Below are 72,089 nucleotides of genomic sequence, written 5' to 3'. Positions count from 1 at the left end.
CACGTACCGGAGACACTGACGTGTGAAACAGGCCTCAAGCAGTTTCTATATAATAGTAGATAAGAGTAGTATATACTAACATTTACTAACATTTATTAACATTTACTAAGACCCACATAAGGGTGACCAAATGTATTAGGGGAATACCTCCAACCAGCGGTGCCATTTCATGGCAAATTTTTTAAATCCTGCATTAGCAATAGAAAATTTGTAGTCATAAGACTTGTGAAGGGAGACCAGATCAACAATTTCTTGCGCAGTGGGGGGGCAGGGGTTTTTCCAATAAAATGCAATGGAATTATTGGTTACAAGAAGAACATGTGCCACAATGGACCTAATAGAGGGGATACACAATTTTTAACTTTATTTATGCTTTAGTGCGTTTACACAATAAAAGCTTTTTTAAAGAAAAAATAATTATTTTTGCATTCCTTTATTCTGAGAGCTATTTTTTTTTCTGCTGATGGCAGCTTGTTTTTTGTGGGACAAGATGGCAATTTCAGAGGTACGATGTTTATTTTATATCTGTCTTTTTAATCGCATTTTATTACACTTTTTATTCAGCACTATGATGATAAAGCATTGTTTTTGCCTTGTTTTTTTGCCTTGAAACAGTTTTATAAGTTGGGTCATTCCAGCCATGGTGATACCAAATATGTGAAGTTTGATTATTTTTTTTATATGCTGATAATATTTGTACAATATGAGCAATTATTTTTACTTTTCTTTTTACTTTCCTTTACTTTGGTACTATCATTTTTTGCAGGCCGATTGCTTGAATAGCATGGGGATGCAGTAGCATCCCTGTGGTATGCAAACTGTCAGCTCTGCACTGACATAAAGTTGCTGATCATGTACGGCGCATGATCAAGCAACTTTCCTACCTCTGGTGACCTGGATGTCGTCATGATGATGCGGGGGGGTCTCTGATGCAAGGGCTGTCATCCCACTGACGCCTCCTGAAATGTTGCAATCAAGTTTGATCGTAGCATTTATGGGGTTAATGTAACTTAGTGCACACAATTGTGTGGACATAATTCTTCCCACGTCAAAAGTACCAGGGGGCAGGGATGTATTGTCACGCCAACATCAGAAAAGGGTTAATTTGTGAGATGCAGAATCTAAAAGAAATCCAGAAAATCACATTTTATGTTTTTTACCTAATGAATTTGCATTTTATTGTATGAAATAAGTATTTGAGAAGATAGAAAAATAGAATTTAATATTTGGTACAGAAACTTTTGTTTGCAGTTACAGAGGTCAGATGCTTCCTGTAGTTCTTGACTAAGTTTGCACAAACTGAAGGAGGGATTTTTGGCCCACTCTTCAAAACAGGAAGGCCTAATGTGTTACCCATCGATCAAGTCCTCTCGTTTAGTTTAGTTCTGGGCTGATTTCTCAGAATCATCCTTACCCATGAAGGCGAGATCTTGCATTGACACACAGACTGAGGAAGACTGACAGTCATCTTCTGTTTCTCCCATTTTCTAATAATTGTGCCAACAGTTGTTGTCTTCTCACCAAGCTGCTTGCCTATTGTCCTGGAGCCCATCCCTGCCTTGTGCAGGTTTTGTCATGATCTGCATAGTTTGTGGGATTAAGTAGTTCAGAGGTAATCTGGACGGCCTCACTATGGGATTCTGGGAGGCTTCTTATAGCCTCATTGTTTGCTCATTCCTCGTTGCTTATACTCAGACCCTTGGCCGAGTGTGTGTGACCGTGTTGTGCCTGTGCTACTTTATGCTTGTCTGGTTCTGATCTGGTTCTGTCCCCATTTAGAGTTCTGTCTGTCCCTTTAGTACTGCGCTGCAATCTCTGTGTATGACTCCTTGCCTACGTTATGACTATTCTCTGCTCACCCCTTCTGTACTGCACCGCCCTCTCCGTGTATGACCCCCGTTTGTACAACTTGAGTTTTCCCCTCCTCTACTTCAGGGTGCCTGTAGAATCCTGCACTTATTTCCAGTAGCTGGACACTAAGCCCCACCCCATGTGGTCACATGATCGTAGGTCGTTGTTTTCTGCTATCTTCAGCACACTGCTCAGGTCCCGCCTGCCTGAGCTTTCCCCGTGGCATCTGATCCTGGGCTCTCCTGCAGTGTGGGTGAGTCACCCTGCTCAGCCGTGGCAGCACGCCGATGCTGACAGGATCCTGATAGGTTTACAATTTTGACCCTGGTGTCCTTAGACAGCTCTTTGGTCTTGGCCATGGTGGAGAGGTTGGAGTGTAATTGATTGTGTGCCTTTTATACAGGTAGCAAGATCAAACAGTTGCAATTAATACATGTAATAGTAAGTTAATACATTGGTGGTAGTGGGTTGCCTGGTAGCATCAATGGGGCCTGTGTCATCAGGCTATTCGTATAATGTCCACGCATCATACAAATAGAACGATGACACAGGCCTCTTCTGCCATTTATCACTGTGGTGAATAATAAAAAAGTATATATTTTGAAGGAACCCTCATGAATGAGGCTGTGTATATATGCCTTAAAACTTAGGTCTGATCCCAGTCTAGCCAGCACCCCTACCTCCTTTTTGAGTGTGCATCTTTAAGACTATTCATCGACATTACAAAGCTGACATCAACCTCACCAATATTATCCCACTTGCCATTTCACCAGGGCAAGTGGGAAGAGCCAGGCAAAGCGCCAAAATTGGCACATCTAATGTGCCTATTTTACGGGAAGTGCATGCTGCTATTCTTAGGCTGGGAAGGGCCAATATCCATGGCCCTTTACCAATCTGATAATATAGGCACCAAGCTGTCTGCCTTAACTTGGATGGTGGTCAAAAATGGGGGGGTTCTCATGCCGTTTCTTTTAAATTATTTAAATAAATAATTTTAAAAAAGTGTTGAGACCCCTCTACTTTGATAACCAGCTTAGGCCGGTTTCACACGTCAGTGGCTCCGGTACATTTGGTCACCCTTATGTGGGTCTTAGTAAATGTTAATAAATGTTAGTAAATGTTAGTATATACTACTCTTATCTACTATTATATAGAAACTGCTTGAGGCCTGTTTCACACGTCAGTGTCTCCGGTACGTGAGGTGACAGTTTCCTCACGTACCGGAGACACTGACACACGTAGACACATAAAAATCAATGCATCTGTTCAGATGTCATTGATTTTTTGCGGACCGTGTCTCCGTGTGCCAAACACGGAGACATGTCAGTGTTCATGGGAGCCCACGTATTACACGGACCCATTAAAGTCAATGGGTCCGTGTAAAGCACGTACTGCACACGGACGTTGTCCGTGTGCAGTCCGTGTGCCGTGCAAGAGACAGCGCTACATTAAGCGCTGTCCCCCCCACTGTGCTGAAGCCGCGATTCATATCTTCCCTGCAGCAGCGTTTGCTGTAGAGAAGATATGAATATTAGTGTGTAAAATCAATATCCAGGTCCAATCACAGCGGGGGTGGGGGGAGGGTTTGGGCGAACAGGGGGTGGGAGGGGGCTTGGGACCTGGATATTGATTTTACACACTAATATTCATATCTTCTCTACAGCAAACGCTGCTGCAGGAAAGATATGAATGGGGCTTCAGCACGATGCCGGGGACAGCGCTAAACTTTAGCGCTGTCTCCGGCACGGTGTGTGTGGTACCCAGTGGGCACACATGTGCCGCACGTGTGCCACACTGATGTGCCACAGAAACGCACCGGCACACAGACACGGATAATTCCGGTGCCGGAAATATCTGGACGTGTGAGACTGCCCTAAGATAAAGTTGACAGCTGAGGGATGCAGCCCACAGCTGTCTTATTTAGCTTGACTGGTAATCTAAGATGTGAGGGACCCAATGCCCTTTTTTTAATTATTTAACCCCTTCCTGACATGTGCCGTACATATACTGCTCTGCGGGAGCTGCATTCTTGCAAAGAGCAGTATATTTATGGTGCAGCGATCGCATGGTCTCATGCTGAGTGCTGTGGCGATCGGGTGTGGGTGTCAACTTTATGTGAGAGCTGGCACCCCACAGCAATGCCCACGATCGGTAGGCATTTAACCCCTCTGATATCGCTGTTAGTAGTGACAGCAGCAGAGTAGCTACCTGCACGCTTCCATCAGGACAATGCAATGCAATCACATTGTCCTGATGGTCTCTATGGAGATCCCCGGCCACAAGATGACCGTGGGGTCCTTCAGGAAGGTTGCGTGTCAGTGCCTGCTCAGAGCAGGACCTGAGACCCCACCTCCCCTGCCTGTCAGATGCTGATGTGATGACCTGCAGTGCAGAAGCATTGCAGAGCATCAGATCTGCGCTCTGATGCTATACAGTAATGTCCCATCCTGGAACAATGTAAAAAAATTATTAAAAAGTGTAAAAATATTTTTTTTAAATCTCTAAATTAAGAACAAAAAAAAATATTTTTCTAAAAAATGTATTAATTTATGTAAATAAAAAATAAACAATAAAAGTATACATATATGGTATCACCGTGTCCGTAACAACCAGCTCTATAAAATAGTTCCATTAGTTAACCCCTTCAGTGAGCAACATATAAAAACCAATGCTTTAGCATCATACCGCCGAACAAAAAGTGCAATAAAACACGATCAAAAAGACGAATGTAAATAAAAATGGTGCCGCTGAAAACGTCATCTTGCCACACAGCTCCATCAGCAGAAAAATAAACAAGTGATATCTCTCAGGATAAAGTGATGCAAAAATAATTATTTTTTTCTATAAAATAACTTTTATTGTGTAAAAGCACCAAAACATAAATAAAGATACAAATTGGGTATCGCTGTAATCATACTGACCTGAGGAATAAACCAGTCTAACTAATTTTACCACACGTGGAACGGTATAAAAAAATAAAGAAATTCCTGAATTTTTGTTCATTCTGTCTCCCAAAAATCAGAAGCGATCAAAAATGTTATGTGCCCTAAAATGGTACTAATAAAAATGTCAGCTTGTCCTGCAAAAAAAAAGCCATCACATGACTCTGTCGACTGAAATATGGAAAAATTATAGCTTTGCAATACAGTATTGTGATACAAAAGCTAGTTTTCTCAATAATAAGAGTCTTTTAGTGTGTGACAGCAGCCAAACATAAAAACCCGATATAAATCTGGTATCGCTGTAATCGCAACAACCAGAGGAATAAAGTCGTCTAATCCAGGGGTGTCAAACTGCAATCCTCAAGGGCTGCAAACAGGTCATGTTTTCAGGATTTCCTTGTACTGCACAGGTGATAATTTAATCACCTACACACATAATGATTGCAGCACCTTGTGCAATGCTAAGGAAATCTTGAAAACACGCATGGTTTGCGGCCCTCGAGGAATGCAGTTTGACACCCCTGGTCTAATCTGTAATACCACACGAGGAACAGCGTAAAAAATAAATAATACCAATTCTTCACATGCTGTTGATTTTTTTGTCCATTCTCCCTCCCAAAGATCATAGTATGGCTCGGCGCACATTTATCCTGGGGTTTCTGAGTAAATCTCTGAAATACTTGATTCAGACAGAACCCCCAGCATAAGATTCCCTATAATGAGGCAGATATAGGCACTGTGGACACCATAGGACCTGTGATTCGGCGGTATCTGTCTTTTTAGGATTTGATAAAAGTGCCGTCGGTCACAGTTTTGTGCACTTCTGAAAAGGACAATGCTGAATAGTGGCCAGATCGAGTCCACCGTAACTCTGCTGCCTTATTATAGTGAATGGATCCATTGGGGCTTTCACTCGGAGATTTAGATGGAAACCCCAAAGTAAGTGGTCAGCGTAGAGCGCTGGATAAATGTGATCTCAAACGTTATGTAAAATGTTCCCACTGTAAAAGCTTCAAGTCAAACCACAAAAAGCATGCCCTCCCTCACGTCCATCATCTGTTAATTGAAATATAGGGGGCTTCCATGTTATTGGCAGCACAAAGGCTCTGGAAAAGCGAAATGGCTCCTCACCCCCCCAAAAAGAAATTCAGCAAATTCCCAAATACAAATGCCCCCTCCCTTCTGAGCCAAAGTGTGCCTAAACCACGTTTAGAGCTCACATGTTTGGCATTTCTGTAGTGATGAGAGCCCGCCTAATTTACAGATGCGTGTCTCCAGATGCATGAGCTGGGCATAATGTACTGGTCACTACAGTATGAGGGACGGCCAGGGCCATAGTTGTGGCTGAGGCTAAGGGTCTTTGCACACCCTGCCCTCCCGTCATGTGCTTAGAACGTTCTTTTATGAGGGTACTTGCCTCTCCATTTTACGTACTTTCCAGATGCCTTCTGAGCTGATGCAGGCTCCGTTCACACAAATTCACACACATTGAGACACAGCCGTGCTTTAACTTTAAACATGAAACTTTACTTGTTACTGTTCACAGCATATCCTTTTCAGTTACACTTTTAGCATATGGTTCCATACATTCCACATTTCTTACTTTCCCTGCTTCTCCTCTTTCGGCCTTGAGTACGTGCCCGGGTCGTACCGCTTCTTGCGGTAATGCAGCATTCTCCCTGTCCAAACTCACTGTGCTTGGGTGCTCCCTCAGCCATTTCGAACCATATCTAAGGGCATCAGCTCATGTGAGGAGATGCCATATTATGTAGCCACCTGTGTCCCCGTACTGTCCTGGCCCTGATTTCCGCCTTTGTCTCAACACTGCTGTCAGTCCGCTGCGTAGCTATTCTTCTGACCCAGTGGGCCCTGGATGGCTGGGAACTGCACTTAACATTGCACAGCTGCGTGGTAGCCTGGGCTCTTGCACCCAACCAAGCTGCGTGGGCACCTTGGTCCCTACTGAAACTCACTAGGAAGTTGTTCCTACCTTATCCCCAGCTAGCTATGGTTAAAGGGACACTGTCACCTGAAAACCCTGCCTCCATGGCTGAAGATTGTTCCCTCCAAATTCAGGTGACAGTGTCCCTTTAACTATTTGCACATTAATTATGATACGTTGTCATGGGCCCCATCTAGTGGGCCAAACAGGGTACTAAGCAAAACATCGTAGTATATATAACATTTACATGGAAGTAACATTAACATGGGGGAAGGGAGGCTTACATGGTCCCGGGACACCCGCAACATCCACTACTGATTGCTTCTGGAAAACAACCAAGGAGTCAAAATCATCACTACATCTGTAGATACATTCCCACAGGGTTATAATCTCCAAAAAGGGCACTTAGGGAGTCTTTATATGGAATCCACAAATTATTCTAGGAAAATCTATGTTCCAGTAGGCAAATAGCGCTCCATCCCTCCCGAATCTCTCTGTATGGTTAAGCAGAACGGTATAGCTACATATGGGGTAGTTTTACATTCAGCAGAAATTGTGAGACTAATTTTGGTGCCATTTTTACCCATTTCCCAGTATAAAAATGTAAAACTTGAGGCTAACACAATAAAAATGTAATTTTTTTTCGCTGCGCAATGTTATAAAAGACTGTGACACACCTGTGGTGTCAATATAATCACTGCACCCCTAGATTCATTTATTGAGAGGTTTATTTTGTAAAATGAGAGCACTTATGGGGGGTGCTGCAGTCCTGGCACCTCAGGGGCTCTGCCAATGTAAAGCGGCACCCTCAAACAAGTGCAGCAAACTCTTATCTGTAATATGGCATTTCTTCCCTTATTAGCATTGCACTGTGCAATCGGGGAAAATTGCACAACAAATTTTTGGGGTCCATTTTCGCCTGTTACCTTTGTTTGTGAAAATACAAAATTTGGAGCTAAAAAAATTTTGTGGGAAAAATGTGATTTTTTTTTTTTTTTTTATTTGTACGACCTAACAATATAAACTTCTGTGAAGCACCTAGGGGTTCAAGGTGCTCAATACACATCAATCTAGATAAGTTCCTAAAGAGTTCTAGTTTCCAAAATGTTGTCACTTGTGGGGGGATCCACTATTTAGGCATATCAGGGGCTCTCCAAATGCAACATGGTGTCCACTCCTGCAAATTTTGCATTTAAAAAGTCAAATGGTGCTCCTTCCTTTCCAAGCCATGCGCCCAAACAGTTGTTTCCTCCACTTATTGGGTATCTGCGTACTCAAGAGAAATTGCACAACAAATTGTATAGAGCAATTTATCCTGTTACCCTTATGAAAATGCAATTTTTGGAGCTAAAATGATTTCTCTGGAAAAACATACATTTTTTTTATTTTCACGGCTCTACGTGAAATAAACTCTGTGAAGCACCTGTAGGTTCAAGGTGCTCAATACACATATAGATAAGTTCCCTAAGGAGTCTAGTTTCCAAAATGGAGTTACTTGTGGGTGTTTCCACTGTTTAGTCACATCGGTCACTCTCCAAACGCGACTTGGTGTCTGCTAATTATGCAAGCAAATTTTACATTCAAAAAGTGAAATGACATTCTTTCCCTTCCGAGCCCTGCCGTGTGTGAAAACAGGGTTTTTGCACACATATCGGTTATCGGCATGCTAAGGGGAAATTGCACAACAAAGTGTATGATCCATTTTCTCCTGTTACCCTTGCAAACGTTAAAAAAAATGAAAGCACCCGAAGAGTTAATAAACTACTTGAATGTGGTTTGAGTACCTTGAGTGCAAATTTTTAGGTGTCACTTTTGAGTATTGTTTTGTCATATAGGCCCCTCAAAGTCACTTCAAATGTGAGGTGGTCTTTAAGAAAATGGTTTTGCAAATCTTGTTTTTAAAATGAGAAATTGCTAGTCAACTTTTAATCCTTATAACTTCCTAACAAAAAATTATATTGATATATTATGGTGATATAATGTAGACATGTGGGAAATGTTGTTTTACTATTTTGCGTGATATGACTCTGATTTAAGGGAATAAAAATTAAAATTTTGAAAATTGCAAAATTTTCAAAATTTTAGCTAAATTTCTGATTTTTTCACAAATAATTAAAGAAATTCACAATCATATCAAAACATTTTTGCCACAATCATGAAGTACAATATGTCTCGAGAAAACATTCTCAGAATCAGTGGGATCCATTGAAGCATTCCAGAGTTATGACCTCATAAAGTGATAGTGGTCAGATTTGTAAAAATGGGTGAAAACAAGCTTTGGGGTGAAGGGGTTAAATACAGTGGGGCTGCCCTCTGAGATATCCAGCTGCTGGGAACTGAGGTGTCATCAGTAAGGTTATCTCAGATAAAACCACCCAGTTCTCACAAGGCAGGGCCCCTGGGAACTGAAATAGCCTTAGGTGCTGGTTACACTAAACGACTTACCAACGATCATGACCAGCGATACGACCTGGCCGTGATCGTTGGTAAGTCGTTGTGTGGTCGCTGGGGAGCTGTCACACAGACAGCTCTCTCCAGCGACCAACGAACCGGGGAAAGACTTCGGCATCGTTGAAACTGTCTTCAACGATGCCGAAGTCCCCGGGTAACCAGGGTAAACATCGGGTTACTAATTGCATGGCCGCGCTTAGTAACCCGATATTTAACCTGGTTACCATTGTAAAAGTTAAAAAAAAACCAGTACATACTTACATTCCGATGTCTGTCACGTCCCCCGCCGTCAGCTTCCCTGCACTGACTGTGAGCGCCAGAGCCAGAGCACAGCGGTGACTTTCGATACCGAACTGCTACAGTTCGAAGAGAGAATCGCACCTCCGGAAATAAATCATGCAAAAAGACAAATCTGCTGAATATAATCCACAGTTTGCTGATTGGTTGCAAGAGCAGAGGGGTCCCGTCCTGATCAGCCCCCGTGGCTGCTCTTTTACACCCAGAGAAATTAGGATGCGGCGAACGCTCTTCTGCAGAACCTGTTCAAGATCACACAGCAAGTGCGCATTAAGATGAACTGGGCGGTGTTGGTTGAAGTCGAGGACTTTTTGGGGGTTTTTTTGGTGAACAAGGCTAGCAGACAGAACTATGCAACTTATGCCTGCGACGATACGATTTTTCCACCAGAGATACACCAAGCCTCAGCGTGAAATAACAGACTGTATAAATTTTTCTGTTGTTGTTTTCTGATTTTTTGAAAAAAAAAAAAAAGAGTGGAACAAGGATAGCAGACAGAACTATGCAACTTATGTCTGCGAAGCTACGATTCTTCAAACACAGATACACCAGGCCTCAGCCTGACATAACAGACTGTATAAAATATATATATTTTTTTTTGGTGAATTTTTTTTTTTTTTAATGGAGAGCAAGGCTAGCACACAGAACTAAGATACATATGCCTACGAAACTATGATTTTTCCACCACAGATACACCAGGCCGCAGCCACAGATAACAGACTGTATATATTTTTTTCTCTTGTATGTGTAATTTGGCAAACAATTAAAAATGAGTACAACAAGGCTAGCAGACAGAACTATGAAACTTATGCCTGCGAAGCTACAATTTTTCCTCCACAGATACACCAGCCGTCAGCCTCAGATAACAGACTGATGTAAATGTGGCCTTGACTTTTTAGGGCACAACTAAATAGTGTCAACGAGTTGGCTATGACACACACAAAAAAAAGTTTTTTGGCGCACTCACATTTGGTGTCTGGGACAAAAAACAACAAATAAAAGGTAGATTTGCACGTTGGTTTTCTTACAATAACCTGGCTGTAGCAGGCAGCATGACAAAGCAAATAGATGATGAAATAAGGGGGCCATGGATTGTTTTAGAATAAAAAGAGCAGGTATCAGGTTAAGAAATAAAAAAAAACAGAAAACTGCAGCTAGATATATATTAAATAAGCAGCAGACAGTAGTGGAGTAATGGAGACAGTGAGAGCTATGTACTCACATACAGTGCCTGCAGGCCTTGCACTGATGTGGATATGTGCACATAGACTCCCCTGCCTACCTAGCACTGCAGTCCCTGTACCCCCGAATTAGCCCTAAAAAGGACTGTTGGTTTCTCAGGAGTTGTGGATTGAACAGTTGCAGACCTACACTAACTATTAGGCCGGAGTCACACTACAGCGAAATACGGCCAAGTCTCGCTGGTTAAACCCAAGCTCTGGTACCGGCACTCCGGAGCGGAGCGTGCAGCTCCATGTATTGCTATGCGGCCGCACGCTCCGCTCCGGAGTGCCAGTGCCAGAGCTTGGGTTTAACCAGCGAGACTTTGCCATATCTTGCTGTGTGTGATCCCAGCCTTAAAAGGACGATTCTGACCCTATCTCAGCAAAAGCTCTCCCTACACTCACTAACTCCGGAGCAGAATGCGGCGACAAGGGCGGTGCCAGGTCTCTTATAGAGCTGATGACGCTGTGCGGCCAGCCAATCACTGTAATACCACAACAAAGATGGCTGCGGCATTACAGTGCATGGCTCACAATCCCTGCATTGTCATTGGGGCTCAAAAGAGTGCCAGAATTGCAGGGAGGAGACCCGAGCTCCCGCCGAATAATCCCAGAAAGGCTCAGGGCTCACCGAGTACACCAAGCATAGTGATACTAGGGCGAGTACAGAGTAGTGGGGAGCACGTTTGCTCATCCCTAGTTAATATCCATGACCCCTACCCAGTCTGAGAATATCAGCCCCCAGCTTTCTTCTTCACCTTGTCTGGTTGTCAAAAATGGAGGGGACACCACACTTTTTTTTTTTTACTCATTTATTTAATAATTAAAAAATATGGTGTGGCTGCAGCCCGCATCTGTCTGCTTTACCTGCACTGCAAAGATATAGAAATTATTTTTTTTTAATTATTTATTGCTAAAGTGCCGTTTGGTTTATTCTCCTCAGCGTTGCCTGCTCTCGCTTCTATCAGCAAGACCAGGCGTACACTGATGAGAATAGTACTCATCAGCTTAACCCTATGATCAGCGGTAACCTTTTTACCATCTGTCACAGCTGCTAGCGTAGACAATATCGTGTGCATGACATCATGGTAATGGCAGCGCTCTGACCAATGGTATCGAACTTATTGCTGATCAGAGCTGGTGTTTCCCACGCAGTCATCTGAGGATCACGTTGTCTACACCAGGTGTTCAGGCCCCGCATTCATTTGAAAGGGGTCTGAATTTTTTAAATGTTCGGCCGAACCTGCCAGACCCAAACATCCACCGGTTCGCTCACCAATTAACCAATTAAAAACGATAATAATTACAGATCTCTCCAGACTTTTTAAGTGAGGAAACTTGCAAAATCATCAGTGTATCAAATACTTTTTTCCTCACTGTATGTCCCTCATCCTCGCCCCATCCTGGTATATATATCGCCCATTCTGCTATATGACTCTTATCCTGGGCCCATGCTGGTATATATCCCCCATCTTGGTAAATGTCCACAGTTCTGCCGCTATTCTTTAACATATAGAAGAAAATAAACCACTATACTCACCATGGGTGCACATTTAAGTCATGGCCCTCCATAGAAGAAGTAAAACGCACCCCCATAGTCCTTCATGTAATGTAAAGCATCCAATAGCCCTCCATATATTATACTTCACAGGTCATTTTCATTAATCTAGTATAATGCACAGCCCATAGCCCTCCTTAAAGGATAGTGCATCCCCATAGTCATTCATAAAGTATAATGCACCCCCAAAATCATCCATAAAGTATATTGCACATCATAGTCTTCTATGAAGTATAATGCACCCCTTAGTCATATACAACTACTGGCAAAAATTATGGAATCACTGGCCTTGGAAGATGTTCATTCAGTTGTTTAATTTTGTAGAAAAAATGCAGATCACAGACATGGCACAAAACTAAAGTCATTTCAAATGGCAACTTTCTGGCTTTAAGAAAGACTAAAAGTAATCAAGAACAAAAAATGTGGTAGTCAGTAATTGTTTCTATTTTAACCAAGCATAGGGGGAAAATAATGGAGTCACTCAATTCTGAGGAAAAAATTATGGAATCATGAAAATAAACAAAAAAACACTCCAAAACATCACTAATATTTTGCTGCACCACCTCTGACTTTTATAACAGCTTGCACTGTCTGAGGCATGGACTTAAGTGTCAAACAGTACTCTTCATCAATCTGGCTCCAACTTTCTCTGATTGCTGTTGCCAGATGAGCTTTGCAGGTTGGAGCCTTGTCATGGACCATTTTCTTCAACTTCCACCAAAGATTTTCAATTGGATTGTGATCCGGACTATTTGCAGGCCATGACATTTACCTTATGTGTCTTTTTTCAAGAAATGTTTTAACAGTTTTTGCTCTATGGAAGGATGCATTATCATCTTGAAAAATGATTTAACCCCTTCGCGACACGCGCCGTACTAGTACTGCGCTGCCGGCACTGCATTAGTGCCAGCAGCAGTACTAGTACGGCGCACCGATCACCGCGGTCTCGCGCTGAGCGCCGCGGTGATCGGGTGCGGGTGTCAGCTGTATATGACAGCTGACACCCCGCAGCAATGCCCACGATCGGCGCTATCGCCGATCGCGGGCATTTAACCCCTCTGATGCCGCTGTCAGTAGTGACAGCGGCATAGAGGGGGATCGCGCAGGGACGGGGGCTCCCTGCGCTCTCCCACCGGAGCAACGCAATGAGATCGCGTTGCTCCGGTGACCCGGATGGAGTCCCCGGATCCAAGATGGCCGCCGGACTCCTTCCGGGTCATGAAGTGACCTGGCTAGCCGGCGCCTGCTGAGAGCAGGTGCTGGAAAGCCAGGTAAGCTGCCTGTCAGATCGTTGATCTGACAGTGTGCTATGCACAGTGTCAGATCAACGATCTGATCTAATACAGAGATGTCCCACCCTGGGACAATGTTAGAAAGTAAAAAAAAAAAAAAATAGAATGTGTAAAAAAAAATTAAAAAAAATCCCCAAATAAAAAAAAAAAAAACATTTCCCAATAAATCCATTTATTTATGTAAAAAAAAAAAAAAACAATAAATGTACACATATTTGGTATCGCCGCGTCCGTAACGACCCGCTCTATAAAACTATCCCACTAGTTAACCCCTTCAGTGAACACCGCAAAAAAAAAAAAAAAAAACAAGGCAAAAAACAACGCTTTATTATCATACAGGCGAACAAAAAGTGGAATAACACGCGATCAAAATGACGGATATAAATAACCATGGTACCGCTGAAAACGTCATCTTGTCCCGCAAAAAAAAAGCCGCCATACAGCATCATCAGCAGAAAAATAAAAAAGTTATAGCTCTCAGAATAATGCGATGCAAAAACAATTATTTTTTTATATAAAATAGTTTTTATTGTGTAAAAGCGCCAAAACATAAAAAAAATTACATAAATGAGGTATCGCTGTAATCGTACTGACCCGAAGAATAAAACTGCTTTATCCATTTTACCACACGTGGAACGGTATAAACGCCTCCCCCAAAAGAAATTCATGAATAGCTGGTTTTTGTTCATTCCGCCTCCCAAAAATCGGAATAAAAAGCGATCAAAAAATGTCATCTGCCCGAATATGTTACCAATAAAAACGTCAACTCGTCCCGCAAAAAACAAGACCTCATATGACTCTGTGGGCCAAAATATGGATAAATTATAGCTCTCAAAATGTGGTGATGCAAAAACTATTTTTTGCAATAAAAAGCGTCTTTTAGTGTGTGACAGCTGCCAATCATAAAAATCCGCCAAAAAAACGCTATAAAAGTAAATCAAACCCCCCTTCATCACCCCCTTAGTTAGGGAAAAATAATAAAATGTAAAAAAATGTATTTATTTCCATTTTCCCATTAGTGCTAGGGTTAGGGCTAGGGTTAGGGCTAGGGCTAGGGTTAGGGCTAGGGTTAGGGCTAGGGTTAGGGCTAGGGCTAGGGTTAGGGCTAGGGTTAGGGCTAGGGTTAGGGTTAGGGTTGGGGTTAGGGTTTCAGTTATAATTGGGGGTTTCCACTGTTTAGGCACATCAGGGGCTCTCCAAACGCGACATGGCGTCCGATCTCAATTCCAGCCAATTCTGCTTTGAAAAAGTAAAACAGGGCTCCTTCCCTTCCGAGTTCTCCTGTGTGCCCAAACAGTGGTTCCCCCCAACATATGGGGTATCAGCGTTCTCAGGACAAGTTGGACAACAACTTTTAGGGTCCAATTTGTCCTGTTACCCTTGGGAAAATAAAAACATAGGGGATAAAATATCATTTTCGTGGAAAAAAAATTTTTTTTTATTTTCACGGCTCTGCGTTATAAACTGTAGTGAAACACTTGTTGGTTCAAAGCTCTCACAACACATCTAGATAAGTTCCTTTGGGGGTCTAGTTTCCAATATGGGGTCACTTGTGGGGGGTTTCTACTGTTTAGGTACATCAGGGGCTCTGCAAATGCAACATGACGCCTGCAGACCAATCCATCTAAGTCTGCATTTCAAATGGCGCTCCTTCCCTTTCGAGCTCTGCCGTGCACCCAAACAGTGGTTCCCCCCAACATATGGGGTATCAGCGTTCTCAGGACAAGTTGGACAACAACTTTTGGGGTCCAATTTGTCCTGTTACCCTTCGGAAAATAAAAACATAGGGGATAAAATATCATTTTCGAGGAAAAAAAGATATTTTTTATTTTCACGGCTCTGCGTTATAAACTGTAGTGAAACACTTGTTGGTTCAAAGCTCTCACAACACATCTAGATAAGTTCCTTGGGGGGTCTAGTTTCCAATATGGGGTCACTTGTGGGGGGTTTCTACTGTTTAGGTACATCAGGGGCTCTGCAAATGCAACATAACACCTGCAGTCCATTCCATCTAAGTCTGCATTTTAAACGGTGCTCCTTCCCTTCCGAGCTCTGCCATGCACTCAAACGGTGGTTCCCCCCAACATGTGGGGTATCAGCGTACTCAGGACAAATTGGACAATAACATTTGTGGTCCAATTTCTCCTGTTACCCTTGGGGAAAAAAATTGCGGGCTAAAACATCATTTTGTGGAAAGAAAAAATGATTTTTTAATTTTCACAATGCTACATTCTAAACTTTAGTGAAACAATTGGGGGTTAAAAGTGCTCACCACACATCTAGATAAGTTCCTTAGGGGGTCTTCTTTCCAAAATGGGGTCACTTGTGGGGGGTTTCCACTGTTAAGGCACGTCAGGGGCTCTCCAAATGCGACATGGCGTCCGATCTCAATTCCAGCCAATTTTGCATTGAAAAGTCAAATGGCACTCCTTCCCTTCCGAGCTCTGCCATGCGCTCAAACAGTGGTTTATCCCCATATATGAAGTATCGACGTACTCAGGACAAATTGCACAACAACTTTTGGGGTCCAATTTATCCTTTTACCCTTGGGAAAATAAAAAATTTGGGGCAAAAAGATCATTTTTTGTGAAAATTAATAAAAAATTTTTTTTTACGGCTCTACATTATAAACTTCTGTGAAGCACTTGGAGGTTCAAAGTGCTCACCACACATCTAGATTAGTTCCTTAGGGGGTCTACTTTCCAAAATGGTGTCACCTGTGGGGGTTTCCACTGTTTAGGCACATCAGGGGCTCTCCAATCGTGACATGGGCTCCGATCTCAATTCCAGCAAATCTTGCATTGAAAAGTCAAATAGCGCTCCTTCCCTTCCGAGCTCTGCCATGTGCCCAAACAGTGGTTTACCGCCACATATGGGGTATCGGCGTACTCAGGACAAATTGTACAACGACTTTTGTGGTCCAATTTCTCCTGTTACCCTTGGTAAAATGAAACAAATTGGACCTGAAGTAAAAATTTTGTGAAAAAAAAGTTAAATGTTCAATTTTTTTAAACATTCAAAAAATTCCTGTGAAGCACCTGAAGGGTTAATAAACTTTTTGAATGTGGTTTTGAGTACCTTGAGGGGTGCAGTTTTTAGAATGGTGTCACTTTTGGGCATTTTCTGTCATATAGACCCCTCAAAGTCACTTCAAGTGTGAGGTGGTCCGTAAAAAAATGGTTTTGCAAATTTTGTTGCAAAAATGAGAAATCGCTGGTCAACTTTTAACCCTTATAACGTCCTAACAAAAAAAAATTATGTTTCCAAAATTGTGCTGATGTAAAGCAGACATGTGGGAAATGTTGTTTATTAACTATATTATGTGATATAACTCTCTAATTTAAGGGCATAAAAACTAAGAGTTTGAAAATTGCTAAATTTTCATAATTTCCGACAAATCTTTGTTTTTTTCACAAATAAATGCAAGTCATATCGAAGAAGTTTTACCACTATCATGAAGTACAATATGTCACGAGAAAACAGTGTCAGAATCACCAGGATCCGTTGAAGCGTTTCAGAGTTATAACCTCATAAAGTGACAATGGCCAGAATTGTAAAAATTGGCCCTGTCACTTAGGTGAAAACAGGCTTTGGGGTGAAGGGGTTAATCATCCCCAAACATCCTTTCAATTGATGGGATAAGAAAAGTGTCCAAAATATCAACATAAACTTGTGCATTTAATGAAGATGTAATGACAGCCATCTACCCAGTGCCTTTACCTGACATGCAGTCCCATATCATCAATGACTGTGGACATTTGCATGTTCTCTTCAGGCAGTCATCTTTATAAATCTCATTGGAATGGCACCAAACAAAAGTTCCAGCATCATCACCTTGCTGTCACAGGGAGCCTAAGGAGGCTAAGGCTGGTTACCCGGGCCCTTCGATATCCCTCAGACTAGGGGGAACCCTGTCTGTCCCTCTCCCAGAATTTACACTAAATGTGTGCTTGTCTGGGCCACCAAGCCTGGCCCTGACTCCTGTTTCAGCCCTATGCTGAAACCACCACCCGCCACCCAGTTAAAAGACCACACACCAACCCCCACAGAAAGCACAGACAGGGAAAAACTTAAAATGCACCACGCCGCAAGCACACGGGAAAACACAATAATGTGCACAGGGCAAAACAAATACAAATATAGGAAGGAGAAATATAACAAAGGATCATACACCACCAGATACGATATTACTTCTCCAAGACCACCGCTCCAGATCGGAAACACTAGGCACGACGCACAAGCTATAATCGGCGACGCCCAAAATCCAGCACGACTATTTAAAGGCCGTGGGCATGACCCAGCCTCCAACCCGAGTACCAGCGAGATTAACCCTGGGCAACCTGGATCAAGTCTAGCTGGCGCCACTGAGCGTATAGTGGACGTATGTGTTATTACCGCTGTCTGACGGACGCCCTGGTGTGAATAGCATCCGACATGACACTTGCCCAATGCAGATTTGTGATTCATCACTGAATATAGTCAAGTAAATAAGGCAGCACACGTACCCATTCAGATGGAGACGTTTATTCTCAGCGAGGAAAGGCAAGTTTAGGACCTGGTGTAAGAGAGATGCCGTAAAGTGGCTACCAGATACACATAAAATTGGCCATTTTTATGCGCTAAACGCTCTCGTTTTTCATATTTTTAGTGCAGTAATGCAGTTCGATTTTCGTGTTTCATGTTTGCATGTTTTAGCGCTGCAGTGTGCTGCCTTATTTACTTGACTATATATGAGTTGGCGACTCTAGGTTCAGCACCTGTTCACACTTAGTCTATGTTTGGATGTGATGGTCAGTTTTTTGAAATGTATCATCACTGAATATGACTTTCATCCAGTCATCCACAGTCCACGATTGCTTTTCCTTAGCCCATTGTAACCTTGTTTTTTTCTGTTTAGGTGTTAATGATGGCTTTCGTTTAGCTTTTCTGTATGTAAATCCCATTTCCTTTAGGTGGTTTCTTACAGTTTGGTCACAGATGTTGACACCAGTTTCCACCCACTCGTTCCTCATTTGTTTTGCTGTACATTTCCTGTTTTGGAGACATATTGCTTTAAGTTTCCGGTCTTGACGCTTTTCCTTGGTCTACCAGTATGTTTGCCTTTAACAACTTTCGCATGTTGTTTGTGTTTGGTCCAGATTTTAGACACAGCTGACTATGAACAACCAATATCTTTTGCAACATTGCGTGATGATTTACCCTCTTTTAAGAGTTTGAGAATCCTATCCTTGGTTTCAGTTGACATCTTTCATGTTGGAGCCATGATTCATGTCAGTCCAATTGGTGCAACAGCTCTCCAAGGTGTGATCACTCCTTTTTAGGGCAGTCTCACACGTCCAGATAATTCCAGTCCCGGAAAAAATCGGTACCGGAATTATCCGTGTCTGTGTGCCCCTACGTTTCTGTGGCACATCAGTGTGGCACACGTGCGGCACACGTGTGCCGCCTGTGTGCCCACTGGGTACCACACGCATTGTGCTGGGTACCACACATACCAGAATCTGGTGCTGAAGCCCCATTCATATCTTCACTGCAGCAGCATTTGCTGTAGAGAAGATATAAATAATTGTGTTTAAAATAAAGATCTATGTGCCCCCCGCCCTCCCCCCCCCTGTGCACCTCCCCCCCCCCAGCTGTTCTGAAAATACTCACCCGGCTCGCTCCCTCGCCGGCGCTGCTTCCTGTTCTGGCCGCATCTTCTCCTGTATGCGGTCACGTGGGGCCGCTCATTTACAGTAATGAATATGCGGCTCCACCCCTATCATGACTGTAATCGGCGGCACCACGTGACCGCTGATACAGTAGAAGATGCAGCCAGAACAGGAAGCAGCGCCAGCGAGGGAGCTGGGTGAGTATTTTCAGAACAGCGGGGGGGGGGCGCACAGGGGGTGGGAGGGCGGGGGGCACATAGATCTTTACTTTAAACACAATTATTCATATCTTCTCTACAGCAAATGCTGCTGCAGGGAAGATATGAATCGCGGCTTCAGCACAGTGGGGGCGACAGCGCTTAATGTAGCGCTGTCTCCTGCACGGCACACGGACTGCACACGGACAACGTCCGTGTGCGGTTCGTGTTTTACACGGACCCATTGACTTTAATGGGTCCGTGTAATACGTGCGCTCCCACGAACACTGACATGTCTCCGTGTTTGGCACACGGAGACACAGTCCACAAAAAATCAATTACATCTGAACAGATGCATTGATTTTAATATGTCTACGTGTGTCAGTGGCTCCGATACGTGAGGAAACTGTCACCTCACGTACCGGAGCCACTGACGTGTGAAACCGGCCATAGATGCAGACTAATGAGCAGATCTAATTTGATGCAGATGTTATTTTTGGGCATGAAAATTTACAGGGTGGTTCCATAATTTTTTCCTCAGAATTGAGTGACTCCATCTTTTTCCCCTATGCTTGGTTAAAAAAGTAACCATTACTGACTGCCACATTTTTTGTTCTTGATTTCTTTTAGTGTTTCTTAAAGCCAGAAAGTTGCCATTTGAAATGACTTCAGTTTTGTGTCATGACTGTGATCTGCTTTTTTTCTACAAAATTAAACAAGTGAATGAACAGCCTCCAAGGCCGGTGATTCCATCATTTTTGCCAGGGGTTGTATAAAGTGTATTGCATCCCCATAATCATCCATAAAGTATAATGCACCCCATAGTCACTCATATAATATAATGCACCCCCATAGTGGTACATAAAGTATAATGCACCTCATAGTGATCAATAATGTATACTGCACCTCATAGTCATCCATGTACTAGTATGGCCACTGCTTTAAAAAAAAAAAAATTTTCCTTACCTTTCCTTTGCTCCCCACTGAGCGTGTCCTCTTATAAAGAGCGACAGCTGACTTAGAAGGGTCTGACGTCACTGCCAGGTGCACGTCGACATCAGCTGTTTGCCTCTGACTGGCTTGCAGTGTGTATTGTTGCGCACGTACCCGATGTGTCTGAGTGAGGCAATACACTTCAACTGCATGTGCATCTGAGAACGCACATCCAGATTCAGTTTCTGCTGGCATCATTGGGTTTTGCTAGGCTCGGACACAGCGGCGACTGCGGTCGTTACACCGCTGAGTGTGAGCATTATCAGCATTCTCAGACTAGTAGTGGTTGGGAAATCTCAGACAAGCATCTGTATGACATTGCTAACTATGGTATGCAAAAGAAATTAAAACAAAATCAGAAAATACATACTCATATTCTTCTGTTATATCCCCGGTATCAGACACGGCCAGTTCTGGTCTAAAATGGAATAAACACAAACAAAATAAAATTTCTGAATAATAATAATTATTATTATTATTATTAATATTACTAAATATCAATGTATTATTTTTGGTTTTTGTGCTTTTTCATCAATGTAACCAGTTTAAAACATAAATTTTTCAATAAAAAATACACTTGAAATAGTACTATTAATTTATGCAATCCATGCTTTGTGTTGCGGTGTCTGCACATAGTTTTTTGATCAAGCATCAATAAGGCTGAGATTGAGGTGCATAAGCCTTCCATTATTCCGCTTGCATCATTCAAAACCATGGAAATGTTTGTTTCTGTCTTATTTAAAACAGTATTTTTGTATGTATAGAGATTTTCTTTCGTCTTCTGTAGGTGGGAAAACTTGAAAAATCGGCATTGCATCTAATGCTTATTTTCCCCACCATATATCCCTCATCTTAGCCCCATACTGGAATCTATATCACCAATTTTGCTATATGTCCCTTCTCCTGGGCCCCATTCTGGTATATGCCCCACATTTGGAACATTCACATTCTGTGTTCTTTAACCCCTTTCTGACATTAGATGTACTATCCCGTCCATGAGCCCTGGGCCCGTATGCCCATAGACGGGATAGTACGTCATGTGCGATCAGCCTCACTCACGGGGGAGAGCGGCTGATCTCGGCCGGGTGTCAGATGATTCACGGACCGCTCCTGACACTTTAACCCCCAGAACACTGCAATCAAACATGATCGCATTATCTGAAAGCCCCTCTTCCTTTGGATCGGAGACCCTGCGGCATTATGCGGGGTCTCGATAGCTGCCATGGAGACCCGATCTCGTCATGAATACATCCGGGTCTCCAGACCTGAGAGACTTCCTGTCATGCGCAGTGATGACCAGGAAGTCTCTCAGGTTAGTGTATAGAAGCTGCAGCGCTGACAGCTTCTATAGCATGTAGATCTTCATGCTATAGAAGCGATCAGCCTGCACAAAATAATTGTCCCAAAGTGGGACAAAGGGTAAAATTTAGAATGAATTAAAACATTTTTTTAAATAACTGTAAAAATATCTAAAAATTGAAAACAAGAAAACTATATTTATTCTACCAATAAATAAATATTTGATTTAAAAAAAATCTAAAGAATAAAAGTACAGATATTTGGTATTGCCGCGTCCGTAAAGACACGACTTATAAAACTGTCCCTTGTAATGCCCATACACTAAGTGTATAGTCTGACAAACATTTCCCCATAGGGATACATTATTAAAAAATATTTAATTAGGATCACAGACACCCTTGCCAAAAATTGACTGTCTGTAGCAGCACGCAACAAGTGAACCCTGGTGATCTAGTGGTAGAAAATGATGAGAGGTGGAGGAAGGCCTCATTAAAAACGAGGCCCAATTTAAAGGAGCAGGTCTCCTAGACTTGTAATGCCAATACACTAAGTGTATGGGCTGACAAACATTTCCCCATGGGAGATACATTTTTAAAAAATATTTAATTGGGATCACAGACACCCTTGCCAAAAAATTGACTGTAGCAGCATGGAAAATGTGAAACCTGGTGATCTAGTGGTGGAAAATGATGAGAGGTGGAGGAAGGCCTCATTAAAAACTAGGCCCGATTTAAAGGAGCAGGTCTCCTAGACTTGCAATGCTCATACACTAAGTGCATGGCCTGACCAACATTTCACCATGGGGGTTACAGCTTTAAAAAAATTATTTATGGGTAGTATCATAGACACCCTTGCCGAAAAATTGAATGGCTGTAGCAGCATACAACATGTTCACTATGGTGATCTAGTAGTGGAGAATAAGGAAACATTGATGAAGGCCTCATTAAAAACTAGGCACAATACACACTAGTGCGTAGTTTGTGTACAAAGTAAAAGATGAGCTGACAAGCAAGATCCCGGGCCCGTGGCCGAGCTCATGTTCAGGAACAGGCCCAACAAAGACCACCTGGACAGGTACAGCAGCCCCAAGGACCCCAGCCTGCAGTCAGATCTTAGCAGCCAGCGCCTGAGCCTTTTCTCGTCAGAAGAGGGTGCCAGTGAGGTCCGCCGGCAGCAGCAGCAGAGAGACCATAGTCCGAGGTTCTGCAGGTGTAAACTGTACTTGCAGAAGTGTCTATTGGGGATAGTGGCGGCCATAGGCGTGACTTCCATGATGTCGGGGTATACACCCGATAGACTATTGAACACATCCAAAAATCAAAAGCTGGCACCTCTGGAACCAAGATTGCTCTTGTGACCAACCACATCAAGCTGGTGTCCCGACCACAGCAGGCCCTGTAGAAGTATCACGTTGACTTCAAACCCGCCATGGAGTCCAAGCGTTTGCAGTATGGCCTCCTGTACTAGGATGAAGAAACCATCGGGAAGGTACCGGTGTTTGATGGAACCGTGTTGTTTTTACCAAAAAGACTGAATAAGGTCACCGAGGTGTTCAGCCAGACTCGAAATGGAGAGAAAGTGTAGATAACAATCACCCTGACCAAAGAGCTTCCACCAACCTCGCCCACCTGCTTCCATTTCTATAACATCATTTCATGAAGACTCCTGAAGATAATGGATATGAAGCAGATAGGATGCAAATGCGATGCTACAATTTTTCCACCACAGATACAACAGGCCTCAGCCTGACATAGCAGACTGTAAACATTTTTTTTGATTTTTGGTGAATTTTTCAAAAAACAAAAAAATGAGTAGAACAAGGCTAGCATACAGAACTAAGAAACTTATGCTTGCAAAGCTACAATTTTTCCACCACAGAAACACAGGGCCTCAGTCTGACATAACAGACTGTAAACATTTTGGGTTTTTTTTTTTGAGAATTTAGAAAAAAAAATTGGAACAAGGCTAGCAGACAGAACTATGCAACTTATGCCTGCAAAGCTACGATTTTTCCACCACAGATACACCAGCCGTCAGCCTCAGATAACAGACTGATCTAAATGTGGCCTTGACATTTTTGGGCACAACTAATTTGTGTCAACAAGCTGGCTATGACGCAAAAAAAAAAAATTTTGGCGCACTCACATCTGGTGTCTGGGACAAAAAAAATGGTAGATTTGCACATTCTTCTATTACAATAACCTGGCTGTAGTAGGCAGGGTGACCAAGCAAATAAATGTTGAAATAAGGGGGCTATGGATTGCTTTATAATTAAAGGAGCAGGTATCAGGTGAAGAAAAAAAAAGCCACAGAAAACTGCAGCTAGATATATATTAAATAAGCAGCAGCAGACAGTAATGGAGCTTTGGGAGGGATGCAGTGAGAGCTATGTACTCACATACAGTGCCTGCAAGCCTTACACTGATGTGGATATGTGCACATAGACTCCCCTGCCTAGCTAGCACTACAGTCTCTGGATCCCCGAATTAGCCCTAGAAAAGACTGTTAGTTTCTCAGAAGATGTGGACTGAACAGTTGCAGACCAGCACTAACTATTAAAAGTACGATTCTGACCCTATCTCAGCAAAAGCTCTCCCTATCTCCCTACACTCGCTTAGTCCAGAGCAGAATGCGGCGAGCAGGGCGGCGCCAGGTCTCTTATAGACCTGATGACACTGTGCGGCCAGCCAATCACTGTAATACCACAACAAAGATGGCTGCGGAATTACAGTGCAAGGCTGAAAATCCCTGCATTGTCATTGGCACTCTAAAGAGAGCCAGAATTGCAGGGCGGAGACCCGAGCTCCCACCGAATAATCGCGGAAATACTCGGTGCTTGCTGAGTACACCGAGCACAGTGATAATCAGGCGAGTACAGAGTAGTGGGGAGCACATTCGCTCATCACTAGTCAATATCCCTGACCCCTACCCAGTCTGAGAATATCAGCCCCAGCTGTCTTCTTTACCTTGTCTGGTTGTCAAAAATGGAGGGGACATCACATTTTTTTTACTCATTTCTTTAATTAATTAAAAAATATGGTGTGGCTGCAGCCCGCATCTGTCTGCTTTAACTGCACTGGCTAGCAAAGACAAAAACAGATTTTTTTTAAATTATTCATTTATTGCTAAAGTGCCGTTTTGTGAATACTCTCCTCAGTCTTGCCTGCTCTCGCTTCTATCAGCAAGACCAGGCATACACATACACATACACAGCAAGACCAGGCATACACATACACATACACAGCAAGACCAAGGCAATACATTTCAACTGCATGTACGTCTGAGAACGCACATCCAGTTTCAGTTTCTGCTGGCATCATCGGGTTTTGCTAGGCTCGGACACAGCGGCGACTGCGGTCGTTACGCCGCTGAGTGTGAGCATTATCAGCATTCTCAGACTAGTAGTGGTTGGGAAATCTCAGACAAGCATCTGTATGACATTGCTAACTATGGTATGCAAAAGAAATTAAAACAAAATCAGAAAATACATACTCATATTCTTCTGTTATATCCCCGGTATCAGACACGGCGAGTTCTGGTCTAAAATGGAATAAACACAAACAAAATAAAATTTCTGAATAATAATAATTATTAATATTACTAAATATCAATGTATTATTTTTTGTGTTTGTGCTTTTTTCATCAATGCAATGATGAATGTAAGCAGTTTTAAACATAAATTTTTCAATAAAAAATACACTTGAAATAGTACTATTAATTTATGCAATCAATTTAATTTATGCAATCCACATAGTCTGCACATAGTTTTTTGATCAAGCATCAATAAGGCTGTGATTGAGGTGCATAAGCCTTCCATTATTCCGCGTGCATCATTTGATTTGTTTCTGTCTTATGTAAAACAATATTTTTGTATGTATAGAGATTTTCTTTCGTCTTCTGTAGGTGGGAAAACTTGAAAAATCGGCATTGCATCTAATGCTTATTTTCCCCACCATATATCCCTCATCTTGGCCCCATACTGGTATCTATATCTCCAATTCTGCTATATGTCCCTTATCCTGGGCCCCATTCTGGTATATATCCTATATCTGGAACATTAACATTCTTCCACTGTTCTTTAACCCCTTTCTGACATTAGATGTACTATCCCATCCATGTGCCCTGGGCCCGTATGCCCATAGACAGGATAATACGTCATGTGCGATCAGCCTCACTCACGGGGGAGAGCGGCTGATCGCGGCTGGGTGTAAGCTGATTCACGGACCGCTCCCGGCAATTTAACCTCCAGAACACTGCAATCAAACTTGATCGCAGAGTTTTGGAGCTGACAGAGGGGCTGACATGATTCGGAGACCCCGCGGCATTATACGGGGTCCCGATCGCTGCCATGGAGACCCGATGTCGTCAAGATGACATCCGGGTCTCCAGACCTGTGAGACTTCCTGTCATGCACAGTGATGACTATGAAGTCTCATATTAGTGTATAGAAGCTGCAGCGCTGACATCTTCTATAGCATGTAGATCTGCATGCTATAGATGCGATCAGCCTGCACAACATGATTGTCCCATAGTGGGACCAAGTGAAAAATTTAGAATGAATTAAAAAATTTTTAAATAATTGTAAAAATATTTAAAAAATAATAAAAAATAATAATACAAATTCTACATATATTCTAACCAAAAAAGCCCCAAAAACAATGCATTATCATCATTCTGCCAAACAAAAGGTGGAATAATATGCAATAAAAAAGACGGATATAAATAAACGTGGAACTGCTGAAAACGTCATCTTGTCCTGCAAAAAACAAGCCACCAAATAACTCCATCAACGGAAAAAAATAAAAAAGTTCTAGATCTTAGAATCAAGGGATGCAAAAATATATTTTTTTTTATATAAAATAGTTTTTAGTGTATAAAAGCACCAAAACAATATGTGAGGTATTGCTGTAATCGTACTAACCTGAAGAATAAAACTGCCTTATCAATTTTACCACACGAGCGACAGTGTAAACATCCCCCCTCCCCCCCCCAAAAAAAAATCATGAATTGCTGGTTTTTGTTCATTCTGTCTCCCAAAAATTGGAATAAAAAGTGAGAAAAATTTGTCATGTGCCTAAAGATGGTACAAATAAAAACGTCAACTTTTCCCGCAAAAAACAAGACCTCACATGACTCTGTGGTTCAAAATATGGAAAAATTATAGCTCCCAAAATGTGGTAATGCAAAAACTATTTTTTACAATAAAAAGCGTCTTTTAGTGTGTGACAGCTGCCAAACATAAAAACTGGCTTTTAAAACAAGCTATAAGGCTATATTCACACTTTGCGGATTTTGTCAAACCCCACTTTATCACCCCCTTAGTTAGGGAAAAATAATAGAATAAAAAATGTATTTATTTCCATTTTCCCATTACGGTTAGGGTTGGGGTTGGGGCTAAAGTTAGGGATAGGGTTGGGATTAGGGTTAGGGTTGGGATTAGCGCTAGGGTTGGGATTAGGGTTAGGGATTAGGGTTAGGGTTGGGATTAGGGTTAGGGGTAGGATTAGGCGTAGGTTTGTGGTTAAGGTTATGGTTAGGGTTGGGATTAGGGTTAGTGGTGTGTTGGGGTTAGGCTTGGAGTTATGATTGGCGGATTTCCACTGTTTAGACACATCAGGGGCTCTCCAAATGCAGTATGGCATCTGATCTCAATTCTAGCCAATTTTGCATTAAAAATTCAATTGGCGCTCCTTCCCTCCAGGGCTCTTCCATGCACCCAACCAGTGGTTTACCCCCACATATGGGGTATTAGCATACTCAGGTCAAATTGTACAACAACTTTTGGGGTCCAATTTCTCCTGTTACCATTGGGAAAATAAAAAATTGGGGCGAAAAGATAATTTTTGTGAAAAAATGATTTTTTATTTTTATGGCTCTACATTATAAACTTCTGTGAAGCATTTGGGGGTTCAGAGCTCTCACCACACATCTAGATAAGTTCCTTAGGGGTCTATTTTCCAAAATGGTGTCATTTGTGGGGCGGTTTCCACTGTTTAGGCACATCAAGGGCTCTCCAAAGGTGACATGGTGTCTGATCTCAATGCCAGTCAATTTTGCATTGAAAAATCAAACGGCGCTCCTTCCATTTCGAGCTCTGCCATATGCTCAAACAGTGGTTAACCTTCATATATGGGGTATCAGCGTACTCAGGACAAAGTGTACAACAACTTTTCAGATTCAATTTCTCCTGTTACTCTTGGTAAAGTAAAACAAATTGGATCTGAGTAAATTTTGTGAAAAAAAGTTAAATGTCCATTTTTATTAAACATTCCAAAAATTCCTGTGAAGCACCTGAAGGGTTAATAAACTTCTTGAATGTGGCTTTGTGCACCTTGAGGGGTGCAGGTTTTAGAATGGTGTCACTTTAGGGTATTTTTTATCATATAGACCCCTCAAAGTGACTTTAAATGTGATGTGGTCCCTAAAAAAAAATGGTGTTGTAAAGGTTAGAAATCGCTGGCCAAATTTTAACAGTTATAACTTATTAAAAACAAAAAAATTTTGTTTCCAAAATTGTGCTGATGTAAAGTAGACATGTGGGAAATGTTATTTATTAAGCATTTTGTGTGACATATCTCTGTGATTTAAGGGCATGAAAATTCAAAGTTGGAAAATTGCAAAATTTTCTAAATTTTTGCCAGATTTCCATTTTTTTCACAAATAAACTGAAGTAATGTCAAGGAAATTTTACCACTAACATGAAGTACAATATGTCATGAGAAAACAATGTCAGAATCACTGGGATCCATGGAAGCGTTCCAGAGTTATAACCTCATAAAGGGACAGTGGTCAGAATTGTAAAAATTGGCCTGGTCATTAACATGCAAACCACCCTTGGGGGTAAAGGGGTTAATGAATAGAATAAAATAAATCATTATACTCACCATGGGTGTACATAGAAGTAATGGGGCTCTATAGAAGAAGTATAATGCTTAATGTACCCCCCAAAGTCATCTATAAAGTATAATGCACCTCATAGTCATATAAAAAGTATAATGTACTCCCATAGTCATCCATAAAGTATAATGCAGCCATATATGTTAGGTGTTGGGATTCTTTCTCTGCATAGGATAGATCCCAAGCCCTATCTTCCTCTACAGTCTCCCATTTAGTCCCAATCGCAGTGGATGCTGCTCAGCAAAGACATCGGTCTTATTGTCTTGCTCAGACTCAGTCTCTGCTCATGGTTACCATTGCCTCTCCAGATTCAGCTATTGTAACTAATCATAGACAGCAGCGTGTGATTCCTCCTGAGACTAAGTCCAGGATTCGCTCTACTGAGCATGCTCATGAGGCTACTTCTCATTGGTGATTGGCCGTCACATGTTCAGGTCTTGGTCCGGTTTTGGATTGGCCCGTGAGCAAGGTCCTGTCTGATTGGCAAAATCTATAAAAGGATCTTTGGCACGCCCTCAGTGCACTAAGATCATTTAGATTCTGTGAGTGTGTGGAACCTAATGGTAGAGTGGACTTGTTTGCATGTGCACAGGGCAGGCCTGGAGCCTTTAGACTTCCGGCACCTCCGGAGAGGAGATTGTTTGTGTGGGTTCAGGGCTGGTGTTTAGCCTTTAGAATTCCGGCTTCTCCGTAGAGGAGTTCTGTGTGTACAGGCACTGGGTTTTATTCCACTACCGGTTCCTTTGCCTCAGTGAGGTAGCGAACTCCTGTGAAGTTAACAGGGATCGCATTTAGTACCATTATCATTCTGCGGCTGTGAACCTATAAACACAACTGTGATGCAGAGTTTCTTTTCCATCGCTGTTTGCGATTGGCACAGCCACGTGCTTCTCTGCTGAGTGACATTTAACTCAGTGCGAGTGAGTTACGCGCTCGCTGCTTGTTTCGCCATTGTCCTCCTAGCTGCAGTATACCATCTCTGCATGGTGGTCACCGGGTGGCGAACGCACTTTATTATTATATCTTATTTAGTGCGTTCCGCCGACCCTAACAACATATTAATCCATAAAGTATAATGTATCCCCATAGTCATCCATAAAGTATAATGCACAACCTCATAGAGTCATCCATAAAGTATAATGCACTGCACCCTACAGTCATCCATAAAGTATAATTTATCCCCATAATCAGGGGCGGATTATCAGAGGGTCAATATGGGCGGTAGCCCCGGGCCCAGTGGTCTGGGGGGGCCCTGGGCTACCGCACAGATTGACCCTCCGCTAATCGTCTGTGACTGCCCGCCGGGCGGCGTTTGTGTGCCCTGTTATGATCAGGTAATTCAGAACCACAATGGACATTGAAGTTCAGAGCACACAAAGTGACCTAACAATTACCAAAAACAAAGGACGAGCTCTGAGACGTGGGAACTCTGCTGACCGCAATCCCTAATCCTAACACACCACACTAGAGGTAGCCGTGGATTGCGCCTAACGCTCCCTATGCAACTCGGCACAGCCTGAGAAACTAACTAGCCCTGAAGATAGAAAAATAAGCCTACCTTGCCTCAGAGAAATTCCCCAAAGGAAAAGGCAGCCCCCCACATATAATGACTGTGAGTAAGATGAAATACAAACACAGAGATGAAATAGATTTAGCAAAGTGAGGCCCGACTTACTGAATAGACCGAGGATAGGAAAGATAGCTTTGCAGTCAACACAAAAACCTACAAACAAACCACGCAGAGGGGCAAAAAGACCCTCCGCACTGACTAACGGTACGGAGATGCTCCCTCTGCATCTCAGAGCTTCCAGCAAGCAAGAAAAACCAATATAGCAAGCTGGACAGAAAAAACAGCAAACAAAAAATAACACAAGCAAAACTTAGCTTATGCAGGATAGACAGGCCACAGGAACGATCCAGGAGGAAGCAAGACCAATACTAGAACATTGACTGGAGGCCAGGATCAAAGCACCAGGTGGAGTTAAATAGAGCAGCACCTAACGACTTAACCTCATCACCTGAGGAAGGAGACTCAGAAGCCGCAGTACCACTCTCATCCACCAAAGGAAGCTCATAGACAGAACCAGCCGAAGTAACACTCTTTACCACAGGAGGGAGCTTGGCCACAGAATTCACAACAGTGCCCCCGGACCCGGTGGACAGAGAGAGGGGGCCCGCATCGGGCCCCTTCTCATCTGCTCACCGGGCCTTTTCCGGCGCTGCGGCGGTTTCCTATTGACGTGCGGGCACGCGCCCGCACGTCAATAGTTAACAACAACAGCCGCCAGCCAATTGGAGGCTGGCAGCTGAAGTCGGCCGCAGCGCACACGTCGCCGGCGTCTGACGTCATTGTCAGTCGCCGGCGAGTGTGAGCGGCTGCAGGGAGCTCGCCGACTGGAGCGCGGACAGGTGAGGAGACTGCTTGTTTTTTTTTTTGTTTTTGTTTTTTTTGGGATCAGTTATCGGTGGACACACTGGGGGGCAATGCTGGAGGACACACTGGGGGGCAATGCTGGAGACACTGGGGCAGATTGGAGGACACACTGGGGGGCAATGCTGGAGACAGTGGGGCAGATTGGAGGACACACTAAGGGCAATGCTGGAGACACTGGGGGGCAATGCTGGAGGACACACTGGGGGGCAATGCTGGAGGACACACTGGGGGGCAATGCTGGAGGACACACTGGGGGCAATGCTGGAGGACACACTGGGGGGCAATGCTGGAGGACACACTGGGGGGCAATGCTGGAGGACACACTGGGGGGCAATGCTAGAGGACACACTGGGGGGCAATGCTGGAGGACACACTGGGGGGCAATGCTGGAGGACAATAGGGGGCAATGCTGGAGGACACACTGGGGGGCAATGCTGGAGGACACACTGGGGCAGATTGGAGGACACACTGGGGGCAATGCTGGAGACACTGGGGCAGATTGGAGGACACACTGGGGGGCAATGCTGGAGACACTGGGGCAGATTGGAGGACACACTAAGGGCAATGCTGGAGGACACACTGGGGGGCAATGCTGGAGGACACACTGGGGGGCAATGCTGGAGGACACACTGGGGGGCAATGCTGGAGGACACACTGGGGGGCAATGCTGGAGGACACACTGGGGGCAATGCTGGAGACAGTGGGGCAGATTGGAGGACACACTAAGGGCAATGCTGGAGACACTGGGGCAGATTGGAGGACACACTGGGGGCAATGCTGGAGACAGTGGGGCAGATTGGAGGACACACTGGGGGCAATGCTGGAGACAGTGGGGCAGATTGGAGGACACACTTGGCGCAATGCTGGAGACAGTGGGGTAGATTGGAGGACACACTAAGGGCAATGCTGGAGACACTGGGGCAGATTGGAGGACACACTGGGGGGCAATGCTGGAGACACTGGGGCATATTGGAGGACACACTGGGGGCAATGCTGGAGACAGTGGGGCAATGCTGGAGACAGTGGGGCAATGCTGGAGACAGTGGGGCAGATTGCTGGAGGACACACTGGGGGGCAATGCTGGAGACAGTGGGGCAGATTGCTGGAGACACTGGGGCAGATGATTGCTGGACACACAGGGGCAATGCTGGAGACACTGGGGCAGATGATTGCTGGACACACTGGGGCAATGCTGGAGACACTGTGGCAGATTGCTGGAGACACTGGGGGTAATATGCTGGACACACTGGGGGCAGGACTGGAGGCATGGGCAGAATGTAGACACGGGGCATGATTGGAGACATGGGGCAGGATTGGATCATGGGGCAGGATGGATACGATGGAGACAGATGGGGCAGGATGGGGAGATCATATGGTGTAGAATGGATACTCATGAGTGCAGGATGGGAGAACATATGGCTGGAGCCAGGAATGAGATAAACGGGGCCAGGGTGGGGAATATTATTACCATAGGGGCTAATTAAGGGATATTATTACTGCAGTGATGTATTTATTTTATTTTTTGAGTATACTGTTCTAAATGGGGGGGCGGTCCTGTTACTGTGCAGAGTGACACTATATCGCCTTTTTATCTTCATGTGGTGTAATATAGAAGTTGTGAAAAATTAAGTAATGTGTTCTGCAAGCGGAGCTCGAGATAACTGTGTTATTTCCTGCAGAAACGAGTCCTGGCTGGAAGAAATGATGGCGGTCTGTGCTGGATGAAAGATGAAGGACTTCACCTAGAGACGTCACTGGTGAGTCAGTGTTACCTATACACTGACACTATACACTGTATACTATATACAAAGGTCCTGTGTACAATGTCACCAGTGATCACTGTATTACCTATACATTATATACAGAGCTCCTGTGTATAATACCACCAGTGATCTCTGTATTACCTCTACACAGACACTGCATACTAATTACAGATCTCCTGTGAATACTGGCACTTATGGTGATAGTATTGTGTTTTTTTTTTTTTTCATTACTGATCAGTATTGTAGTATTCAGTCACTATGTGGTGGTAATATGTGGTCTGGAAATGGTGTTGTGGTATTTGTCCCTTGTATGTGCTATTTGGTCACCAAGTGGTAATATGTGGTCTTAACATGGTGTGGTGGTATTTGTTCCTTGTATGTGATATTATTCGATCACTGTGGTTGTAATTTGTGGTCTGGTCATGGTGCGGTGGTATTTGTTCCTTGTATGTGATATTATTGGTCAAGATATACCTAAATTGTATTGCAGATTTTAACAAATATTTAATAGGTTACAGTAGAGTAGGGCCCGGCCATTTTTCTGGAATAATCTGGTTCGGGTATATCATGACCCCCGTCTCATGACCCCCGTCACATGACCCCCGTCACATGACCCCCGTCACATGACCGGGGGGGCCCACAGTGTGTGAACAGCCCGGGGCCCTGGCTACCCTTAATCCACCCCTGCCCATAATCATCCATAAAGTATAAGGCAGCCACATATTCAACCATAAAGTATAATGCACAGCCCCATAGTCCTCCATAAAGTATAATGCACTGCATCCTATAGTCATCCATAAAGTATAATGCACCTCATAGTCATATATAAAGTATAATGCACCCGATAATCATCCATAAAGTATAATGCACCCCATGGTCACCCATAAAAGATATTGCACCCCCATAGTAATTTATAACTCAAAATGCACCCCATAGTCATCCATAAAATAACATTTCCCCTTCTATAGTCAACCATAAAGTATAATGCACCACATAGTCATCTATAAAGTATTATGCACCCTATAGTTATCCATGTATTAGTATGGCCACTGACTTTAAAAAAAATAAATATCTTTGCTTCACTCCCCCACTGAGCGCGTCATCTTGTGAAGCCATCTTCTGACTTCAGGGTGCAGCTGACTTAGGAGCATATGATGTCACTGCCATGTGCCCCATCATGTGCACGTCGACGTTAGCTGCTGGCATCTAATTGGACGGCAATGTGTATTGCCACACACATACCTGATGTGTCTGTGCGAGGCAATACTCTCCAACTGGATGTGCGTCCAGTTGCAGTTTCTGCTGGTGTCATTGGGCCCTCTATCCTGGTCGCATCGGCAATTTGCGGTTGTTACGCCGCTGGGTGTGAGCATTATCAGCATCCTCATTCTAGTGATAGTTGGGAAATATCAGGCAAGTATTCTGTACAATATCGCTAAATATATTATGAAAAAGAAATTTAAATAAAATCAGTAAGTACGTACTCATATTCTTCTGTTATATCCTCTGTATCAGACATGGTGAGTTCCGATCTAAAGTGGAATAAATACAAGCAGAATAAAAATTATGAATAATAATAGTAACAATTATTATTACTAGATTTCTATTTATTATTTTGTGTGTCTTTACTTTTTCATCAATGGTAAACAGTTTAAGGCCTCTTTCACATGTCAGTGTCTCCGGCACGTGTACTGACAGTTTTTGTCACGTAGCGGAGACACTGACACACATAGACCCATTCAAATGAATGGGTCTTAGCACGTCTCCATGTTTTCACGGACCGTGTGTCCATGTGCAAAACACGGAGACATGTCCGCTTTTCTCCGGCAGCACGTACCACAATTCGTCCCGCACACATAGGTCCGTGTAATCCGTGCTCTCCCACGAACACTGACATGTCTCCGTGTTTGGCACACGGAGACACGGTCCGCAAAAAATCAATGACATCTGCACAGATGCATTGATTTCAATGTGTCTACGTGTGTCAGTGGCTCCGGTACGTGAGGAAACTCTCACTGACGTGTGAAACCGGCCTAAAGAGGAGCACTAGTAATCCTTAATATCTTATGGTTTATTATCATCCTTAACCCCTTAGTGACCGGGCCACATTTTTTTAATCTGACCAGTGTCACTTTTTGTGGTAAGAACTTGAACGCTTCAACAAATCCCAGTGATTTATAATTTATTTTAATGGTAAATGTAGGTCAATATGTTTTGTGTTTATTTCCAAAAAATATCAGAAATTTGAGAAAAATGTTAAAAAAAATTAGCAATTTTCAAACTTTGAATGAGTATCCCTTTAATCCAGATAGTTATGCCACAGAAAAACATGAATAAATAACTTTTCCCTCATGTCAGCTTTATATCCGCACCATTTGTAAAATGTTACTTTATTTTGTTAGCATTTTAGGTGGTTTTAAAATGTAGCAGCAATTTTTCAAGGAAATTTACAAATCTTTTTTTTAGGGACCTATTCAAGTTTGAAGTGACTTTGGGAGATAATACTGAGAAATATTGAGAAACCAGCAAAAGTGATTAGATTTTAAAAACAGTGCTACCTGACATATTGAAAACTGCTGTCAGGTAGTTTATTAACCCCCTAAGCCCCGAGGGTGGTTTGCACGTTAATGACCGGGCCAATTTTTACAATTCTGACCACTGTCCCTTTATGAGGTTATAACTCTGGAACGCTTCAACGGATCCCGGTGAGTCTGACATTGTTTTCTCGAGACATATTGTACTTCATGATAGTGGTAAAAATTTATTTGATATTACCTGCGTTTATTTGTGAAAAAAAACGGAAATATGGCGAAAATTTTGAAAATTTTGCAATTTTCCAACTTTGAATTTTTATGCCCTTAAATCACAGAGATATGTCACACAAAGTACTTAATAAGTAATATTTCCCATATGTCTACTTTACATCAGCACAATTTTGGAAACAATTTTTTTTTAGGGAGTTATAAGGGTTAAAATTTGACCAGCAATATCTCATTTTTACAACACCATTTTTTTTAAGGACCACATCTCTTTTTGAGGGGTCTATATGATAGAAAATAACCAAGTGTGACACCATTCTAAAAACTGCACCCATCAAGGTGCTCAAAACAACATTCAAGAAGTTTATTATACCTTCTGGTGCTTCACAGGAATTTTTGGAATGTTTAAAACAAAATGAACATTTAAGTTTTTTTCACAAAAAATTTAATTCAGCTCCAATTTGTTTTATTTTACAAAGGGTAACAGGAGAAAATGGACCCCAAAAGTTGTTGTACAATTTGTCCTGAGTACCCCGATACCCCATGTGTGGGAGTAAACCACTGTTTGGGCACATGGCAGAGCTTGGAAGGGAAGGAGTGCCGTTTGACTTTTCAATGCAAAATTGGCTGGAATTGAGATGGGACGCCATGTTGCGTTGGGGAGCCCCTGATGTGCCTAAACATTGAAACCCCCCACAAGTGACACCATTTTGCAAAGTAGACCCCTAAGGAACTTATCTAGATGTGTGGTGAGCACTTTGACCCTCCAAGTGCTTCACAGAAGTTTATAATGTAGAGCCATAAAAATAAAATTTAATATTTTTTCACAAAAATGAATTTTTGACCCCAATTTATTTTTCACAAGGGAACCAGAAGAAATTGTACCTTAAAAGTTGTTGTGCAATTTGTCCTGAGTACGCTGATATTCCATATGTGGGGATAAACCACTGTTTGGATGCATGGCAGAGCTCGGAAGGGAAGGAGCGCCATTTGACTTTTCAATGCAAAATTGGCTGGAATTAAGATGGGACGCCATGCTGCATTTGGAGAGCCCCTGATGTGCCCAAACATTGAAACCCCCCACAAGTGACACCATTTTGGAAAGTAGACCCCCTAAGGATCTTATCTAAATGTGTTGTGAGAACTTTGAACCCCCAAGTATTTCACTACAGTTTATAAAGCAGAGCCGTGAAAAAAAAAAAAACTTTTGTCCCACAAAAATGTTTTTTTAGCCCCCAAAATTTTTATTTTCCCAAGAGTAACAAGAGAAATTGGACCCCAGAAGTTGTTGTGCAATTTGTCCTGAGTACGCTGATACCCCATATGTTGGGGTAAACCACTGTTTGGGCGCACAGGAGAGCTCGGAAGGGAAAGAGCACTGATTTACTTTTTCAACGCAGAATTGGCTGGAATTGAGATCGAACGCCATGTCGCGATTGGAGAGCCCCTGATGTGCCTAAACAATGGAAACCCCCAATTCTAACTGAAACCCTAATCCCACCCACACCCCTAACCCCAACCCTAACCACATTCCTAACCCTGACACACCCCTAACCCTAATCCCAACCATAAATGTAAACCAAACCCTAACCCTAACCTTAACCCTGACCCTAGCCCTAACTCTAACCCTAGCCCTAACCCTAACCCTAGCCCGAATGGGAAAAAGGAAATAAATAAAAAATTTAAATTTTCTTTATTTTTCCCTAACTAAGGGGATGATGAAGGGGGGTTTGATTTACTTTTATAGCAGGTTTTTTAGCTGATTTTTCTGATTGGCAGCTGTCACACACTAAAAGACGCTTTTTATTGCAAAAAATATTTTTTTGCGTTACCACATTTTGAGAGCTATAATTTTTCCATATTTTGGTCCACAGAGTCATGTGAGGTCTTGTTTTTTGCGGGACGAGTTGACGTTTTTATTAGTAACATTTTCGGGCACGTGACATTTTTTGATCGCTTTTTATTCCGATTTTTGTGAGGCAGTATGACCAAAAACAAGCTATTCATGAATTTCTTTTGGGGGAGGCGTTTATACCGTTCCGCGTTTGGTAAAATGAATAAAGCAGTTTAATTCTTCGGTTCAGTATGATTACAGCGATACCTCATTTAGATTATTTTTCTATGTTTTGGTGCTTTTATACGATAAAAACTATTTTATAGAAAAAATAATTATTTTTGCATCGCTTTATTCTGAGTCCTATAACATTTTTATTTTTTCGCTGATGATGCTGTTTGGCAGCTCGTTTTTTGCGGGACAAGATGCCGTTTTCAGTGGTGCCATGATTAGTTATATCTGTCTTTTTGATTGCGTGCTATTCCACTTTTTGTTCAGCAGTATGATAATAAAGGGTTGTTTTTTGCCTCGGTTTTTTTTTTTTCTGTGTTCACTGAAGGGGTTAACTAGTGGGACAGTTTTATAGGTCAGGTCGTTATGAACGCGGCGATACTAAATATGTGTACTTTTATTGGGTTTTTTTATTATTTAGATAATGGAATGTATTTATTGGAACAATATATATATTTTTTAATTTATTTAGGGGTATTTTTTATTTTATTTTTTTACACATGTAAAAAATTTTTTGTTTTTACTTTGCCCCAGGGGGGGCATCACATTATACTGACAGATCGCTGATCTGACACTTTGCTGTGCACTGTGTCAGATCAGCGATCACACAGGCACAGCAGGGAGGCTTACCAGCGCTTGCTCTAAGCAGGCGCTGGTAAGCCACCTCCCTGCAGGACTCGGATGCAGCCCCGTGGCCATTTTGGATCTGGGCCTGCAGGGAGGAGGAGGTAGGAGACCCTCGTAGGAGGTAGGAAACCCTGCAGGGATCATATCGCGTTGCTCTTAGGGTCTCAGGGAAGCACGCAGGGAGCCCCCTCCCTCCGCGATGCTTCTCTGTACCGCCGGAACACTGCGATCATGTTTGATCACAGTGTGCCGGGGGTTAATGTGCCGGGGGCAGTCCGTGACCGCTCCTGGCACATAGTGCCGGATGTCAGCTGCAATAGTCAGCTGACACCCGGCAGCGATCGGCCGCGCTCCCCTCGAAAGCGCGGCTGATCGCACTGGACGTACTATCCCATCACTGAGAATTAAGTCCCAGGTCACCTTGAGGGGATAGTACATCCAATGGGATTAAGGGGTTAATCTTTCAGGTAATTTTCAGGAATTAATGCAAACTAGCATAATAGGAATGAAAAAGTGTATTTTTACCACCTAAATGCTGGTAACTTCTGAACAGGCCACTATAGCCAGCAGACTAAGGCTATGTGCACACGTTGCGGATTTTGCTGCGGATCTGCAGCGGATTTGACCCTGAGGATCTGCAGCAGTTTTCCATGATTTCACATTACCATGTAAAAGTATGGAAAACAAGAACCACAGTGCACATGCTGCGGAAAAAAACGCACGAAACGCAGCGTTGTTTTTTTCCACAGCATGTCAATTCTTTGTGCGGATTCCGCAGCGGTTTACACCTGCTCCTCAGTAGGAATCCACAGGTGTAAAACCACAGGTGGAATCCGCACAAAAAACGCACAAAAACCGTGGTAAATCCGCAGGTAATCCGCACTGCAGTTTACCTGTGGATTTAACAAAATCAGTGCGGAAAAATCCGCACACCAATTCGCAATGGGTGCACTACCTAAGACTGTTATTTGGCTGTGAATTGCCATGGCAAACATCAAGACCACACAATCATGATCTCAGGGCACCGATGCGGCTAAGAGGGAGCCCCCACACTCAACCATTTATGTGATATAATCACTACTGATAACAGCATCTAAGGGGTAACAACAGATATGGACAGTGTAAACACTGATCGTGGCTGATGCAGCAAGTTGTCAGCTATAGCGCACAACCGACAGCTGCAGGATTGTTACCTGTCAGAGGATGCTATTCTCTTATATCGCACGTCAGTAAAAATATATATTGGCTGTCATTAATCTCTTCATGACAGCCCACAGTAGATATGTAAGTTGGCGCTTGCTGGGCTTTGTGCAGCGCCAACGTTTATCAATGGTGGGTTGTCTAGCAGCGCTCAGGACCCCCAGGGTCCTGCAAGCGATGTCATTCCTGTGCACATGTAGCTCTGACAGGTGACATCATCAGAACCTGATTAGATCATTTTCCAATGATGTTAACTAGTGATGAGCGAGTATACTCGTTGCTCTTGTTTTCCAGAGCATGCTCGGGTGGTCTCTGAGTATTTGTCACAGCTCGGAGATTTAGTTTTTGTCAATGCACCTGCATGATTTACAGCTGCTAGCCAGCCTGAATACATGTGGCAGTTGCTTGGTTGCTAGGGAATCCCCACATTTATTCAACTGTCTAGCAGCCATAACTCATGCAGCTGCGTTGACAAAAACTAGATCTCCGAGCACTAACAAATACTCGGAGATCACCCTAGCATGCTCGGGAAAACCAGAGCAACAAGTATACTCGCTCATCACTAATGTTAACTTTTTGCTATTGTCTAGATGCCACAATCACGGCATTTAGAAGATAGCAGAGGGAGACCCCTGCTGTACTCACCTCTCCGACGCCCCCATGATAAGATCTGATCCCGCATTGTCCAGGCAGCCGGAGGTCATGTGATGACCTCCGGGTCTGCCAGTTACGGTGGCTTGTTAGTCTCAGCCTGCAGCTGAGTCTAACAAGTGATTTCACAGTGCAACACTAAGGCTATGTTCACACATTGCGGTTTTTACCGCGGAACCGCGGCAATTTTGCAGCTGCGGGTCCGCAGCAGTTTCCATAGCGTTTACAGTAACATGTAAACCCTATGGAAACCGCAAACCGCTGTGCACATGCTGCGGGAAAAACCGCTCGGGAACGCAGCAGTTTATAACCCGCAGCATGTCACTTCTTTGTGCAGAATCGCAGCGATTCTGTACCCATAGAAATGCATTGATCTGCTTACTTCCCGCATGAGGCTGTGCACACCATGCAGGAAGTAAGCGGATAATGTGCGGGGTGGAGGAGAGGAGACTCTCCTCCAGACCCCGGGAACCATATTTGAGTAAAAAAAAAAATAATTAAAATAAAAAATCATGATATACTCACTAGAGTTGAGCGACCTTGACCTTTTTAGAGTCGAGCCGGGTTTCGCGAAACCCGACTATCTCAAAAGTCGGGTCGAGTGAAATCGGCCGATTATGACGTAAAGTCGGGATCGACCGAAACACGAAACCCAATGCAAGTCAATGGGGCAGCATAGTCGGCAGTGAGTGGGGGCCAGGAAAACACCTAGAGTGCCCATTTTAATGTCAAAACCATCCATTCTTCTTAATGAAGCTTGTCAAGCGTAATTTACCTTATAATAATTGGAAGGCATTTGAAATTGGGGTTCATTTGGCTAAAGTTGTGGTGGGTAGGGCTGGTTCAAGTAATTAGTGGGCCCAGGAAATCTGGACCACGTCACGGCAGTGGAGCAGGGAGAGGTAAGTATTTCAACTTTGCAAGTGCTGTGAACCTGAGCAAGCAGGGGGGGCCCACTCATTGGCATTGGCACTGGCACAGGGCCCCTCAAAGTACAGCGGTGTGTTTGCACGGCGGGGGCGCCTCCCACCGGCAGCAACACTTTTGCGTACTATGAGAGGCCCTGTGCCAGTGACGTCGCCAACTAGTATTCCTCCCCCCACCTGATGAAGGAACCTGCACTTTCATCTGCACCTTCCTGTTTGTCCCCGTGTAAGGTGGTATGGTATGCGGGAAGGGGGACCTGACTTTCAGCAGGGTCACAATCTTGCAGTGTAGCGTGCACGGGAAATGTTGCGTTATGGGTCAATGTACCAGCAGACTCATCTATCACTGGCTGGGCAATGGGCAGGATGAGGAGGAAACACAGATATAGGCCCAAAGAATAAAGTGGGCTAAATGCAGTTCAAAATTGGTAACACAGGACTAATCAGGGGGCATTGCAGTGGAGGACAACTGGAATGAGAGGCTGACACAGAGAGTAGGCCCAAATCAGTAAGTAGTCGAAATGCAGTTCAAAATTGGCAACAGTAGTAAACAGGCGGCAGAGCTTTGTTCAGTGAAGGAGAACAGCAAGGAGTGGCAGACACCGATAGTAGGCCCCCACCCAACTAGTAGGCCAAATGCAGTCTAACATTAACAACTACTTAACGAGCGCCTGAAAACGGAATTTCAGGACAGGAAACCAGCAGAACAGCAAGGAGTGGCAGACACCGATAGTAGGCCCCAAACCAACTAGTACGCCAAATGCAGTTGTTCCGTTTAACCACAATTTAATGAGAGCCTGAAGATAGAAGTTCAGGAAAGGCAACCTGGAGAACACCTTGGAGTGGAACACACCATCTCTCTACACCCCATACCCAATTTGTAGGTCTAATGCAGCATAGTTTCCAACAACTACTAAACGAGAGCATGATGATCGAAGCATTGGCGAGGAAACCTGGGGAACACCTTGGAGTGGAACACACCATCTCTCTACACCCCATACCCAATTTGTAGGCCTAATGCAGCGTAGTTTCCAACAACTACTAAACGAGAGCCGGAAGATCGAAGCTCAGGAAAGGCAACCTGGAGAATACCTTGGAGTGGAACACACCATCTCTCTACACCCCATACCCAATTTGTAGGCCTAATGCAGTGTAGTTTCCAAGAACTACTAAACGAGAGCCGGAAGATCGAAGCTCAGGAAAGGCAACCTGGAGAACACCTTGGAGTGGAACACACCATCTCTCTACACCCCATACCCAATTTGTAGGCCCAATGCAGCGTAGATTCCAACAACTACTAAACGAGAGCATGATGATCGAAGCATTGGCGAGGAAACCTGGGGAACACCTTGGAGTGGAACACACCATCTCTCTACACCCCATACCCAATTTGTAGGCCTAATGCAGCGTAGTTTCCAACAACTACTAAACGAGAGCATGATGATCGAAGCATTGGCGAGGAAACCTGGGGAACACCTTGGAGTGGAACACACCATCTCTCTACACCCCATACCCAATTTGTAGGCCTAATGCAGCGTAGTTTCCAACAACTACTAAACGAGAGCATGATGATCGAAGCATTGGCGAGGAAACCTGGGGAACACCTTGGAGTGGAACACACCATCTCTCTACACCCCATACCCAATTTGTAGGCCTAATGCAGCGTAGTTTCCAACAACTACTAAACGAGAGCCGGAAGATCGAAGCTCAGGAAAGGCAACCTGGGGAACACCTTGGAGTGGAACACACCATCTCTCTACACCTCATACCCAATTTGTAGGCCCAATGCAGCGTAGTTTCCAACAACTACTAAACGAGAGCATGATGATCGAAGCATTGGAGAGGAAACCTGGGGAACACCTTGGAGTGGAACACACCATCTCTCTACACCCCATACCCAATTTGTAGGCCTAATGCAGCGTAGTTTCCAACAACTACTAAACGAGAGCATGATGATCGAAGCATTGGCGAGGAAACCTGGGGAACACCTTGGAGTGGAACACACCATCTCTCTACAGTGGAACACACCATCTCTCTACACCCCATACCCAATTTGTAGGCCTAATGCAGCGTAGTTTCCAACAACTACTAAACGAGAGCCGGAAGATCGAAGCTCAGGAAAGGCAACCCGTAGAACACCTTGGAGTGGAACACACCATCTCTCTACACCCCATACCCAATTTGTAGGCCTAATGCAGTGTAGTTTCCAAGAACTACTAAACAAGAGCCGGAAGATCGAAGCTCAGGAAAGGCAACCTGGAGAACACCTTGGAGTGGAACACACCATCTCTCTACACCCCATACCCAATTTGTAGGCCCAATGCAGCGTAGTTTCCAACAACTACTAAACGAGAGCATGATGATCGAAGCATTGGCGAGGAAACCTGGGGAACACCTTGGAGTGGAACACACCATCTCTCTACACCCCATACCCAATTTGTAGGCCTAATGCAGCGTAGTTTCCAACAACTACTAAACGAGAGCATGATGATCGAAGCATTGGCGAGGAAACCTGGGGAACACCTTGGAGTGGAACACACCATCTCTCTACAGTGGAACACACCATCTCTCTACACCCCATACCCAATTTGTAGGCCTAATGCAGCGTAGTTTCCAACAACTACTAAACGAGAGCCGGAAGATCGAAGCTCAGGAAAGGCAACCTGGAGAACACCTTGGAGTGGAACACACCATCTCTCTACACCCCATACCCAATTTGTAGGCCTAATGCAGCGTAGTTTCCAACAACTACTAAACGAGAGCCGGAAGATCGAAGCTCAGGAAAGGCAACCTGGGGAACACCTTGGAGTGTAACAAACCCTCTCTCTACACCACGGAAGGGCTGATTCTTAGGAAGGAAGGCTGTCGGAAAGAAGCAGGGCGCGTCCGAGGGTGATTATATTCTTATTAGGTATATACTCACCCTCGGACGCGCCCTGCTTCTTTATTTGTAATGAATGTTTATTTGCAATGTGGTTTTGACTTACTCTATTTTTTTGGTAAATAATGATTTTATTATTTTCATTGTTTTGCATCTTCTTGGCAATAATATAAAGAAGACGCGACAGGACAACACTCGGTGGATGCCATATCTGTGTTTAAAATTGAAAAAACCTTTCAGTTAACTACTTGCAGGAGAAAGTTATTGTAGCTGGTGGCCATTTTTAGTACTGTACCAGATTTTTGTTGTATGTGTTTGTTTTTAATGTTAAAATGTCTGCATTTGATATCTCTCCAGTATTTTCTTTTTTATAAGCAAAATACTTATTTTTATATTTTCTGATGTTGGTTCCAGGGGTACACGGGCAGCAGTGGTGTGGTCAGTGGAGGCCTAGTGGAAGGAGTGACCGCAGACAGGCATCGAAGGCCTAAAATAATAACACATGGCTGTAGGCAATTTTAAATTGGTTCCAGGGGTACACGGGCAGCAGTGGTGTGGTCAGTGGAGGCCTAGTGGAAGGAGTGACCGCAGACAGGCATCGAAGGCCTAAAATAATAACACATGGCTGTAGGCAATTTTAAATTGGTTCCAGGGGTACACGGGCAGCAGTGGTGTGGTCAGTGGAGGCCTAGTGGAAGGAGTGACCGCAGACAGGCATCGAAGGCCTAAAATAATAACACATGGCTGTAGGCAATTTTAAATTGGTTCCAGGGGTACACGGGCAGCAGTGGTGTGGTCAGTGGAGGCCTAGTGGAAGGAGTGACCGCAGACAGGCATCGAAGGCCTAAAATAATAACACATGGCTGTAGGCAATTTTAAATTGGTTCCAGGGGTACACGGGCAGCAGTGGTGTGGTCAGTGGAGGCCTAGTGGAAGGAGTGACCGCAGACAGGCATCGAAGGCCTAAAATAATAACACATGGCTGTAGGCAATTTTAAATTGGTTCCAGGGGTACACGGGCAGCAGTGGTGTGGTCAGTGGAGGCCTAGTGGAAGGAGTGACCGCAGACAGGCATCGAAGGCCTAAAATATTAACACATGGCTGTAGGCAATTTTAAATTGGTTCCAGGGGTACACGGGCAGCAGTGGTGTGGTCAGTGGAGGCCTAGTGGAAGGAGTGACCGCAGACAGGCATCGAAGGCCTAACATAACAAAAATGTCAATACAATGGTATTGTCAGTGGCAGGCATTGAAGGATGTCAGCGCATAGACTAAACATTGGTGGAGCTGTGAGATAATTTTGCAAGTGGTAGAGCACTGTTTGAGCTGGGGGGGGGGACTGTCTTGTGGCCGGCGGTACAGGCCCAGGGCCCCTCATATTACAACGGTGTGTCTGACGTTGGGTGCGCACCACCACCGCCAGAGACACTTTATTGTACTAGGAGGGACCCAGTGGCAGTGCCGTCGACCAAAAGCGGGCACACCCACCTCTTCAGACAAACTGCACTCTCACGGGTGCTGTCGCCAAGTGTCGATACCACGGCCCCGTGTGGGGAGTTTGGCCATTTAGTGAGGTGTAAACATGTCGTATGCTGGACAATCAGGTGCAGAAAATTACGAGATTGGAAAAGGCATTCAGAATAGTCCACAGGCAAGACCTTTTCATAGGAAAGCTAGGTGTCAGCCGGGCAAGGTGGGGCAAAAGATTTCGAAATCCAGTTGTGGTTCATTTTAATGAAGGTTAGATCATCTACATTTTGGGTAGCCAGACGAGTCCTTTTTTCTGTTAGTATTGAACCTGCAGCACTGAATACTCTTTCTGATAGGACACTAGCTGCCGGGCAAGCAAGCTCCTGCAATGCATATTCTGCCAATTCTGGCCAGGTGTCTAATTTGGATGACCAGTAATCAAATGGGAATGACGGTTGAGGGAGAACATCGATAAGGGATGAAAAATAGTTTGTAACCATACTGGACAAATGTTGTCTCCTGTCACTTTGAATTGATGCTGCAGTGCCTGTCCTGTCTGCGGTCATAGCAAAATCACTCCACAACCTGGTCAGAAAACCCCTCTGGCCAACGCCACTTCTGATTTCTGCCCCTCTAACTCCTCTGGTCTGCTGGCCCCTGCAGCTCGTGTGAGAACGATCACGGGCGCTGTGTGCAGGGAATGCCAGAAGCAAACGGTCAACAAGAGTTGATTGTTTGGTTGCTAATATTAGTTCCAAGTTCTCATGTGGCATTATATTTTGCAATTTGCCTTTATAGCGAGGATCAAGGAGGCAGGCCAACCAGTAATCGTCATCATTCATCATTTTAGTTATGCGTGTGTCCCTTTTGAGGATACGTAAGGCATAATCTGCCATGTGGGCCAAAGTTCCAGTTCTCAAATCTGCGGTTGTGCTTGGTTGAGGGGCAGTTTCAGGCAAATCCACGTCACTTGTGTCCCTCAAAAAACCAGAACCCGGCCTTGCCGCGCCACCAATTTCCAGTGGCCCCGGAAAAGCTTCCTCATTAAAAATATAATCATCCCCATCATCCTCCTCGTCCTCCTCCTCCTCTTCGCCCGCTACCTCGTCCTGTACACTGCCCTGGCCAGACAATGGCTGACTGTCATCAAGGCTTTCCTCTTCCTCAGCTGCAGACGCCTGATCCTTTATGTGCGTCAAACTTTGCATCAGCAGACGCATTAGGGGGATGCTCATGCTTATTATGGCGTTGTCTGCACTAACCAGCCGTGTGCATTCCTCAAAACACTGAAGGACTTGACACATGTCTTGAATCTTCGACCACTGCACACCTGACAACTCCATGTCTGCCATCCTACTGCCTGCCCGTGTATGTGTATCCTCCCACAAAAACATAACAGCCCGCCTCTGTTCACACAGTCTCTGAAGCATGTGCAGTGTTGAGTTCCACCTTGTTGCAACGTCTATGATTAGGCGATGCTGGGGAAGGTTCAAAGAACGCTGATAGGTCTGCATACGGCTGGAGTGTACGGTCGAACGGCGGATATGTGAGCAAAGTCCACGCACTTTGAGGAGCAGGTCGGATAACCCCGGATAACTTTTCAGGAAGCACTGCACCACCAGGTTTAAGGTGTGAGCCAGGCAAGGAATGTGTTTCAGTTGGGAAAGGGAGATGGCAGCCATGAAATTCCTTCCGTTATCACTCACTACCTTGCCTGCCTCAAGATCTACAGTGCCCAGCCACGACTGCGTTTCTTTCTGCAAGAACTTGGACAGAACTTCCGCGGTGTGTCTGTTGTCGCCCAAACACTTCATAGCCAATACAGCCTGCTGACGTTTGCCAGTAGCTGCCCCATAATGGGAGACCTGGTGTGCAACAGTGGCAGCTGCGGATGGAGTGGTTGTGCGACTGCGGTCTGTGGACGAGCTCTCGCTTCTGCAGGAGGACGAAGAGGAGGAGGAGGGGGTGCGAACGGCTACAGCCAATTGTTTCCTAGACCGTGGGCTAGGCAGAACTGTCCCAAACTTGCTGTCCCCTGTGGACCCTGCATCCACCACATTTACCCAGTGTGCCGTGATGGACACGTAACGTCCCTGGCCATGCCTACTGGTCCATGCATCTGTTGTCAGGTGCACCTTTGTGCTCACAGATTGCCTAAGTGCATGGACGATGCGCTCTTTAACATGCTGGTGGAGGGCTGGGATGGCTTTTCTGGAAAAAAAAGTGTCGACTGGGTAGCTCGTAGCGTGGTACAGCGTAGTCCATCAGGGCTTTGAAAGCTTCGCTTTCAACTAACCGGTAGGGCATCATCTCTAACGAGATTAGTCTAGCTATGTGTGCGTTCAAACCCTGTGTACGCGGATGCGAGGCTAAGTACTTCCTTTTTCTAACCATAGTCTCATGTAGGGTGAGCTGGACTGGAGAGCTGGAGATCGTGGAACTAGCGGGGGTGCCGGTGGACATGGCAGACTGAGAGACGGTGGGAGATGGTATTGTTGCCGCCGGTGCCCTAGATGCAGTGTTTCCTACTACGAAACTGGTGATTCCCTGACCCTGACTGCTTTGGCCTGGCAAAGAAACCTGCACAGATACTGCAGGTGGTGCGGAAAATGGTGGCCCTACACTGCCGGAAGGGATGTTGCGTTGCTGACTAGCTTCATTGGCCGAGGGTGCTACAACCTTAAGGGACGTTTGGTAGTTAGTCCAGGCTTGCAAATGCATGGTGGTTAAATGTCTATGCATGCAACTTGTATTGAGACTTTTCAGATTCTGTCCTCTGCTTAAGGTAGTTGAACATTTTTGACAGATGACTTTGCGCTGATCAATTGGATGTTGTTTAAAAAAATGCCAGACTGCACTCTTTCTAGCATCGGATACCTTTTCAGGCATTGCAGACTGAGCTTTAACCGGATGGCCACGCTGTCCTCCAACAGGTTTTGGCTTTGCCACGCGTTTTGGGCAAGATACGGGCCCGGCAGATGGAACCTGTTGCGATGTTGATGCCTGCTGCGGCCCCTCCTCCTCCGCTTCAGAACTGCTGCCGCCTGCACCCTGTTCCCCCAACGGCTGCCAATCGGGGTCAAGAACTGGGTCATCTATTACCTCTTCTTGTAGCTCGTGTGCAACTTCGTCTGTGTCACCGTGTCGGTCGGTGGTATAGCGTTCGTGATGGGGCAACATAGTCTCATCAGGGTCTGATTCTTGATCATTACCCTGCGAGGGCAATGTTGTGGTCTGAGTCAAAGGACCAGCATAGTAGTCTGGCTGTGGCTGTGCATCAGTGCACTCCATGTCAGATTCAACTTGTAATGGGCATGGACTGTTAACTGCTTCACTTTCTAAGCCAGGGACGGTATGTGTAAAGAGCTCCATGGAGTAACCCGTTGTGTCACCTGCTGCATTCTTCTCTGTTGTTGTTTTTGCTGAAGAGGACAAGGAAGCGACTTGTCCCTGACCGTGAACATCCACTAACGACTGCTTTGACATTTACCAGTTTCACGAGAGGAGGCAAAAGAGCAAGAGGCTGAGTCAGCAAGATAAGCCAAAACTTGCTCTTGCTGCTCCGGCTTTAAAAGCGGTTTTCCTACTCCCAGAAAAGGGAGCGTTCGGGGCCTTGTGTAGCCTGACGACGAACCTGGCTCCACAGCTCCAGACTTAGGTGCAATATTTTTTTTCCCACGACCAGCTGATGCTCCACCACTACCACTACCCTCATTACCAGCTGACAATGAACGCCCCCAGCCACAACCTCTTCCACCATACTTCCTCATTGTTTTAAAAACGTAAACAAACTAACGGTATTAGTTGCTGTCACACAAATTACACGGTGAGCTATAACTTCAGTATGATTTAGCTACCCCTTTACAGGTGAGTGAGACCACAACGAAAATCAGGCACAATGTTACACACTCTGTTGTTGGTGGCAACAAATGAGAGAGACGCCACACACGCAGGACTGTCACTGAAGCACAAATGTAAATATTAATTTCCCACTGATTTGATTTTTATTTTTTTTTCAGGGAGACTTTAGGAAAAAAAAATAATAGAATAAAATGATTTTTTCAGGAAGAATTTAGAAACCAAATAAAATAAAATGATTTTTTCAGGGAGAATTTAGAAAACAAATAAAACAAAAAAAGGCTTTCTATGGCCCACTGAGTGAGAGATGACGCACACAGGAGTCAGGAGTGGCACACAAGCCCAGAGGCCAATATTTATCTCCCACTGATTGATGTAGTGATTTTTTTCAGGTAGATTTTGGAACCCAAATCAAGCTAAAAAAATAATAGGCTTTCTATGGCCCACAATTGGAGAGAGAGTGAGAGATGGCACACCCAGGAGTCAAGACTGGCACACAAGCAGAAAGGGCAATATTAATCTCCCACTGATTTGTTTTTTTTGTTGTTTTTTTCAGGGAGACTTTAGGAAAAAAAAATAATAGAATAAAATGATTTTTTCAGGAAGAATTTAGAAACCAAATAAAATAAAATGATTTTTTCAGGGAGAATTTAGAAAACAAATAAAACAAAAAAAGGCTTTCTATGGCCCACTGAGTGAGAGATGACGCACACAGGAGTCAGGAGTGGCACACAAGCCCAGAGGCCAATATTTATCTCCCACTGATTGATGTAGTGATTTTTTCAGGTAGATTTTGGAACCCAAATCAAGCTAAAAAAATAATAGGCTTTCTATGGCCCACAATTGGAGAGAGAGAGAGAGATGGCACACCCAGGAGTCAAGACTGGCACACAAGCAGAAAGGGCAATATTAATCTCCCACTGATTTGTTTTTGTTTTTTTTTTTTCAGGGAGACTTTAGGAAAAAAAAAATAGAATAAAATGATTTTTCAGGAAGAATTTAGAAACCAAATAAAATAAAATGATTTTTTCAGGGAGAATTTAGAAAACAAATAAAACAAAAAAAGGCTTTCCATGGCCCACTGAGTGAGAGATGACGCACACAGGAGTCAGGAGTGGCACACAAGCCCAGAGGCCAATATTTATCTCCCACTTTTTTTTTTTTGTTCCAGGGAAAATTTATAAACCCAATAAAAAAAATAATAAATAGGCTTTCTATGGCCCACTATCTGAGAGACAGAGAGAGATGGCACGCTTAGGACTGGCACACAAGCCCAAAGGCCAATATTAATCTCCCTTTTTTTTTTAAGGGAGAATTTATAAAACCAAAAAAAAATAAATAAATAGGCTTTCTATGGCCCACTATTTGTGAGAGAGATGGCACGCTCAGGACTGGCACACAAGCCCAGAGGCCAATATTAATCTCCCACTTTTTTTTTTTTCCAGGGAAAATTTATAAACCCAATAAAAAATAAAAAAAATAAAAAGGCTTTCTATGGCCCACTATCTGAGAGAGAGAGATGGCACGCTTAGGACTGGCACACAAGCCCAAAGGCCAATATTAATCTCCCACTGATTGATTTATTGATTTTTTCAGGTAGAATTTAGAACCCAAATAAAGCAAAAAAAAAAAAAATGGGCTTTCTATGGCCCACTGAGTGAGTGATGATGCACACAGGAGTCAGGAGTGGCACACAAGCCCTGAGGCCAATATTTTTCTCCCACTGATTGATGTAGTGATTTTTTCAGGTACATTTTAGAACCCAAATCAAGCAAAAAAATAAATAGGCTTTCTATGGCCCACTATTTGTGAGAGAGATGGCACGCTCAGGACTGGCACACAAGCCCAGAGGCCAATATTAATCTCCCACTTTTTTTTTTTGGGTTCCAGGGAAAATTTATAAACCCAATAAAAAAATAAATAAATAGGCTTTCTATGGCCCACTATCTGAGAGAGAGAGATGGCACGCTTAGGACTGGCACACAAGCCCAAAGGCCAATATTAATCTCCCACTGATTGATTTATTGATTTTTTCAGGTAGAATTTAGAACCCAAATAAAGCAAAAAAAAAAAAAAGGGCTTTCTATGGCCCACTGAGTGAGTGATGATGCACACAGGAGTCAGGAGTGGCACACAAGCCCTGAGGCCAATATTTTTCTCCCACTGATTGATGTAGTGATTTTTTCAGGTAGATTTTAGAACCAAAATCAAGCAAAAAAATAAATACCGTATAAACTCGAGTATAAGCCGACCCGAGTATAAGCCGACCCCCCTAATTTTGCCACAAAAAACTGGGAAAACTTATTGACTCGAGTATAAGCCTAGGGTGGAAATGCAGCATTTACCGGTGAATTTCAAAAATAAAAATAGATCATTATTTCCCCATAGCTGTGCCATATAGTGCTCTACACCGTTCATTATTTCCCCATAGCTGTGCCCCATATAGTGCTCTGCACCGTTCATTGTGCCCAATAGCTGTGCCATATACGGTGCTCTGCACCGTTCATTGTGCCCCATTGCTGTGCCATATACAGTGCTCTGCACCGTTCACTGTGCCCCATTGCTGTGCCATATACGGTGCTCTGCACCGTTCATTGTGCCCCATTGCTGTGCCATATACGGTGCTCTGCACCGTTCATTGTGCCCCATTGCTGTGCCATATACGGTGCTCTGCACTGTTCATTGTGCCCCATTGCTGTGCCATATACAGTGCTCTGCACCGTTCATTGTGCCCCATTGCTGTGCCATATACGGTGCTCTGCACCGTTCATTGTGCCCCATTGCTGTGCCATATACAGTGCTCTGCACCGTTCATTGTGCCCCATTGCTGTGCCATATACGGTGCTCTGCACCGTTCATTGTGCCCCATATCTGTGCCCATATACGGTGCTCTGCTCCGTTCATTGTGCCCCATTGCTGTGCCATATACGGTGCTCTGCACCGTTCATTGTGCCCCATATCTGTGCCCATATACGGTGCTCTGCACCGTTCATTGTGCCCCATTGCTGTGCCATATATGGTGCTCTGCACCGTTCATTGTGCCCCATTGCTGTGCCATATACGGTGCTCTGCACCGTTCATTGTGCCCCATTGCTGTGCCATATACGGTGCTCTGCACCGTTCATTGTGCCCCATTGCTGTGCCATATACGGTGCTTTGCACCGTTCATTGTGCCCCATTGCTGTGCCATATACGGTGCTCTGCACCGTTCATTGTGCCCCATAGAAATCTCTGCCGCCGCTGCTGCAATAAAAAAAAAAACCCACATACTCACCTCCCTTGATTGCAGCTCCCGGCGTCTCGTTCTGGCGCCTCCATCTTCCCGGCGTCTCTGCTCTGACTGATCAGGCAGAGGGCGCCGCGCACACTGTATGCGTCATCGCGCCCTCTGCCTGAACAGTCAGAGCGCAGACGCCGGGAAGATGGAGGCGCCGGCCGGGAAGATGGAGCGGCGCCCGGCGGCTGGAACGAGGACAGGTGAATATGCTATACTTACCTAGTCCTGGCGATCCTCGCGCTGTCCCTCTGCCTGGTCTTCGGTGCCGCAGCTCTTCCTGTCAGCGGTCACCGGCACCGCTGATTAGAGGAATGAATAGGCGGCTCCGCCCCTATGGGAGGTGGAGCCGCTTATTCATATCTCTAATGAGCGGTCCCACGTGACCGCTGAAGAGGGGAAGAAGCTGCAGCACAGAAGCCCGTGGGACGGCAGGGACAGCGCGAGGATCGCTGGGACTAGGTAAGTATACCTCAGCGCCCTCACCCCCTCACCCCCCGACCCTGCCACCCACATTGACTCGAGTATAAGCCGAGAGGGGCACTTTCAGCCCAAAAATTTGGGCTGAAAATCTCGGCTTATACTCGAGTATATACGGTAGGCTTTCTATGGCCCACTGACTGAGAGATGGCACACACAGGAGTCAAGAGTGGCACACAAGCCCTGAGGCCAATATTTTTCTCCCACTGATTGATGTAGTGATTTTTTCAGGTAGATTTTATAACCCAAATCAAGCAAAAAAATAAATAGGCTTTCTATGGCCCACTGAGTGAGAGATGACACAGACAGGGATGGCACTCTAGCAGAAATGTCAATCTTAATCTCCCACAAAAAAAAAAAACAAAACAGGGAGTGTCCAACAATTACTATCTCCCTGCAGTAATCTCAGCCAGGTATGGCAGGCAGCAATAAGGAGTGGACTGATGCCCAAATTAAATAAAAAGTGTGTACAAACCAAAAAGATAGCTGTGCAGAAAGGAAGGAACAAGAGGATTTGTGCTTTGAAAAAAGCAGTTGGTTTGCACAGCGGCGTACACACAGCAATGCAGCTATCAGGTAGCCTTCTAGGGCAGCCCAATGAGCTACAGTGCTGAGGGGGAAAAAAAAAAAATGTAGCTTCCACTGTCCCTGCACACCGAAGGTGGTGTTGGGCAGTGGAAATCGCTACAGCACAAGCGGTTTGGTGGTTAATGGACCCTGCCTAACGCTATCCCTGCTTCTGACGAAGCGGCAGCAACCTCTCCCTAAGCTCATATCAGCAGCAGTAACATGGCGGTCGGCGGGAACGCCCCTTTATAGCCCCTGTGACGCCGCAGACAGCAAGCCAATCACTGCAATGCCCTTCTCTAAGATGGTGGGGACCAGGACCTATGTCATCACGCTGCCCACACTCTGCGTTTACCTTCATTGGCTGAGAAATGGCGCTTTTCGCGTCATTGAAACGCGACTTTGGCTCGAAAGTCGCGTACCGCATGGCCGACCCCGCACAGGGGTCGGATCGGGTTTCATGAAACCCGACTTTGCCAAAAGTCGGCGACTTTTGAAAATGAACGACCCGTTTCGCTCAACCCTAATACTCACCTCTGAAGTCTCAGCGCTGCACGCGGCCATCCGGTCTCAGGTTTGCTATGCGACCAGGACCTGCGGTGACATCGCGGTCACATGACCGTGACGTCACGAAGGTCCTTCTCGCACAGCATCTTTGGAACCGGACCGCCGCCTGCAGCGCCGAGGAGATCGGGACGTCAGAGGGTGAGTATATCATGATTTTATTATTTTTAACATTACTATTGATGCTGCATATTGCTGCATATGCAGCATCAATAGTAGGGGTAAAATCCCGCAGCAGAACCCGCAGGACAAACCGCAATAAATCTGCAGGGATAACCGCAGCGTGTTTGCCCTGCAGATTTATCAAATCTGCTGCGGGAGAACCTGCAGGGACAGGACGCTATGTGTGAACATAGCCTAACAGGTCTCTTGCAATTCAATATATGTGTATAAAAAAAAAGTTTAAAAGTAACAAAAGTTTTAAAACTATTAAAACAAAAAAAAGCACAAAATAAAAAAGAAAAGAAAATATATTAAACAATAAAAAAAACGCAGCTAAAACCTTTCCTTTTTCATCATGCCGCCAAACAAAAAGTAGAATACAAGGCAATCAAAAAGTCATATCAAAATAAAAATTGTAGCGATGAAAACATCATCTTTTCAGAGAAAAAACAAGCTGCCATATAGGTCCAACAGCGGAAAAATAAAAAAGTTATAGCTTTCAGAATAAAGCGATGCAAAAACAATTGTTTTTTCTACAAAAATAGTTTTTATTGTGAAAAAGAGGCAAAACGTAAAAAAAAAATTATAAATGTGGTATCACTAATAGGACTGACCCAAAAAATAAAGCTGCCTAATTAATTTTACTGCACACAAGACGTCATTAAAAAAAATAAAAATCCTGAATTCCTGGTGTTTGATCATTCTGTCTCCCAAAATCAGAATAGAAAGTGATCAAAAAATGTTATGTGCCTGAAAATGGTACCAATTAAAACGACAGATCGACCTGCAAAAAAGAAGCCATCACAAGACTCTGTGTCGGACGAAATATGGAAAAATTATAGCTGTCAAAATATGGAGATGCGCAATAAAAATAGTGTGTAACAGCAGCCAAACAAAAACCCGATATAAATCTGGTATCACAGTAATCGCACCGACCTGAAGAATAAAGTCACCTAATCACTTATACCGCATGACGAACGGCGTAAAAAATAAATCAAGCCAATTCTTCACATTTATCTCGAGCACTGTGCTGAGCGCTTACACCGGGGTTTCCGTGTAAATCTCTGAAATAGATGATTCTAACGGAACCCACAGCGAAAGATTACCTATAATGAGGCAGATGGAGGCACTGTGGATGCCATAAGACCTGTGATCCGGCGGTGTCCATCTTTTAAGGCCGGCTTCACACTTGCGAGTTTTACAGACGTAAGAGCGCAGAAACTACGTCCGTAAAACTCGCAAAAAATACGGCACAATTATTCTCTATGCCCCTGCTCCTATCTGCCGTATTAAACTGATCAGTATTATACGGCTTTCTACGGCCGTAGAAAATCGCAGCATGCTGTATTTGTCACCGTATTGCGCAAATAAAACGTCAATGAAAGTCTATGGAAGCCAGAAAAATACGGATCACACACGGACCAGCAGTGTGACTTGCGAGGAATACGCAGCGGTGTTAGAGAGAATAGCCGGTAATTCAGTGCGGTGTACAGTAAAATCACACTGACAGCTTCCAGTAGAATAGGTAGAATAAATGTGTACACATAGAATAGGTATATATATATATATATATATATATATATGTCAGTGAGACACATATATGTATATATATTAATATTTCTTCCAGCGCTAGACAGCTTTAAAGCCGGTAATTCAATTACCGGCTTTTGCTTTCTCCTTCCTAAACCCGACATGATATGAGACATGGTTTGCATACAGTAAACCATCTCATGTACCCATTTTTTTTGCATATTCCACACTACTAATGTTAGTAGTGTGTCTATGCAAAATTTGGCCGTTCTAGCTAGTAAATTAAGGGGTTAAATGGCAGAAAAAATTGGCGTGGGCTCCCGCACAATTTTCTCCGCCAGAGTAGTAAAGCCAGTGACTGAGGGCAGATATTAATAGCCTGGAGAGGGTCCATGGTTATTGGCCCCCCCTGGCTAAAAACACCTGCCCCCAGCCACCCCAGAAAAGGCACATCTGGAAGATGCGCCTATTCTGGCACTTGGCCACTCTCTTCCCATTCCCGTGTAGCGGTGGGATATGGGGTAATGAAGGGTTAATGCCACCTTACTATTGTAAGGTGACATTAAGCCAAATTAATAATGGAGAGGCGTCAATTATGACACCTATCCATTATTAATCCAATACTAGTAAAGGGTTAAAAAATACACAAACACATTATTAAAAATTATTTTAATGAAATAAAAACAAAGGTTGTTGTAATATTTTATTGAATACCCAATCCAATCACTGAAGACCCTCGTTCTGTAACAAAAAAAAACATAATAAACCAACAATATCCTTACCTTCCGCAGATCTGTAAAGTCCAACGATGTAAATCCATCTGAAGGGGTTAAAATATTTTGCAGCCACGAGCTTTGCTAATGCAACCTTGCTCATGTCTGCAAAACCCCGGAGAATGTAGGTAAAGTAGGTCATTGACCTATATTTACCTGCATTTGCGGTGAGGCGCCCTCTGCTGGTTGTTCCTAGATCGTGGGAACTTTCCTAGAAAGCTCCCTGGCTCGAGTTCATATGAGGACAACCAGCAGAGGGCGCCCTCTTATGATCTCGAGCCAGGGAGCTTTCTAGGAATAATCTCCATGGTGACGAGAAACCCCTTCACAACAGCCAACCAAGTGAACAACACTCTCCAGGAGGTAGGCGTATCAATATCCAAATCTACCATAAAGAGAAGACTGCACAAAAGTAAATACAGAGGGTTCACTGCACGGTGCAAACCACTCATAAGCATCAAGAATAAAATGGCTAGACTGGACTTTGCTAAAAATGCCAGCACAGTTATGGAAGAACATTCTTTGGACAGATGAAACCAAGATCAACCTCTACCAGAATGATGGAAAGAGAAAAGTATGGCGAAGGAGTGGTAGAGCTCATGATCCAAAGCATACCACATCATTGGTAAAACATGGCGGAGGCAGTGTGATTGCTTGGGCATGCATGGCTGCCAGTGGCACTGGGTCACTAGTGTTTATTGATGATGTGACACAGGACAGAAGCAGCCGAATGAATTCTGAGGTATTCAGAGACATATTGTGTGCTCAGATCCAGCCAAATGCAGCCAAACTGATTGGTCATCGTTTCATACTACAGAAGGACAATGACCCAAAACATAAAGCCAAAGCAACCCAGGAGTTTATTAAAGCAAAGAAGTGGAATATTCTTGAATGGCCAAGTCAGTCACCTGATCTCAACCCAATTGAGCATGCATTTCACTTGTTAAAGACTAAACTTCAGACAGAAAGGCCCACAGACAAATAACAACCGAAAACCACCGCCCTGAAGGCCTGGCAGAGCATCAAAAAGGAGGAAACACAGCGTCTGGTGATGTCCATGAGCTCAAGACTTCAGGCAGTCATTGACAACAAAGGGTTTTCAACCAAGCACTAAAAATGAACATTTTATTTAAAATTATTTAATCTGTCCAATTACTTTTGGTCCCTTTAAAAACAGGGTGACGCATATTAAGGAGCTGAAACTCCTAAACTCTTCATTCAATTTTAATGTGGATACCCTCAAGTGAAAGCTGAAAGTCTGAACTTCAACTGCATCTGAATTGTTTTGTTTAAAATTCATTGTGGTAATGTCTATAACCAAAGTTAGAACATTTTTGTCTCTGTCCAAATATATATGGACCTAACTGTAAATAGATTTATTTGGGAAAAATATGTTTTTTTTATTATTATTTCCACGGCTCTACGTTATAAACTTCTGTAAAGCACTTGTGGGTTCAAGGTGCTCAATACACATCTAGATAAGTTCCCTAAGGGGTCTGGTTTCCAAAATGGTGTCACTTGTGGGGGGTTTCCACTGTTTAAGCACATCAGGGGCTCTCCAAACGTGACATGGCAACTGCTAATTATTCCAGCATATTTGACATTCAAAAAGTCAAATGGTGCTCCTTCCCTTCCGAGCCCTGCCATGTAGATTTCCCCCACATATGGGAGTAATTGTAAAACAAAATGTATGATCCATTTTCTCCTTTTACCCTTGTGAAAGTAAAAAAAATTAGGTCTAAAAGAAAATTTTGTGAAAGAAAAGTAAATGTTTATTTTTTCCTTCCACATTCCATTCATTCCTGTGAAGCACCAGAAGGGTTAATAAACTTCTTGAATGTGTTTTTTTTGCACCTTAAGGGGTGCAGAATGGTGTCACTTTTGGGTATTTTCTTTCATATAGACGCCTCAAAGTGACTTCAAATGTGAGGTGGTCCCTAAAAAAATGGTTTTGTAAAATTTGTTGAAAAAATAAAATGTTGCTGGTCAACTTTTAACCCCTATAACTTCCTAACAAAGAAAAGATTTGGTTCCAAAATTGTGCTGATGTAAAGTAGACATGTGGGAAATGTTATTTATTAACTATTTTGTGTGATATGACTCTCTGATTTAAGGGCGTAAAAATTAAATTTTGAAAATTGCAAAATTTTCAAGATTTTCGCCAAATTTCCATTTTATTCACAAATAAACGCAAGTCATATCAAATAAATTTTACCACTATCATAAAGTACAATATGTCATGAGAAAGCAGTCTCAGAATCACCTGGATCCATTGAAGAATTCCAGAGTTATTACCTCAAAGTGACAGAAGTGTAAAAATTGGCCCGGTCACGAAGGCAAAAACAGATCCATGCACGAATGGGCAAAGGAGAATCCAAATATGCAAAAAAATACACAGTAATTTATGCGTTTCTGTCTTGTAGGCACATATTGTATGACAGCCTTGATAAAGCAAAAGGCACCAAATTCATTGGGGTGGGTGCCTCTTGACATATCTATTAACTAGCATGGACAAGTATAAGAAATAAACTCGAGTTAGGAAGTGGATAACATTTCTGCTGATGGGCTGCAGGTGGTCATACTTCTTTTTGCTAATTTCTAGCCACTTCAAAAAGTTGATTGATTTGATAAAAAAAACCTCAAAAGTTGCAATGTTTTTAGTAACCTCTCAATGCAAAAAAAGATTGCAACATCTCAAACAATTTTAAGCCAAAATACTGGCAAAAATTGCTTGATAAATCTGACAAATAGAATATAAAAGCCTATACATCAATCAAGTGTAAGAAACTCAATCATATGGTTCCATAATGCTAAAATAACCCCAGCTAAGAAAAAGCTGTAAGGCACTTGGGGTCCGATTCATTAGGACAGGAGTTACACATGGCAGTCTAGTCATGACTAGAGTACATTCCTGTCAAAATTTACTCCACTTTTGGCTGACAGTCCTGGACTTGAAACCAACAGCAACATTTTTGTGCAGATTCCAAGTTGAGCCAAAATTTTACGACATTTGAGCATATTTTATGTGAGAAAACTGTCATAGAAACCATCATGGATTGGAGCTATAGCATTACTTTTACAGACATATGGAAGGAAGAAATAATATCAAAATGCCCAGATCAATTAATTAAAAAAATTAGATAACAGTTACAAATTAGTAATTAGACTATTATTTCAGAAGTAAATAATCTTTTAATTTCAATCCATCAGCAAAGAAAACTTTTCAGAAGAAAAACTCAAATTGTCATCCTCCTCTTTAAAGATCAGTTAAATATAACCTGTCACCAGAAAAAATCCCTGCAAATATGGGGTTAATCTGAAGGTTAATAGCGTTATTCACCTAAGCGGCGCTCGCACTTAGCAAAACGCTGCGGGGAGAAAATTAATTTCATTTTCCCTGCAGCATTTCAATTTCAGTCACTGGGCTGCGCCAGCGCAGTTTCAGTTACCACTCTGAGTATACAGAGGAGAAGTTGTAACCGCGCCTCGGGCCCTGACTGACAGCTGGTCACAATGTTGAGCCAGTGTTAGTCAGGGCTGGGGTTATTGCCGCTGCTCTGCATACTCAGTGGTGACTCTGACACTATTAACCTGCAGATTAACCCCATATCTGCAGGATAATGGTGTTTATTCTGGTGACAGGCCCATTTTATGGATATGTTCTCATCACATTGAGATCTCAGTTCAATGGCTCCTTTAATAAAACAGATGGAATCACTTTGTGCTGTGTCTTACTTTTTTTTGTCAGTGTCCACCTTTTTATGCCATTCACAAAAGTGATATAGGTATGTAATGAGAGAAGAAAGGTAGGCCTTATAAATGGGAATCACCACCAAGTCAATAACAAACCACAGCTTTATTTGACATGAATACATACAAAAGGCAAAGCACACTAAAAACATTTTAAAAAAAGGGATATAAAATAACCCCATAAACACAGAAGCTAAAAATGAGGCAATAAACCCGCACAGAACCAAACAGGGTGAAATACACATACCCACTGATAGTAATGGCCGAAAATGACAGCGTGATAATAAAATACAAGACTGTAACCAGCCCAACCAGCCTGTTAGTCACTGAGTGACTCAACTTGGCATCACAAACAGGATAGACCGACCCAGTGAAGTGGGTCATGTGCGCCTAAGAGACTGTGCTTAATTGTGTGACTATTGGACTGTTAATTGCCACCAAAACTGCCGTTATTACAGCAGACATATGGTGTGCAGGAGGAAAAGGGTGCGTTGTGTTGGGCGGCACCTGGAGGAACGGCGTGAAAACCATGGCACCCCTCACCAATACTACTATGTCCGAGAAATATGCCCATCAACAAGAGAAGTCCGCCTCCTAGTCTGGGATGTCAGGGAGAAGAGGAAGAACCGCCCATGAAGATGGGCGTGGTGGAATGAAACCGTGGGAAATGAGACTGAGGAGGAAGTGCGGAAAGCAACATGGCAGAGGGAGGTGAGCGGACACAGGAGCATGGGGTGGAGCAGGACGACTCCCCCAGCCAGGACCTGCAAGGGCTGTACCCATCACTGATGCTGGATCCAGACTTCCTGCGGAGAGAGGTAAAAGGACTCACCCGGCAGCTCATGAAGATGCAGCGGGAGACTGACCGGGTGGAGGGAGGCCTTCATCGAGAGCCTTACCGGACTGTCGACAGCCTCATCTGGTCTGGAGCAGTAAAGAAGTTTCGGTGCTCCGGAGGCAGAGGTAAGGGGCATGACCTTGACCCTGGTGACAGAAGACCCAACAGACAGGCCCGACTGACCTCCACCGCTATATACACCTGACCAGGGTTTTGGGGCCCTCTGTGAAATGTTACCGTATGCCGAGGGTACCCCGACCACCAGTCCTGCAGTCACCCCTGGGCTCGATGACACCCTGGTGGGCCCCTACCAATCCCACCAACTCTGAAGCCTGGGGGAGTATGTTATCGGCTATGCCAGGAACGGGAGGACAGCGGCTTGGGTCAGAAGGCAGCCCCACTTACCCCAACTTGTGGAACCCAGGCTAGCTCTCTGGAACCCATGGTGTTCACAGAGGGACCCATGGAAAAGGATATGATTGCACTCCAGGGGGAGATCCCAATGATAACCTGGAGGGAGCATTGTAGACGTCGGGAGGAGCAGGAGAGACAGCAATTCCTGACTCGGCAAGCATAAGAGAAAATGGAGAATTTCTGCATGTTAAAGTGACTGTGAATAGTTAAAAGTTAACTTGGCAAGGTTTCTGCATTAAAAGTTTGTTTATTTCAAAAGACACTGAGGCCATGGACAGTGAATGGTCCACAAACTTTCCTGTAAATAGTTGGCACCTTCAAGGTGCACTCTTTGTTCTGCCCACATTGCCAGCATGGGTAGGGCCTTGTTTCTTCCTGAGACCTGAAGAGCAAAACCGTCTGGCATGGCTGAACACCGGGTCTGGATAACATGCCTTGTAGCCCGCCCAATCCTACATTGGGGGTTTATGACGGGTCCCTCGCATCATTGCTGCTGTTAAAAAGTTACTAATTGACTTGAATATTGATTGCATTGCACTTTTAAATGAACGTTGAATTTGTTACACTTTGTTTAATAAAGTGAATAGTGTTTTATATGTGAGATAGATAAAATATACAGATAGTGTTCAGAATTAGAGTGAGAGTTGGAAAAATGAAAATAAAGCTGAAGTTTTGCACTTTGATTGAAGGAAGTCTTAAAGATAGTATAACAAAAGGGTGTAAAAAACCAGCTCACCTACTAGGCATATATTGTGGGGAAGCCCAGTTACCGTGCAGTCATCACGTGGAACGATAAGGCAAACAGGAAAAGAGAAAATCCAGCTTCAAAAAATATCCAAATTTTATTGAGAATAAAATCCAAAGTCCAAAAACATGGTTCACAGGAGAATGAGTAGCAGCAGGCTACGCGTTTCAAACAGTGTGCTCTTTTTCAAAGCCTTGAAAGCTTTGAAAAAGAACACACTGTTCGAAACGCGTAGCCTGCTGCTACTCATTCTCCTGTGAACCATGTTTTTGGACTTTGGATTTTATTCTCAATAAAATTTGGATATTTTTGGAAGCTGGATTTTCTCTCTTCCTGTTTGCCTTAAAGATAGTATACCTGTAAAGGGCAGTTGCCATTTCATAGTAAAGTAAAATTTTATATTTTTGAAAGTCAGCCAGCCCCAGTGTAGCACTGCTCCTGGGGACGGGTCTTCTTCCCCCTCCTTGGGGTTCTCGGGCCAGGCACCATGCCGCTGAGGCGCATCAGTTTTCCCAGGCAGCTGCCCATGCCATAAAGCTGGGCCCTCGAAAGGTGCTGTGCAGATGAGGATCGGGGGGCCCAGCCTTTCCCTTGCCGTCACAAGAAGTCTGCGGCTGATACCTACGATGGGGGGTCCGCAGCGAGCCCCAGTGTAGCGGTGCTCCTGGGGATGGGTCTGCTTCTCCCTCCTTGGGGGCTCTCGGATAGGGCGCCATGCCGCTGAAGTGCATCAGTCTTCCCGGGCAGCCGGCGGGGAGAGGTCGGTGAAGAAGCGGCCGCGTCACTTCCGAGTGCGATGACCGTGCCATTTCCAGTCTCTGCAGAATCCAGCGGCGGCACCAGCCTCGCTAAGGGGCTTTTCTCAACACAGTCACGCCACACAGGGCACTGTCGAGAATGAGCAGGATCAGCCAGAGTGGATGGGACGCCGCTTCCCTCCATGATGGGCTCTCGACGTTACCAGCTCCCTCTGTGTTTTTAGCAGGTATGGAGCCAGCACAAGAGAGTGCATGATGGAATATTCTGTTGATGGTATAGGCCTCTGGACTGATGCTAGTCTCATGCCTTTGTGCCAAAGCCAGACCTAGAGCCTCATGTGCCAAGGTCTGTTTTCACATATACGCAGCTAGACTTTGGACCTCTAGGCTATAATAATGCCATATGTCTAGGCTACATCGTATGATTTGACTTCAGTTAGTTGCATGTCTTGTCTGCACAGAGCCTTATGATTGGGCTTCAGAGTGACTTTTTGGAAGCATGTTTTTCATTTTTTGGTTCGATAAACAGGCCAGAGGACACAGGGTGTTATTGCAACACATTGTCTCCATGAAGACTGCCCTCCAGCTGCGGCTCATTAATTAGCTCCTTCGGGTGGGGTCAGTCTGACAAATGAGATGTGCTATTCAGAGTGGAGATTTATCCAGAACTCTGAGAGATTGCTCTATTGCTGGTAACTGTGGGCCTGTTTGGTGCCTTCAAGCATGGCTGTAGGCCTAGACATCATATTGAATACCTCTGGGCATCATATGGCATCATAGTGCCTCTATGTATTACACTGAGTGCCTCACTGCATCATATTGCATCATAGTGCTTCATATTGCATCATACGTACTTCATAGTGCTTCATATTGCATCATAGTGCCTCTATGCATCATATTGAATGCCTCTGTGCATCATATGGCATCATAGTGCCTCTATGCATTACATTGAGTGCCTCTGTGCATCATATTGCATCATAAGTGCTTTGCAGTCCATCATAGTGCTTCATATTGCATCATAAGTACTTCATAGTGCTTCATATTGCATCATAGTGCATTACATTGAGTGTCTTTGTGCATCATATTGCATCATAGTACCTCTATGCATCATATTGAATGCCTCTGTGTATCATATGGCATCATAGTGACTCTATGCATTACATTGAGTGCCTCTGTGCATCATATTGCATCGTAAGTGCTTCATAGTACTTCATATTGCATCACAGTGCTTCACAGTGCTTCATAGTACATCATAGTACATCATAGTGCATCCTATCGCATCATATTGCATCATATTGCATCATAGTGCTTCATATTGCATCATAGTGTTTCATATCGCATCATAGTGCTTCATATAGCATCATAAAGGCTTCATAGTGCTTCATATTGCAGCATAGTGCTTCATAGTGCTTCATATTGTATGATAGTGCTTCATATTGCATTGTAGTGCCTCTATGCATCATATTGAATGCCTCTGCATCATATGGCATCATACTGCCTCTATGCATTACATTGAGTGTCTTTGTGCATCATATTGCATCATAGTACCTCTATGCATCATACTGAATGCCTCTGTGCATCATATGTGTCATGTCGGACGCTATTCACACTAGGGGGTCCGACAGACAGCTGTGGTTGTGTTTTTGCTGTGGTAAAAATGGTCATTATGTTAATGCTTGTCCTCTGTTATTGAAGAAAAGCGCAATGGCGGAAAACTTCTAAGCTCAGAGGGTGTGGAGGAGGCCAATCTGAGCTCATGCATATCCTCCATGGTGGTCTCTCAATGTATGTTACCTGCCAAAGTTATGATCGCTGGCAGAGAGCTGTCTATCACGGTTTTTGTGCATAGTGGTTTCGCCACTAATCTCATTGATGAGGAGTTTGCGCGCACAGCTGGTTTTAGCATCGATAAACTGCCTCATCCTATTCGGGTGGTCACCATCAATGCCGCTCCTCTCCCATAGGGGGAGATTACTGAGTTTGTGGCTGAGGTAAATCTTCACATTGGGGTCATACATTCTGAGCAGGTTACATGTAGGGTGCTTAGTAATCTACCTGCACAAATGGTTCTGGGTTTTCCATGGTTGTCTATGCACAACCCGGTGATTGACTGGAAAACTCAGGACATAATTCAGTGGAGCGGATTCTGCCAGGAGAATTGCCTGGCCACATGTGTGTCCGCTGTGACTCCTAGCATTCCTGAGTCACTGCTGGATTTCGCGGATGTGTTCTCTGAGAATGGTTGCTCAGAATTGCCACCACATCGACCCTATGACTGTACAATTAGGTTAAAGCCAGGGGCCAAATTGCTGAAAGCTAGGATGTTTAACATTTCTGGTCCTGAGAGGCAAGCCTTAAAAGACTACATTGCTGAGAGTCTGAGCAAAGGGCATATCAGGCCTTCATCTTCACCTGTGGCAGCGGGGTTCTTTTTCATTAAAAAGAAAGATGGCGGATTACGCCCGTGTCTGGATTTCAGGGAGTTAAACCAGATTACGGTTCGTGATCCATACCCGATGCCATTGATACCTGATTTGTTCAACCAGGTGGCTGGTGCTAAGTGGTTCTCGAAGCTTGACCTCAGGGGGCGTACTATCTCATAAGAGTTCGTCAAGGGGATGAGTGGAAGACGGCTTTTAGTACCGCTGAGGGTTATTTTGAGAATCTGGTGATGCCATTTGGGTTGACAAATGCGCCTGCTGTATTTCAACATTTTATAAATGATGTATTCTCTCATGTCCTGGGGAAATTCGTTGTTGTGTACCTAGATGACATTCTCATTTATTCATGCGACCATGATACTCATTTAGAGCATGTTAGGCAGGTGTTACAGCTACTCAGAGAGAATAATCTTTATGCAAAACTTTAGAAGTGTGTATTTACGGTTCAGGAGTTGCCTTTCTTGGGTTATATTGTGTCCGCTTCAGGTTTTAAAATGGACGCCGCTAAGGTGCAAGCGGTGCTGCGTTTTGAACGGCCTGATAACCTAAAAGCGCTTCAGCGATTCCTTGGGTTTTCTAACTATTATAGAAAGTTTATCAAAGATTTTTCTACCATTGCTAAACCGCTCACTGACATGACAAAAATAGGTACCAATCTATCCGTCTGGTTTGAGGCTGCTGTGCGCGCATTCGAGTTTCTGAAGAACAGTTTTGCTTCCACCAGGGCTTCCCATTAACCAATCATTTGTACCGCTCCATCTTCGCCTAAAGGTGTTGGATGAGCATCATGTTGCTGTTCTGGTCAGCCATCCGGGGGTGAGGGGTACCTTGGAGTTGGTGTCGCATCGGTTTTGGTGGCCTAAAATCTGACAGGACGTGGTCTCGTATGTGTCAGCATGCACTACGTGCGCTAGGGCTAAGACGCCCCGTTCCCGTCCTGCTGGCACACTTCATCCTCTCGGGGTACCCAGTAGACCATGGACGGAGATCTCCATGGATTTTATCAGAGATTTGCCCTCCTCAGCTGGGAACACGGTCATTTTGGTGGTTGTTGATCGGTTCTCAAAGATGTCGCACTTTGTGTCCTTGCCTTCGTTGCCTAATGCTAAGACTCTGGCTCAGGTATTTGTGCAGGAGGTGGCCAGACTTCACGGGGTCCTGTCTGACATCGTGTCTGATAGGGGTACTCAGTTTGTGGCAAAATTTTGGAAGGCATTTTGCTTACGGTTGGGGATCAAGTTGTCGCATTCTTCGGCGTTTCATCCTCAGTCAAATGGTCAGACCGAGCGTATGAACCAAAATTTGGAGCAGTATTTACGCTGCTTTGTTTCTGACAACCAGGAGGGGTGGTCGACGTTCCTTCCTTTGGCTGAGTTTGCCATAAATAATCACCGCCAGGAATCGTCTGGGGTGTCCCCGTTCTTTTGTGCTTACGGGCACCAGCCTCAATTTTGTACTTTTCGTCAGGGGGGCTCTGCTGGCATTCCGGAGGAGGACCAGCTAGGAGCACAACTGTCATCCGTCTGGAGGAGAGTGAAATAGCGCTTGCTAAGCATGAGTGCAAGGTACAAACGTGTGGCTGACAGCAGACGTGTGCCAGGTCCGGACCTGAGTGTGGGCTACTGGGTGTGGTTGTCCACAAAAAACATAAAACTCAAAATACCATCTTTGAAATTGGGTCCAAGGTTTATTGGTCCATTTAGGGTCGCCACCATCATCAACCCGGTAGCCTACCGATTGGAGCTTCCTACGGTATATAAGATACACAACGTGTTTCACAGATCTTTATTAAAAAAAGGTGGTGGGTTCCATGGACACGGCACCGATGCCACCTCCAGTCTTGGTGGATGGCAATTTGGAATTTGAAGTCTCCAAGGTGGTTGACTCTCGAGTAGTGCGTCGCATATTACAGTATCTGGTACACTGGCGTGGTTATGGGCCGGAGGAGAGGTCCTGGGTACCAGCCTCGGACATACATGCGGACCGGCTGTTCAGTATGTTTCACCGCCGTCATTCGGACAAGCCGGGTCCTATAAGTCGTGAGGGCCCTGGGGTCCCTCGTAGAAGGCGAGGTACTGTCATGTCGGACGCTATTCACACTAGGGCATCCGACAGACAGCGGTAATTCCATTTACGTCCACTATACGCTCAGTGGCGCTGGTGAGACTTTATCCAGGTTTCTCTGGGTTAATTTAGTTGGTAATCAGGTTGGAGGTTGGGTTACGCCCATGGCCTTTAAATAGACTTGCTGGACTTTGGGCGTCGCAGATTGTAGCTTGTGCCTCGTGCCTAGTGATTCCGGTCTGGAGTGGTGGTTTTGGAGTAGAAATATCGAATCTGGTGGTGTTTTATCCGTTGTTATATTTCTCCTTCTTATATTTGTATTTGTGTTGCCCTGTGCACATTATCGTATTTTCCCGTGTGCTTGTGGCGTGGTGCGTTTTTAGTTTTCCCTGTCTGTGCTTTCTGTGGGGGATTGGTGTGTGGTCCCTTCACTGGGTGGCGGGTGGTGGTTTCAGCATAGGGCTGAATGAGGAGTTAGGGCCAGGCCTGGCGGCCCAGACAAGCACACCATCAGTGTAAATTCTGGGAGAGGGACAGACAGGGTTTCCCCTAGTCTGAGGGATAACGGAGGGGCCCGGGTAACCAGCCTTAGTCTCTCTTGGCAGCCCCGTGACAATATGGCATCATAAGTGCTTCACAGTACTTCATATTGCTCCATAGTGCATCATGTGCATCATAGTGCTTCATATTGCATCACAGGGCTTCATATTGCATTATATTGCAGCACCGGCCGGCCGTAAAGCAGAGCACAGCGGTGACGTCACCGCTCTGCTTTACGGCCGGCGCTTACACAGGGTGCAGGAGGAGTGCAGGGAAGCAGACGCCGGGGTACGTGACAGGCACCGGAATGTCAGTATGTGTTTTTTTTTTTAACATTTACAATGGTAACCAGGGTAAACATCGGGTTACTAAGCGCGGCCCTGCGCTTAGTAACCCGACGTTTACCCTGGTTACCCGGGGACTTCGGCATCGTTGGTCGCTGGAGAGCTGTCTATGTGACAGCTCTCCAGCGACCACACAAGGACTTTCCAACGATCAAGGCCAGGTCGTATCGCTGGTCGTGATCGTTGGAAAGTTGCTGAGTGTGACGGTACCTTTACACTTGAGAACCCATAGTCCCATTGCCTCACAGTAGATAATCTCCCTCTGTGTGGGAAGAAATCTACTTTTCTCTAGCCATGAAGTAAGGCTACTCCCTCCATGGCTGTCTGGGTGTATAAATGTCACTGACAAGATTGCCTTTTAGGATATGTATATGACTGTAATATCAGCAAAACAGGAGTGATGATCCACGTTTCCCTTTCAGCGCTTCTAATGAGAAGCCCGATGTTGGTAATGGCAGGAGATATTACCTGAAGGTGGCATATTCCTTAGTTTCAAAAATATCCAATCCCTACTTGGGGTTTAGACATCTAAGGATTCAGAACGGACATAATCTCTGGGATGAGTAATGTGCGTACATCCCAAAGCTCTACCATTTTTCCATGTACTAACTGTTATTGGTTTGATCTTCCCGCAGTCCAGGGTCTCTGTCTTGCAGGTTTCCTTGTAGTATGGTAAGCGGGTCTCTAACCAAAATTTAATCTGCACCCAATAAAGGAACAGTCCTGTGTTATTAAAAACGTGCAGCCGATTATTGGTCTGTACAGTCCTCATTGTGTGGTGGCTGGGGCTATCACCATATTTTGCTGGGCAATAAGGTTTTTAAACCTATCCTGGGGCTGCAGTGCTTATCAGTATCTATCACAATAACTGTAATAACTCACTGCGGTTTATTATTGGTATTGGGGCACAATGTGTGTGTTTCTCTGTTTCAGCTCCATACGTTGTTTACCACATTCATACTGAAATTGGCCATTATAGACATGTATCAGACACTCATTACGGTGATTATCTTTGCGGATCTCTTTGTATAAATATTTCTTTGATCTTTCAGATCATTTCTATATCTAGCCTGGTTTTGCCGGGGACTTTTGTCCTTGGAATTCTATACCCACCCTGAGACTTTTACTTTGGTATTCTCTATAGTGCTGTCCGGAGGGACGTAATGGAAAAACGGAATTAGACCTACCAGTAATTCTGTTTCCAGTAGTCCCTCAGGACAGCATCCTTATTTCCCTCCCTTCTGTTTATCTTTAGGCTTGCATTGGATCAATCTTCCGGCAGATCGTTCGTCGGTTGGATCTTCATGGCTCGAGATTAAGATGAAGCCGTTAAATGGTTTATTACATACGCGTGTGTAAGGGCACGTTTAGACCATTTCCTTCCATCCATCTGTGGTACTTTGAAAAAACACTGGATGGTGGAGGTGGGAGGGGCCTTTTAACCTCTCTGTTATCCTGTCCCACTGTAGGTCAAGGAAGGACTACCTCCATGGTGCTGTCATGAGGGACTACTGAAAACAGAATTAGGCCGGCGTCACACTAGTGAGTTTTACGGATGTATGAGAGGTGCAGAAAATACCATTGCACACGGACCAATGATTTTCTATGGGGCAGCTCCTATCTGCCGTATTTTACGAATCCATATTATACGGTCTTGTATGGACGTAGAAAATCGTAGCATGCTGCGTCTGTCAGCGTATTGCGCAAAAAATCCGCCAATGAAAGTCAATGGGGGTGAGAAAAATACGGATTACACACGGACCATCAGTGTGACTTGCGAGAAATACGCAGCGGAGTTCTATAGAAAAGCCGGCAATTCATCGCGGCGTACAGTAAAATCACACTGACAGGTTAGAATAGAATAGCTAAAATAAATGTCTACACATAGAATAGGTATATATATATATATATATATATATATATATATACATATATGTATTTATATTTAATACAGCGCTAGATAGCTTAAAAGCTGGTAGTTCAATTGCTGGTTTTGCTATCTCCTTCCGAAACCCGATGGGATATGAGACATGGTTTGGTGAACTCGAGCCTGGGAATTTTTCTTAATATTTTCCCACACTCGAGTTCATCTGAGGTTATGCCAGCAGGGGGCACAGCACCGCAAGGCTAGGTAGCTACGTTCCCCTGCTTTCCAATCATTCCCCAGATTTTACAGGCAGAGGCAGCTGCATTAGCAGGCTCCTGCTTGTAAAATTATGTAACCCCTTCAGTTGGATTCACAGCGTGGGACAAGACTGAACGACAGAAGGTATGGGATATTGTTGACTTTTATTTTCACTTTGTTTCAGGTGACAAGGGTCTTCAATTGGATTGAGAGTATAATAAACTATTCCAACACCCTGTGTATTTATTTCAATAAAATACTTTTTTCATAATGTGTGTGTGTTTTATTAGCCATTTCCTACAATTGGATTAATAATGGAGAGGTGTCTTATTGACACCTCTCCATTATTAACCTGGCTTAATGTCACCTTACTAGGTGACATTAACCCTTTATTACCCCATATCCCACCGCTACACGGGAGTGGGAAGACAGAGGCGAAGTGCCAGAATAGGCGCATCTTCCAGATGTGCCTTTTCTGGGGTGGCTGTGGGCAGATGTTTTTAGTCAGGGGGGCCAATAACCATGGACCCTCTTTAGGCTATTAATATCTGCCCTCAGTCATTGGCTTTCCCACTCTGACGGAGTAAATTGCGCGGGAGCCCACGCCAATTTTTTCCGTGATTTAACCCTTTATTTTAATAGCTAGAGCCCCAAATTTTACACACAGACACTTGGAACATTATATGTACAAAAATAAGGGATATGAAATGGTTTACTGTATGTAAACTATGTCTCATATCCTGTCGGGTTTGGGAAGGAGATAGGAAAAGCCGGCAATTGAATTACTGGCTTTTAAGCTATCTAGCGCTGTATTAAAAAAAAAAAAATATATATATATATATATATATATATATATATACACACAGTTATATGAAAAAGTTTGGGCACCCCTATTAATCTTAAGCTTAATGTTTTATAAAAATTGGTTTTTTTTGCAACAGCTATTTCAGTTTCCTATATCTAATAACTCTTGGACAGGGGCTGGCTGGCAAATTTTAGCCTGGGGGGCAAGCGCACAGCAGTGGCCCATGAGTAGCGACCCATCCTTAAAGGGGTTTTCGGATCTTAAGCTACATGTCTACAGACACTATGTGTAAATCCTCATATCGTGAGCACTGTGATGATTCTCTGGTGCCGGCGCCGGGAACAGGTGGTCTTGTTACTGCAAGCATGTGAATATATAATATATATATTTTGACACACACACGCACAGTCCCACTGTATAATGAGACAAACACAAGGCCGGACTGGGACAAAAAAGCAGCCCTGCCTGCCACACAAACCCATATCCATTTAAATTGGTTTTCCAATATTTTTTTTTTTTACTTTCCCATTAAAAAAAACCTGAAAATAATAAACCAGTATTGACCTTCCCAAAGTCCAAAGTCACCTCTCGGACAATAGAACAGGAGGAGTGGTACTGTGCAGTGTATATATACAGGACAGGAGGAGTGGTACTGTGCAGTGTATTTATACAGGACAGGAGGAGTGGTA

Source organism: Ranitomeya imitator, chromosome 5 (genome assembly GCF_032444005.1).
Source record: "Ranitomeya imitator isolate aRanImi1 chromosome 5, aRanImi1.pri, whole genome shotgun sequence".
NCBI lineage: Eukaryota > Metazoa > Chordata > Amphibia > Anura > Dendrobatidae > Ranitomeya > Ranitomeya imitator.
The sequence above is the reverse complement of the archived record's forward strand: the minus strand, read 5'-3'. Positions refer to the sequence as shown.